The sequence below is a fragment of the Vitis vinifera genome, chromosome 15 (assembly GCF_030704535.1).
Source record: "Vitis vinifera cultivar Pinot Noir 40024 chromosome 15, ASM3070453v1".
Lineage (NCBI taxonomy): Eukaryota > Viridiplantae > Streptophyta > Magnoliopsida > Vitales > Vitaceae > Vitis > Vitis vinifera.
In genome coordinates this window covers 9,398,863-9,470,951 of record NC_081819.1, presented here as the reverse complement: position 1 = coordinate 9,470,951, position 72,089 = coordinate 9,398,863, and the positions used below count along the sequence as shown (strand labels likewise).

At 37.3% G+C, this 72,089-nt stretch overlaps 1 long non-coding RNA gene and 1 pseudogene across 1 annotated transcript; one reads left to right on the top strand and one right to left on the bottom strand.

The window, feature by feature from the left end:
• Positions 1 to 43,958: 43,958 nt before the first annotated feature.
• LOC100257290 (auxilin-related protein 2-like) lies at positions 43,959 to 56,484 on the bottom strand (annotated as a pseudogene).
• Positions 56,485 to 65,158: 8,674 nt separating this feature from the next.
• Positions 65,159 to 70,369, top strand: LOC109124059 (uncharacterized). The gene is made up of 5 exons (XR_002031951.2): positions 65,159 to 65,234; positions 65,322 to 65,380; positions 66,051 to 66,161; positions 67,370 to 67,427; positions 69,934 to 70,369. It is a non-coding gene; the product is annotated as an uncharacterized LOC109124059 (long non-coding RNA).
• The last annotated feature ends 1,720 nt before the right edge of the window (positions 70,370 to 72,089 follow it).

The window sequence follows — 72,089 nt, the reverse complement described above, 5'->3', positions numbered from 1 at the left end:
AATAAAAGCACCATGATATCTCTTGGGATTGAGACAGTGTGTCCCCTTGGGTGATCCTAAGGAGGTGTGTTCATAGAAACTATGGTCATAGTAGTTCTTTAAGTGGAACTTGACATAGGCTCTTTGAGAGCTAAAATATGTCAATTGAACACACAATAGGAGGATTTGTAACTCCAGGATGGTAGAGATAGTTTTGACAGGTTGATGGTTTTGACCCTATTAGACTATGGATACCAGTTCATGGGGAGACTAAACACAATGGATAGCAGGTCATGGACCTGAGTACTTAGTGTCTCATTGTTATTTACATAGGATACTTGAGTTCAAATAATTCTCTGTAGTGGGATGTTGAATCAACTTTAGAATTGGATTATGAGAGAGCCAGTATTCCTATAGGTCTCAGTGGTCCCCGCTCTAAGATCATATACCTTGTTGGCATGGGTTATGAGGGTCGGATTGGCTCTAGGTTCACTTTTGTGCATAAGGGCACTTTGGTAATTATAGAAGGTTACACAGGGTTAAGTTAACAAGGTCTCTAGATTGGGCTAATTGATTAATTAGTAGGCCATGTTGGGTTAATTAATCAATTAGGACCCATTTTGAGCTAGATTAAGAGACCCAAGGTATTAGTGGGCTCAAGTCATTTAAGCTCAATAGGAAACCCTATAAATATCCCCTTAAGGGATTAGGGTTCTCATAGTTTTTTCTAGAGAGTTGTCTTCCATCTCTAGAGAGAGAGAGAGAGAAAGAAAGAGTCATAGCCTCCACCTTCTCTTCCACCTGATTGCATTCCCAATTGGTGTATCAGCTGATTCATGTCCTCTGAATGGTCCCTAACAATGGTGCCATTTGATTCGTGTCTAGCTGGTGTTCCTTGATTGCGGTCCTCAGAAGGGAGTAATCAACAAAATTTATAACCTATTACACCATGTACTAGGATAGCCTCAGCTAGCATAGGATAGTGGCTCTAGGATCGTTCATTGGGATGGGTTTTCACTTCACAATTGATATTAATTCAAAGCTAAATTGGTGTCTTTTCATTTCAAGGTTAGCTCTAAAAGAAAACATAAAGATGTTTGAGTGAAAAAAGTTTGGTTTTAAACTAACAAATAATAAAATAACTAAAATTACTTACAAAGAAAAGTGTTTCTTGGAGTTTCAGATCACTAGGCTCAGGTTCCTAATACAAAAAAAGAGTTCTGGTCACTTGTTTCTTTTCCTCGCATTGGGGATTTAACATATAGTTATTTCCCGAACCGGTGTGGTACAGATGCTTCCCCTTAATGGGTTCAAACACTAAATTCCTGTCACTTAATCATCTTGCAATGACTCATACCTCTCACCTAGCATTTGCCATTCAAGGCGATCCTTAATCCTGGATTACCCGTCAAAAGCTCGTAAGAGATAACTAATGGATGTTTCCTTGGAGTCCAAAAGCTTACCAAGTGTTGGCTATTCTAGAAAATCCTACCTTTAAACCATCTTCCAAAGGCTCGCAAGAGATAAACTAGTGTATCTAAATGGACAGAGACCACTTGCCTTACCAAGTGTTGGCCCAGGTGATTTCAAGGTGTTTTAAGTTAACTAAAAAGATAAAAACCATTAACGGGTCACACTTTCTCTTCCTTAAACGCTAAAACAACAAAACTTCCAATTTTTGCATGCGAAAACTTACTTGGCTTTCTTCACTCCAAGAGACAAAGAGCCTAGCCACTCATCCTCTGAGGAAACATCCTTAGAGTTTGTTTGGCTAGAAATAAGAATAACGAGAAAACAAAAATATGAAGGAAAAGCAGAGCAAGTGCTCTGTAAAATATATTTCTTACTATGATCCTCCTCTCGTTGGATTACATATATTACAAGATGGATTTCTTTACATTGGTTCAAAGATATATATAGAGAAGATATTTTCTAAGAAATATCCCAATAATATCTTTGACTGATTGTAGACCCTCAATTTTGTCCTTTTAGCACATGTCTTTAAATTCACTTCCAATGCTCCACGGTAGTTCCTTGGTGGCCCATTACTACTCGTACGACTTACCCATTTCTGAGTCACATCGGAGACTTTGGTTAAGGGATTATCCGCCCCTTTATTGTGATCCTCGATAGTCTTGATTTAGACTAGGCTTCACTTAGGCACCCTTGACCCATTTAGGCACCCTAAGCCTATTTAGATACACTTGGCCCATTTAGACACCTTAGGTCCATTTAGGCACCCTTGTCCCAACCTTAGGCTCATTTAGGTTCACCTAAGCCCTTTTAGACGCACTTGGCCCATTAAGACATTTTTAGCTTGACTTGTATGACTTGCATGGTTACATGGCTTTTGGGCTCGGCTTTTGTTTATTAGCTTATTTTTATTTTTATTTATTTTTTTTTATTTTTTTTTAGTTTTATTTTTATGATTATCATTCACCTTTTATTGGTTATCTTCCTCTTTATATTATCTTCCTTAACTTATTTATTTATTTATTATTTATTTTCTTTACAGTTTCCTAATTTATTTACTTACTTATCTATTCATTCAATTATTTAACTTCAAAAATTCCACGTTTTTGCAAGGAAACTTACTATTGGAGTTTAAGGAAGGTGGGACTCTCCTTGGAAGGTTTTGGAGAGGAATTTGAAATTGGGAAGATTGCTTTTGAATTGGAAGATTTAAAAAAGGATAAGGAGAAAAGAAGAGAGAAAATAGGGGATTTTCCTTTCGGGATTTTTTAGGATTTGGGAGGTGATATATATATGTGAGAGAGGATACAAGGAAAGGGGGGATCGTCTGGAGGAAAAGACAGAAGAGCAGAAGAGGGGCGATTGCAAGCGAGATTCTTCCAGGTATGTTCCTAGTTATTCTCGGAATTCTTACCCATGTTCAATCCTCCATTATTCTCTGATCATTTTGGAATATTCAATCTTTGCTGATTGGTGTGGACGCTAAGGGCCACAACTGGTTCTATTGAGAATGGTTGGTTGTTTGTTTATTTTCTCAGATTTCTCATTTTTTTGGACTTTCGTTCTTTTCAATATCATTGATTTCACATGAGAATAATTTGCATTTGGGTATGTTTTTGAGTCTGATGATAGAAATCCTACCTTGTTCGTGATAAAAATCTCATTTTGAATCACTCCCCTATTCTAAGCTAATTGATTGAAATGTGAAATTGTGGCTCCTATTGGTTATTTTCTACTTCTTTTTGTATGTCTCTTTTGTTGTTTTCTTCTATTTTGGCCTGCACCTTAACAAGCTCCATTCCCAGTCCTTAAGATTCGTTCTCTGTTCTGGAATTAAAAATTGAAAATCGTGGAAAGAAAAGACACCTTTTTTCTGCATTAGAATGATGTATTAAGAGTTCTCATAGAGGATGTGCCAGAATTTGAAAGCAATCCGGGTCGTTCACCTTCAGTAACAGTTCTAATTAGTTCTACAGAGGGATGCATGAATCTGAAAGCGAGGAAAACATTGACAGCGTTGATTCAAAAATTTTGAGGACTAGGGAAAGAGAAGGGTTCTAAGGACAAGGTTGTGAAACGTGAAGTATGTGCAGTGGTCACAAAGGGAACACCAACTGAAGGTGAGATGCTATCAGCCAATCCTGTTGTTTCTTATCTTATGGCAGTAACTGAAAGCTGTTAGTTTGAAGAACGCAGTTTTGGTGTTTGTGTAGTTGATGTTGCTACACGCAGGATTATTCTTGGACAGTTTAGGGATGATTCAGAGTGCAGCACCCTGTGTTGTCTATTATATGAGCTAAGGCCTGTAGAGATTATAAAACTAGCTAACCTTCTCAGTCCTGAAACTGAGAGAGCATTGATGAGACATACAAGAAGCCCTTTAGTAAATGAACTGGTTCCAATCTCAGAATTATGGGACTCTAAGAAAACTGTTTCTGAAATCAGGAGTGTCTACAGATGTTTCAATGATCTATCAGTTTCTGGATCTTTAAATGAAGCAAATTTGAGTGTTAAGGATTCTTCTATTGAGGAAGATCCCTTGGGCCTACCTGACATTTTGTCCAAGTTGGTGAATGCAGGCGAGAGTGGCAGCCTTGCACTTTCAGCCCTTGGGGGTACTCTTTTCTATCTAAAGCAGGCTTTTATGGATGAAACATTGCTTAGATTTGCTAAGTTTGAGTTATTTCCGTACTCTGGTGTTAGTGATATCTTTCATAAGCCATACATGGTTCTTAATGCTGCTGCCCTGGAGAACCTTGAGATTTTTTAGAACAGTAGAAAAGGAGACTCATCAGGGACTCTCTATGCACAACTAAATCACTGTGTGACTGCATTTGGTAAGAGGTTGCTGAAGATCTGGCTGCTGCTGAAACAACAAGCGCAGATTCACATGCTGCGGCAACAGTAGCTGCATTGAATTTACAGGCAGGGAGGTTACCTGGAAGGTATGGATTCATCGATGAAAGAACAAGGCAAACAATTCCTGAGGCAGCTCCTGATGGTTCAGTTGTCCTGGGAACTCCTATAGCTCCTCCTGTAAATGGTGATATGTATACTGATAATAGCACTGAAAATGCAATGCTCCAGGGATCCCGGAGACTAAGTAAAGGTGTTGAGTACTTGGTTGAGGCTTCAGCAGCCGAAGCTGAGGCTATAAAAGCCACATTAGCTGTTGCAAAAGGTCGGCAAGTCAATGGAGAAGTTGAACTACTAGACCAGGACACACTTAATCTTAATGGCCCACCCTTCAATACACATGAGGTTCAAACTGATACAACAGATAAATCAGTCTCTGTACGGAATATTTCTAATGATTCCCTTGTAGTCTCTGATGGGAAAATGACAACCGATGAAAACTTCGAACTGGTTAAGAACCTTCAGTTTGGATCGACTTCTTTCCAGAACTTATTGACAAGCAGCTCAAATTTGGCATCCATATCTTCGAAGTTGAGCAATACTTCTCAAAGAAATCATTTTCCAGTAATGGCATATTTTAATTCGGAGTTCGGCTTGAAGAATTTCCGTATCCCTGATTATATTCTTATTCCAGAATCAAAGGTCAGGTTATTTCTTATGTACTCAAGTGTCTGATTACTACCCAAAAAGTGCTATTTTACACCTTTAAGTCATTATGTTTTAAGCACTTTTGTGTAGTAATTCTTCATCTTTATTCCAATTGGCATGTTAAGGACCTATCAATGACTCCTAATCATATTTGTGGCTAGTTTTAGTGTTTTTGACATCTTTTTAGATCATTAAGACAAGCCATCCAAAGGAGAAAAGCAAAGAAAACCAAAGAGAAGCAAAGAGAAGCAAGGAGGAAAACAGAGGACAGCAGCTGCAGTCTTCTTTGGCACTTTTGGAGCACTTTCCGAAGTCCATTTTTTACATTCTATATACCATTTCAAATCTCAGGAAGTCAAGAATCCAACGCTTTAAACCGTGTATGATTTGGAGCTAAAACGAGGAAGATATGGCCTTCGGAAGACAACTGCTCCAGGTGTGCGAATGGTGTGTGAATGGTGTGCGAAATTCGCACACCCCCTTAGCTGTGCGAATGGTGTGCGAATGGTGTGCGAAACTCCCACACCCCCCTCAGGTGTGCGAAAATTCGCACACCCCATACGTGGTGCGAATTTTCCTCTGTTTTTGCCGACTCCACTTTAGATATTTTCTTTTGTATTTTTTGATGTAATTTCCTTTCTTCTCCTTGTAACAAGCCAATCACAAGCTTTGCTTTTGTAAAAACTATATAAGGGGTGGAAATCACCTCTTGGAGGTATCACACGTGTTATGTTTTACACTTAGAAAAATATACAGAGCTCTCTCGTTTTCCCTTTTCTCTTTACTATTTTCTTTTTCTTGGAAGCCAAACAACCTCTGAGGATGTTTTCTCAGAGGATGAGAGGCTAAACTTTTGGTTTCTTGGAGTGATGGAAGCTAGGTGAAAAGTCCAGATGCAAAGTGGAAAACGCTCGTGCCTTAAATACAGGTAGTTGAAGTTCATAAATGGCTTTTAAATCCAAAGTTTTGCTTTAAATCCCTTAGAATCACTTTGAATGGCCAATACATGGTAAGCTTCAGGTCTCTGTGGATGCTTATTGCTAGATCCATATCAGTCCATTAGTTATCATGTACGAGCCATTGGAAAGTGGTTCAAGGTGAAGACCCATAGTGTCTAAAGCCATTAATGGACCTTGACTACCATTTCTATTGATTTTTATGGATTACATCTTCATTGTTAAACCTATACCGGTTCGGGAAATAACTATAGGTTAAATCCCCAATGCGAGGAGAAAAATCCGGAATTTTCCACTTTGCATTCTAAACTTGATCCTAGCAATCCTGAGCTCCAGGAGACTTTCTTTCTTCCATTTTTAATTAGTTTATGTTAATTTAGTTTCAAACACTTTCAAAACAAATTTTATTTTCTTTTAAACGCTAAGTTTTTGATAAAGGAAATCATTAAATTCAATTCCTAATCATGAGTATATCATTGGTAGAATGAAAACCCATCCTAGAGTTCGACCCTAGAGCCACTATACTATAGTAGCTTTGCTACACTAGTATGAGGTCATAGGTTTTATAAATGTTTTTGATTAAATGACCCGACTGGATTTACATCCACGAATCAAAATGGCGCCGCTGCCATGGATGGTGCCACGATACAGTGATACAACCTTTTAGAGGCTACTTGTGATTTTCATCACAAGTTTGGTGAATTCCTTTTTCACTAACTTTATTTATTTATTTATTTTTTGTTATTGTAGAATTTCTTTTGTTTTCTTTCTAACTTTAACTTTCTTCTAGTTTTCTTTTGTTTTTGTTGTCTTTGTTTTGTTTTCAGGCAAGTAGTGATTTGTGCATGCCCTATTGGATTCGGGACCAAGAGGGAAGATTAGTAAGGATTGGGAATCCTCAAGACACAGAGTTGGATATCTGTGTAAACATCATGGACCCTCCACAAGAGGATCAGAATTCTCAACAAGGTCAAGGGGGTAATCCAAATGCATATCTATCCATGAGGGATAGAATGCACCCACCAAGGATGAATGCACCCTCATGCATCATACCTCCTCTTGAGCAGCTGATTATAAGGCCCCATATTGTGCCCCTTCTACCAAATTTCCATGGAATGGAGAGTGAGAATCCATATGCCCACATCAAGGAGTTTGAGGAGGTGTGCAATACCTTTAGAGAGGGAGGAGCTTCAATAGACTTGATGAGACTCAAGCTATTCCCTTTCACTTTGAAGGACAAGGCAAAAATATGGCTTAATTCTTTAAGGCCAAGGAGCATAAGGAATTGGGTTGATCTTCAGGCTGAGTTTTTGAAGAAATTTTTCCCCACCCATAGGACCAATGGGTTGAAGAGACAAATCTCAAACTTTTCTGCAAAAGAAAATGAGAAGTTCCATGAATGTTGGGAAAGGTATATGGAGGCCATCAATGCTTGTCCTCATCATGGATTTGATACATGGCTCTTGGTGAGCTATTTCTATGATGGGATGTCTTCCTCCATGAAGCAAATTCTTGAAACCATGTGTGGGGGAGATTTTATGAGTAAGAATCCGGAAGAAGCCATGGATTTTTTAAGTTATGTATCTGAGGTAACAAGAGGATGGGATGAGCCCAACTCAAAGGAATTGGGAAGGATGAAAGCTCCTGTAAATCCAAAGGGTGGAATGTACATGTTAAGTGAAGACATGGACATGAAAGCTAAGGTGGCAACAATAGCAAGGAGGTTGGAAGAACTTGAGTTGAAAAAGATGCATGAAGTCCAAGCCATTTCCGAGACTCAAGCCCATGCCATGCCATGCACCATTTGCCAATCATGTGATCATGTGGTAGATGAGTGGCCAACCATGCCAGCTGTGAGGGAGATGTTAGGTGATCAAGCCAATGTTGTGAGGCAATTTAGGCCTAACAACAATGCACCTTATGGAAACACCTATAATTCAAGCTGGAGAAACCATCCAAATTTTTCTTGGAAACCAAGACCACCTCCATACCAACCGCAAGCCCAAACTCAAGCACCTCAACAAACCTCTTCAGTGGAGCAAGCCATTGCGAACCTAAGTAAAGTCATGAATGACTTTGTGGGTGAACAAAGGCAATCAACTCCCAATTGCACCAAAAGATTGAGAATGTTGAGAGTTCTCTAAATAAGAGAATGGATGGGATGCAAAATGATCTATATCAGAAGATAGATAATATTCAATACTCCATCTCTAGGCTTACCAACCTCAACACAGTGAATGAGAAAGGAAAGTTCCCCTCTTAACCAAGCCAAAATCCTAAGGGTGTTCATGAAGTTGAAACCCAAGAGGGGGATTCTTCAAAGTTGAGGGAGGTCAAAGCTGTGATCACCTTGAGGAGTGGAAAGGAGGTTGATCAACCCTTGCCTAAGGTGAGGCAAGATGAAGAACTCTTGTCAAAGAAAACCTTGGTTAAAGAGAGCAATAACCAAGAAGAGGAGAGTGGGAAGAAAGGTGCATCCAAATCAAGCATTGAAGAAGAGCCGAGGATAGTGATTAAAGAAGATATGATGAAGAAACATATGCCTCCCCCTTTTCCTCAAGCTTTACATGGAAAGAAGGAAATCAAGAATTCATCAGAAATTCTTGAAGTCTTGAGACAAGTGAAGGTGAATATACCCTTACTTGATATGATCAAGCAAGTCCCCACATATGCAAAGTTTCTAAAGGACTTGTGCACGGTTAAGAGAGGACTACATGTGACAAAGAATGCATTCCTCACTGAGCAAGTAAGTGCTATCATTCAGAGTAAGCCTCCAGTTAAGTATAAAGATCCGGGTTGCCCCACCATTGCAGTCAACATTGGAGGGACACTTGTGGAGAAAGCTTTACTAGACTTGGGGGCAAGTGTGAATTTGTTCCCATACTCTGTGTACAAGCAACTGGGACTTGGAGGATTGAAGCCCACAACCATTACTCTCTCCTTAGCTGATAGGTCTGTCAAAATCCCAAGGGGGGTGATAGAGGATGTTCTAGTTCAAGTGGACAAATTCTACTATCCCGTGGATTTTGTTGTGCTTCATACTGATCCCACTGTTAAGGAAGCCAATTACGTGCCAATCATCCTTGGGAGACCTTTCCTGGCTACCTCCAATGCCATCATCAATTGTAGAAATGGGGTGATGCAACTCACATTTGGAAACATGACCTTGGAATTAAATATATTCCATCTTTGCAAGAGGCATCTTCACCCAGATGAGGATGAAGGATTGGATGAGGTGTGCCTGATCAATACCTTGGTTGAAGAGCATTGTGACAAGAGCTTAGAAGAGAGCTTGAACGAAAGCCTTGAAGTGTTTGAAGAAGGGTTACCTGAACCCTCTGATGTGCTAGCTATCATGTCTCCTTGGAGGAGACGGGAAGAGATCTTACCACTGTTCAATAAGGAGGACTCACAAGGAGCAGCTATGGAGGACCCTCCAAAGCTTGTTTTGAAGCCACTTCCTGTTAATTTGAAGTATGCATACTTGGAGGAAGATGAGAAATGCCCAGTGGTGGTCTCTTCAAATCTCACAAGTGATCAAGAGGATAGTCTTTTGGGAGTCCTCATAAAATGCAAGAAAGCTATTGGATGGCAAATTTCTGATCTGAAAGGGATTAGTCCTTTGGTGTGCACCCACCATATCTACATGGAGGAAGATGCAAAACCAGTGAGGCAGCCCCAGAGGAGGTTGAATCCTCACATGCAAGAGGTGGTGAGGGGTGAAGTTCTGAAGCTACTACAAGCAAGGATCATATATCCCATTTCAAATAGCTTGTGGGTGAGCCCCACCCAAGTAGTTCCAAAGAAATCTGGAATCACTGTGATCCAGAATGAGAAAGGGGAGGAAGTCTCTACACGTCCTACCTCAGGATGGAGGGTGTGTATAGACTACAGGAGGTTGAATTCAGTGACTAGGAAGGACCATTTCCCATTGCCTTTCATGGACCAAGTCCTTGAGAGAGTCTCAGGACATCCTTTCTACTGTTTTCTAGATGGTTACTCGGGGTACTTCCAAATAGAGATTGATTTGGAAGATCAAGAAAAAACAACCTTCACATGCCCCTTTGGTACTTTTGCGTATAGGAGAATGCCCTTTGGTTTATGTAATGCTCCTGCAACTTTCTAAAGATGTATGCTAAGCATCTTCAGTGATATGGTGGAACGCATCATGGAAGTCTTCATGGATGACATCACTGTATATGGAAGTTCTTTTGAGGAGTGTTTATTGCACTTAGAAGCTGTTCTCCACAGATGTATTGAGAAAGACCTAGTGCTAAATTGGGAGAAGTGCCATTTTATGGTACAACAAGGCATTGTCTTAGGACATGTAATCTCCAAAAATGGCATTGAGGTAGACAAGGCAAAGGTGGAGCTAATTGTTAAGTTGCCACCTCCCACAAATGTTAAAGGAATTAGACAATTCCTACGACATGCCGGGTTCTATAGGAGGTTCATTAAGGATTTCTCAAAAATCTCAAAGCCTCTTTGTGAACTCTTGGTAAAGGATGCCAAGTTTGTGTGGGATGAGAAGTGTCAGAAGAGTTTCGAGGAATTGAAGCAATTCCTCACAACTGCACCAATAGTGAGAGCCCCAAATTGGAAATTACCTTTTGAGGTAATGTGTGATGCAAGTGATCTTGCTATGGGGGCTGTTTTGGGGCAAAGAGAGGATGGAAAGCCTTATGTGATTTATTACGCGAGCAAAACTTTGAACGAGGCTCAAAGGAACTACACAACTACTGAGAAGGAGTTGTTGGCAGTAGTTTTTGCCTTGGATAAGTTTCGTGCCTATTTAGTAGGGTCCTCTATAGTGGTGTTCACTGACCATTCCGCTTTGAAGTACTTGCTAACCAAGCAAGATGCCAAGGGAAGATTGATAAGATGGATCCTTTTGCTCCAAGAATTCAATCTCCAAATCCGGGATAAAAAGGGAGTAGAAAATGTGGTAGCTGACCATTTGTCAAGACTTGTGATAGCACATGACTCACATGGTCTGCCTATCAATGATGACTTCCCTGAGGAGTCTCTCATGTCAATAGATGTAGCTCCTTGGTATTCTCACATTGCAAATTACTTGGTTACTGGGGAAGTTCCAAGCGAGTGGAGTGCCCAAGACAAGAGGCATTTCTTTGCTAAGATCCATGCCTATTATTGGGAGGAGCCTTTTCTCTTCAAATATTGTGCGGATCAAATCATAAGGAAATGTGTTCCTGAACAAGAGCAATCAGGAATTCTTTCCCATTGCCATGACAGTGCATGTGGAGGTCATTTTGCCTCCCAGAAAATAGCTATGAAAGTGATCCAATCAGGGTTTTGGTGGCCCTCTCTTTTCAAGGATGCCCACTCTATGTGCAAGGGATGTGATCGGTGTCAAAGGCTTGGTAAGCTTAAACGCCGAAATATGATGCCCTTGAACCCCATTTTGATAGTGGATGTCTTTGATGTTTGGGGGATAGACTTCATGGGACCATTTCCAATGTCATTTGGACATTCCTACATTTTGGTGGGAGTGGATTATGTCTCTAAGTGGGTTGAAGCAATCCCATGTAGGAGCAATGATCATAGGGTGGTTCTTAAATTCCTCAAGGATAACATCTTTGCAAGATTTGGAGTGCCTAAGGCCATTATAAGTGATGGAGGAACCCACTTTTGCAATAAACCTTTTGAGACTCTTCTAGCCAAATATGGGGTTAAGCACAAGGTAGCTACACCTTATCACCCTCAAACAAGTGGCCAAGTTGAGTTAGCCAACCGGGAGATCAAGAATATATTAATGAAGGTGGTGAATGTGAATAGGAAGGATTGGTCTATTAAGCTCCTAGATTCCTTATGGGCGTATAGGACCGCTTACAAGACCATTCTTGGAATGTCTCCTTATCGCCTTGTTTATGGCAAAGCGTGCCATCTTCCAGTGGAGATTGAATACAAAGCATGGTGGGCAATCAAAAAACTCAACATGGATTTGACAAGAGCCAGGTTGAAAAGATGTTTGGATTTGAATGAATTGGAGGAAATGAGGAATGATGCTTACCTCAATTCAAAAATTGCAAAGGAGAGGTTGAAGAAATGGCATGATCAATTGGTAAATCAGAAGAATTTTGCCAAGGGGCAAAGAGTCTTGCTTTATGACTCTAAGCTTCATCTTTTTCCGGGAAAATTGAAATCAAGATGGACGGGTCCTTTCATAATTCATGAAGTGCAACCAAATGGAGTAGTGGAACTACTCAACTTCAATAGCACTCGAACTTTCAAAGTTAATGGGCATCGTCTCAAGCCCTATATCGAATCTTTTTCCCGAGACAAGGAGGAATTCATCCTCCTTGATCCACCTCCAACATGAAAACACTTGGTTCATGGTTGAACTTAGTCTCTCCAAAGACTAAAAAGTTCATCCTCTTTTTGTTCTCTTTTAAGTTGATTTTAGTTTAATCTAATGTTTTCTTGTGTTTATGCATGTTTTGATTTCTATTTTTGACTTTAATTTCATTCTAATGTGGTTTGATTTCTATTTTTTGTGTTAACATGTAGGTAGGAAGGCTTGAAGAATGAAGTCTTGGTGAAAACAAGGGAAAACAGGGGAGAAAAGACAAGACTCAGTAAAATTCGCACACCCCCTTGTGGTGTGCGAAAATTTCGCACACCACTTACCCTGTGCGAATTTGCTTTTGCACCACTTTTCAAAAATTGCATGCTCTCGGTCCCTTGTGCGAATTTCACAGGAATGCGAACCTTGTGCGAACCCTGTGCGAATTCGTTTTTTGCGCCAATTTTCAAAACCATGCTCTCTGTCTTGGAGAATCACAGGTATGCGAAAATTTCGCACACCATTTTCCCCTGTGCGAAATTCATTTTTCTCTTTAAAAGCTATGTTCTCCACTTCAAAGTCTTAGCTTCTTCTTCAATTCTCTCAAAACCTCTCTTCCGATCACCCATTTCCATCCACAAAGCCCCTCTTCTTCATCATTCCTCATCATCAACACCACCATGGCAGCCCATCTCCATAGCTCCATTCCATAGCCGCGCATTCACTATTCACTACTTCCCATTTTCAGCAATTTCACCTCCTTCCACCATCAAAATCCTTTCAAATCTTCACCCAACCCTCTAAATCCATCCACAATCCAATCCCAACCTTGTCCTTACCAAACCAAAGCCTAAACCATAAGCATTCAAGCCATGGTTTCTTCATAAGAAACCCATTGCCGCCAGCCATGGGAGCTCCCAATCTTCAATTTTCCTCTTGAAAAGCTCCAATTTCCAAGCCTATTCACCATGACAAATCTTTTTCATACCTAAGCCAGTTTTTCCCACCCTCAAAGGCCACAAATTTTCACCATCTCAAACAAACCACAATTCTTCAAACGCGTGGGTGAATAGTACCCTGTGCGAAAATTTCGCACACCCCCCCTCCCCTGTGTGAAAATTTCAGCTTTTCCATCCCTACCTTCCCTAATCCCAAACCTCTGAGCCTCATTTCATCGCTTCATCATGCCTAAGACCCGAGGAGGATCTACCACAGCTCCCCAGAGCAGTCAGAGAGCCGCCCCTGTGCGGGCCCCACTAGATGCACCCTCACATTTACCTGATTCTGCCCCTCAGAGCAGATACCATACGAGGAGAGCATCTGCCACGTCTGTGGCCCCTCCACAAATTCCACCTCGGATTCCTCCTACAAAGAAAGCCAAGACTTCAGAGCCAGGAGAGTTCTCCAAAGCACCTCGGGATTCACAGTCTCAGCCTTCTTTCGCCAGGCACCCTAGACCCAGCTTGCCCATTGAGGGCAACTCCGATTGCCGATCGAGAGACTTTCATGTCGAGACATATTTCGATCACTCTCTTATGCGACAGCAGCCTGAGTTGTGGGATTCATACCGCCTACTTGAGAGGTACCATCTTATACCCTTTATGACTCTGCCCCAGTTCTTTTATCCTCGAGTAGCTTTAGACTTTTACCAGTCTATGACTATTCGTGGCGTCCCGGTACCAGCCTCGATCTTTTTTACCATTGATGGACGCCAGGGTATTTTGGGGGCTAGACAGATTACCGATGCCTTCCATATCCCTTTTGCACCAGCAAATCCCACTACATTTAGACGCTGGGCCCCACTTTCTGAGTGGGACATGGTTCGTATCCTATCTCGAGGGACATCTTCCCAGAGGACCATTTTGAGGAGAGAGCTTCCCCCAGAGATGCTCCTAGTTGATGTGGTGCTTCGCGCCAATCTTTTTCCTCTTCAGCATAAAGTACAGAGACGAGGGGCCATTATGGAGGCATTATTCCGTATCTCTGAGGGCTACTATTTTGGCCCCCATCATTTGATTATGGCCGCTCTCCTCCATTTTGAGGAGAAGGTGCATACGCGGCGTCTTGCGAGGGCAGACTCCATGCCTTTACTTTTCCCTCGGCTGCTATGCCATGTTTTGGCGCATATGGGTTTTCCTGCAGACCCTCGTTCAGAGCCCCGCCGCCATTGTCGAGAGAGCTTCTCTCTTGACCAATGGACTCAGATATGGCTCCATCGCCAGTCCCCAGAACTTCCCGAGCCAAGGGAAGTCCCTCCTGCTCCGTCCACTTCAAACCCTCCACAGCCAGTACCGGAGGCAGCATCATCTGATGCCCCACCTATTGTTCCTCCTACATCAGAGCCGCCCATTACTATCCCTGGTCCAGAGTATCGTGCCTTGCTCGCTTCCTTCTAGACTTTGACCACTACTCAGATGGCCATTATGGAGCGGATGGACCACTTCCAGCTTCAGCAGGACCAGCAGACTCTCATTCTCCGTGAGATTCAGCACCACCTCGGTCTTTCACCACCAGCTCCACCTGTAGCGGTTCCTTCCACAGTTGCAGCGGAGGACCCCTCCTATCCACCAGAGAAGCCTACTACTTGATCATACGATCACTCCTCTTCCTTTTTTGTATCTATATGCTACGTTTTTGGATGTCTTATATATTTTGGACCACTTTTATACTGGGATTGGATGTATTTCATGTTTATCTTGTATATTGTACTCTCTCAATTTATATAGACATCTTCTTTTTTGTGTATTTTAGATATTCCATTTTATTTCCTCTATTCATTAGTCTTATGATTTTTCTTTTCTTATGCAACATGTGGTTTCTCCTGTTCATTCAGACTCCCTTACTATCAGGAGGTATCACTTCCTCCCTTTTATTATCTCTTGCTTTTGGAACATTGGGGACAATGTTCATCCTAGTTGGGGGGAGAGTTGAGGAAGTAATTTGTTGAATTTTTGGTTAAGTTATTTTGCTAACAAATTTTTTTTTTGCAAACTCTCTTTGTTTTCTCAAAGATAAATTCTTAAAAGTAAATGGGAGAAATTAAATTCTTATCTTATTGCCATAGTCTCAGAGTTTGTATTATGCTTATTAAAGTTGATAAATTGTTGAAGATCCTTTTGATTTCAATCTTAAGTCTTCCACTCTAATCTTTTCACACACTGAACACATTAGATTCCAGTTATAAGATGGAAAACTTTCTCACCCCCCTAAACTTAGGAAATTTTCGACTTGGTGCCATTGACTTCATTCTATTAGTGTTGGGACACCTTATAAAAGGCCAATGTGTCTTATGAATAATTTTTGCTTCACTTGCTTTGAAACCCGAGCAAGGTCCGAGGGATATATGGTGAAAATCTTTAAAGCCTGGTGCCCTAAGCCTTTATTGGTTGGGAGTCACCGACCTCACTGCTCGTTACATGGGTGGATGGGTGGAGTACCTAAAAAAAAAAAAAATTAAAAAAGGTGCATTCTTAGCCTTTTATATATGAGTTAGTGTTGCTAAAGTTAGAGAAAAACCTTAGTTGGGGGGGAGAATATAGTTTGACATACTATAACTGGAAACTAAGCACCTTAACACTTAGATTTTTGTGGAAGATTAAGAATTGATCCGTTGGGAGTGGAAATTATTTTGATACTCAAATTTGCATAATGCCCGCTCTTTGTAAGTTGTGATAGGTAAGTTATTTGATAACTCTTGTTGATGATTGAGTTTTATATCCTTGACTTGCCATGTGAGAGTTTGATCCAATCATGCCACTTGATTATTTTTTGGAGTGATCAGCATGATTTTGTAAATTATTTTATTATCTATTTTTCTTTCTTTTTCTCTCCTTCATTGCTCAGGGACTAGCAATGTGTCAGTTGGGGGGAGTGATTACTACCCAAAAAGTGCTATTTTACACCTTTAAGTCATTATGTTTTAAGCACTTTTGTGTAGTAATTCTTCATCTTTATTCCAATTGGCATGTTAAGGACCTAGAAATGACTCCTAATCATATTTGTGGCTAGTTTTAGTGTTTTTGACATCTTTTTAGATCATTAAGACAAGCCATCCAAAGGAGAAAAGCAAAGAAAACCAAAGAGAAGCAAAGAGAAGCAAGGAGGAAAACAGAGGACAGCAGCTGCAGTCTTCTTTGGCACTTTTGGAGCACTTCCCGAAGTCCATTTTTTACATTCTATATACCATTTCAAATCTCAGGAAGTCAAGAATCCAACGCTTCAAACCGTGTACGGTTTGGAGCTGAAACGAGGAAGATATGGCCTTCGGAAGACAACTGCTCCAGGTGTGCGAATGGTGTGCGAAATTCGCACACCCCCTTAGCTGTGCGAATGGTGTGCGAATGGTGTGCGAAACTCGCACACCCCATGCGTGGTGCGAATTTTCCTCTGTTTTTGCCGACTCCACTTTAGATATTTTCTTTTGTATTTTTTGATGTAATTTCCTTTCTTCTCCTTGTAACAAGCCAATCATAAGCTTTGCTTTTGTAAAAACTATATAAGGGGTGGAAATCACCTCTTGGAGGTATCACGCGTGTTATGTTTTACACTTAGAAAAATATACAGAGCTCTCTCATTTTCCCTTTTCTCTTTACTATTTTCTTTTTCTTGGAAGCCAAACAACCTCTGAGGATGTTTTCTCAGAGGATGAGAGGCTAAACTTTTGGTTTCTTGGAGTGATGGAAGCTAGGTGAAAAGTCCAGATGCAAGGTGGAAAACGCTCGTGCCTTAAATACAGGTAGTTGAAGTTCATAAATGGCTTTTAAATCCAAAGTTTTGCTTTAAATCCCTTAGAATCACTTTGAATGGCCAATACATGGTAAGCTTCAGGTCTCTGTGGATGCTTATTGCTAGATCCATATCAGTCCATTAGTTATCATGTATGAGCCATTGGAAAGTGGTTCAAGGTGAAGACCCATAGTGTCTAAAGCCATTAATGGACCTTGACTACCATTTCTATTGATTTTTATGGATTAAATCTTCATTGTTAAACCTATACCGGTTCGGGAAATAACTATAGGTTAAATCCCCAATGCGAGGAGAAAAATTCGGAATTTTCCACTTTGCATTCTAAACTTGATCCTAGCAATCCTGAGCTCCGGGAGACTTTCTTTCTTCCATTTTTAATTAGTTTATGTTAATTTAGTTTCAAACACTTTCAAAACAAATTTTATTTTCTTTTAAACGCTAAGTTTTTGATAAAGGAAATCATTAAATTCAATTCCTAATCATGAGTATATCACTGGTAGAATGAAAACCCATCCCAGAGTTCGACCCTAGAGCCACTATACTATAGTAGCTTTGCTACACTAGTATGAGGTCATAGGTTTTATAAATGTTTTTGATTAAATGACCCGACTGGATTTACATCCGCGAATCAGTGTCCAGTGATAGTGTTCATCAACTCCAAAAGCAGAGGATCCAACAAGCAAGGGCAATACATAGCGATTCAGATGTGTATTTCCTAGATGATCCCTTTGGTGTAGTAGATGCACATTCTGCTGCATTCCTTCTCTATGAATGCGTCATGGCTGCCATTGCTCATAAAATCGTCATTCTAGTGACTCATCAAGTGGAGTCTCCCTCTGAAGTCGATAAAATTCTGGTTGTAGAAGCTGGATAGATAACTCAATCAGGAAGTTATGAGAAGCTCAACATCCGGAACAACATTTGAACAGCTTGTAAATGCATATAAGAGTGCAGTAACAGTACTGGAATTTCCAAATGATGTACAAGTAGAACCTCAAAAATTGGATCAGAATCTGCTAGAGAAGTCTCATAGATCTCTCTCCACTAGAGAAAACAGCGAAGGGTAGATTTCTATGAAGGGACTGCTTGGGGTTCAGCTCGCCGAAGAAAAAGAAACAAAGATTGGTGATGTTGGGTAGAAGCCACAATATTGAATCATTATTGCACCGGGAATAGAATCTTATTGCTGATATATTTTCAATTTTAACTGTTACAACAGCATTTGAAGCTATTATATCTTGTGTTCTTAAGTTTATTGAGAACCTGTTGAACATTGATAATGAATTGGATGACGAAGACATCACTATAAAAAAGGTTATTGGTCTCTTTTGTTGAACTCTTTGTCCAAATTCCTAAACTTGAAGTGAAGAGTGACCATGAAGCGCCTGAAATAATGGTAACATTCATAGCTGATGGTTGTTGGACTGAAGCATGCATTTAGCGCGTGATTAATAAATTCCTTTTGAAGCATATGGCAGATGCAATGGGCAAGGAAAATTTTGTTCGAAAAGAATGGGTCGATTTACTAAGAGAAATGGTGCTGAAGCTTCCAGAGCATTTCATCAAGACCCAACAGCCAGTTATGCCACAACCTCGTCTGAGATAGCCATCTGGGTTTAATGATATTCAGTCGGTACAACAGCACATCATGTTCAAGCAGCTGTAAGAACTTCAGAGGCAGCAGCAACTTCAGCAGCTGGGTGATACCAAGCAAAACTCTATAGTGAAGTGAAGGCATTAGAAGTTGAAATAGATGTTGTGGCATATACTATTTAACAGGCAAGGAATACCGAAAGAAATGAAAATCATGTCTCGGATGGTAACGATAACAGGGCACAAGAAGATGCAGAGGATGATTAACTTGTTATTTAGACTTCTCTCAATAATTTAACCCTTTAGCATGCCCTAGCTGCTGATCGTCTAAGAAGCCTCAAGAAAACGAAAGCTTAACTTGAAATAGAGCTTTCAAATTTGCAAAAGGAGAAGCCTTCCAAGATTGTTGAGCATGACAAGGTGATACCAAATTTAGTCGAGGAGGCAGGACCTAAGAAAATGTTAAATGAAATTCTGAAATCGGGGAAGGAGTTAAGGAAAGGAAAGAAAAAAATTTCATTTGATGATGATGTTGATTTTGATGCAGTCCTGTCCATCTTCCAGCATAGACATAACTCAGAATGTTTCTGCAGGTGCTTTAATCTTAGAATTTGAGGAGGCAGATCATGATGAAGGATACAAGTGACAATTTAGTGACCTCCAGTAAATGAAGAAGTAAACCAAAAAGATACTTGACTTCATTAAAGAAATGCCCAAACCTGAAAGCCAACTCATGGCTAGATTTATTTTCTCTTCTTGGTACACTCTCCTTTATGTAGGTCACTTTACAAATGTTTCCTACCTTCATGACTTGGATGAAAATCTGGATAGTCAAATTTTCAATGGAAAATCTAAAGGAATTCAGTGGCTATTTAAGATGGCTTTTGTGGATGAATTCGGTAGAGAATTGAAAGGAATTCAAGTGGTTGCATATGTGGGTGAGATTCAATGGTGTTAACGGATACTCTTGATGGCTGAAATTTAAAGGAAATGGTAACATGAGTCAGAATGGGAAGCAGGTCAGCCAGATTGCTTCATTGCAGTAGTTCATCCCACATGATTTTGATGCTGATGATCATGGTATTTCTGGTTTTACTGTTTCTGCTGCACATAGGATTGGGACTTTATAAATTCGGATTTCAAAATACAGAAACCTATCTTCACAACTTTTAGAGCAGCTGCCCACAAGATGAGAATGGCTCGAAGATATTGTTGTGCTTCTAGTGACATCATTCAAGGATCCAATATGAGACTCAATTGGAGATGAACTTTGGCCATTGGCTTGATTGGGATGACATCTTGACAGCAACCTGAGTACCATCTTCCAAGCAGCCACCATATACTGTTCTAAATCCTCCTTTACCAGGTCCACAAGATAGTGACCACACTCGAGAAGACTAGAACTGATGGAGATTTACCTTCCTTACTGTCAGATGTCACTGCTCTCCAGGAGTCTCTTACTGCTGCTGGTGGGAAGTTCATCTTTGTGCAAAGGCTTCGTGACTTTGTTTCTGTTACAGGTGACGTTTTGCAGCATAAAGCTTTTCCTTTTATTGAGGGAGTTGAAGAGCAAATGCAGAAGTTTCATGACGAGCGTACATCAGCTGTCTTAGAAAGGAGAGCTGCTAATAATGATGAGATGATGGAAACACCAGCATCCATTGACGAGGCAATGTTGGTTTTCACTAAAAGTGGTTCTAAAAAGGTAATGGTTGTTGTTGCTGTTCTTCTAAGAGAACTGAACTGAGTAGCATACCAGCATGTTGTTACGGCCCATGAGCATCAGAAGAACACGAATTCTTATCATCTACTCATCGAGCAATCTCTACGCTCTTTACAGGGCTGTTGGTTGATACAAATCTGGGAACATCACCTCTTAACACTCATAGACCAATATGGGACAAAGAAAGAAAACACAAGAAGGAAGAAGGAGAAAATCCAAAGAGAATAACACTTGTGATTTGCAAAGGTCTTCTCACGAATCTATTCCAGCAATGCAGTCTCAAGTGCACCTCCAAACCTCACTCACATAGTGGCCACCTTGCCACGCATCATACTCCTCCTAATGCTTCTTCCTTTTTTTTTTTTTTGTGATCTTACACATCTTAAATATGAATTTCAAAACCGTTTTCCTTACAAAATAACTCTAGTTTTCTTTAAAATTCCTTAAGAGTTTCTAGGCATAAAATTTAGATTTTTTTTAATAAACTCTTTGCCGCCATTTCTCTCCCGGCATGCCTTCTCATCGTTTTCAACTAATTTTAACAGCTTTTCTCGTTTTTTTTTACAAGCATGAACAAACTTCATGATTCCAAATAATGGATTTCGTAGAATAAATTCATGCAAAATTAATTAGGGCATTGGAGGGGGGCCCGACATTCATGATATTCTTTTCGATAGTGTCTGTCTGATAATTGATTGATTGTGCTTCCTTTTTGTGTTATATATGAGATTATTTTGAATTAGTTATTGAGCTAACTTTGTTTCCCATAGAGGAGTATTAACTCGCTAATCAGGTACGCTCTTCCCACCCTACAACTCTAAAATTCTATGAATGTGTACGTTATCATGAGCCATGACTATGTTTGATGCCATAATTGATTGCCTTGATGTTTGTTTGATCATCTTTGATAAAATACATATTATGTGTCATATTTTCAAGCTAACCTCTCATGTTTTATGATAGCGCTTGAGAAGCCGTTCATGTACGCACTTCGACTCTTTCTTATGGTTGGTTTTCTTGTTAGGCATGCAATTTTCGAAATCACCTAGCCTACTTAGGTATCCATAATTAATTGACTAATGGCCACACTTCCCTTAACTTTGTCAGTAGAGACCTTTATAGGGCTTAGAGGGGTGCTACCTCCTAGAGGTACCTTCCCAATAAGTAACCTGATCCCCGGACCTAGACTCGGATTTCTCAAAGACATGCTTTTTCCAAAACTATGGAGTCACTTTTTAGGGTTTTTCTTTCTTGTTTTATTTTTCCTTTAAAATAAAAATAAAATAGGTGGCGACTCCAACTTTTCTAAAATTAATTTTTCACAAATAAAAAAGCGAGTCTCGCCGATCAAGTGGGGGCGCACGTGAAAAATGCGGGTCCACACTGATTACAAGGAGAAAATAGAAATTTACAAAAAATATCTTGAGAAAAAAAATCTAACTTAGTCGATAGCAAATATCTGATATTGCATAGGTGGATTTCGCACATTGAATTGTCCATTTTCCAAGTTTGAACTTTGATTTTGCAATTTGAATTTGTGATTTCACAACTTGGAGGTGATTCCGCAACTTGGAGATGATTTGCAACTTCATTCGTAGCTTGGAGGTGATTTCACAACGTGGTTCGCAGCTGTGAAGATGGAGGCATGGGCTGCGAAATGGCACTCATGTGCCAAAGGTGGGTTTCACAGCTGCGAAACACCTTGCAAAATTTTGCAAGTGGATTTCATTTCGTAGCCCATTTCGCGACTGCAAAATGGGCTTTGGGCTGCGAAATTTTCGCACAACTTGATGCGGTTGTCTTCAAACAGCCATAACTTCTTCGTTTCAACTCCGATTCGTGCACCGTTTGAAGCATTGGACTCCTGCTCGAGCTTCGAAATGAGATATAGTATGCTTCAAATGGACTCCAGGAAGTACTCGAAATGTGTCCAACAGTTGTTGTCCTCTTGAATTTCTTCATGTTAGATTTCTCTCTTTTTCCTCCTTGCATTCTTGATTTGCTTTGGCAAAGAACTACGAAGCTCCAAAGCTTGAATTCTTAATGGAAATGAGCTTCCATTTGCTTTGCCATGGATTATATCAAGCTTTCCCTCATCTTAGATTGCTTTGGTGATAAAAAAGCTATAAAAAACACCAAAAATTAACATAATTTGATTAGAAATGATTGCAAGGGTCCTTAACATGCCAATTGAGTTAAAAGGTAATAACTACTACTCAAAAGTGTTTAATTACAAGCTATAAAATAGCACTTTTTGAGTAGTAATCACTCCCCTTAACCGACATATTGCTAGTCCCTTAGCAATGAAGGAGAGAAAAAGAAAAATAAACAGTAATATAATTTACAACATCATGCTGATCAAAAAACAATTTTCAAGTGGCATGATGATCTAACTCTCACATGGAACATTAAAGAAATAAAACTCAAACTTCAACAAGAGTTATCAAATATTTTGCCTAATCACAATTCATAAAGAGAAGGCATTATGCAAATTTAAGCTTTAAAAGATTTTCCACTCCCAAAGGGTCAAACCTTACTCTTCCACAAAAATCTAAGTGTTATTTATTAGCTTCCGAATATAGTATGTTGAACTAATCTCTCCCCCCAACCTAGTTCTTTTTCAAAGCTTAGCAAACTGATCAACCTTCAATAGGCTAAGAACGCACCTCTTGGGTTCACAATTTTTTTCATTGTAGGAGTACAAGGCTTAAAGGTATTCTTTTCTAAATTGTCCATGTAACGAGGGTCCATCAATGACTCCCAACCAATCAAGGTTTAGGGCATCAAGCTTTAAGGATCTTTCAACCACTAACTCCTCGGATTTTACCCCAGACTTTTGAGAATGAATTTTAATACCCAAGCACCTATAGTATGTTAAACTCCACCTATTCACCCTTGTAATGAGCATTGACTCCCAACCAATGAAGGCTTAGGGCACCAGGTTTTAAAGATTTTCACCATATACCCCTCAGACCTTGCTCGGGTTTCAAGGCAAGCAAACATTTTTCTTTCTTTCTTTTTTTCAAAGGCTCATTGGCCTTTTATAAGCTGTCCCAACACTATTAAATGAGGTCAAAGGTACCAAGTCTAAAATTTTCCTAAGTCAAAGGGAAATAGTTTTTCATCTTATAATCGGAACCTATTGTGCATAGTGTGTGAATAGCTTAAAGTGGAAGAACTAAGGTTGAATTCAATAGAAGTTTCAACAATTCATCAACTTTTGTAAGCATAATACAAACTCTAAGTCAAGTGAAAAACAAAAATTCAATTTCTCCCTTTTCATTTTGAAAATTTTTCCTTAATAACCATGGAGAGTAGAATAAAAACTTAAAAAAAATTAAATTAAATTAAGCAAAAAGCAACTAAATTACCAAAATAACTTAGCATTAATAACAAAACTTCCTTCCTCAACTCTCTCCCCCCAACCAAGCTGAACATTGTCCTCAATGTGACAAAAGCGATTGAAAAACAGGGAGGAAATGGTACCTCTTGAGTGACATGGAGTATGAGTCATATAGGAGAAACCACATGTTTCAAAAAAAAACAAAAGAGTTAGTGAGTAGAGGAAATAAAAAAATGCCAAGTTTAAACAAAAATGATGTCTATATATGATGTATCATCAGTAATACATCCAATCCCATAATATAAAACATCAAAACATGGAATTATCTAGACTAATATAATATGTAAATACAAAAAAATAAAAAATAAAGAGATGATCAAGTAATGGTAGGGTCCTGTGGAGCTGATGCATCTGTGGTGGCCTCTTGAGTGGGTTGGATCAAGACTTTGACTTCTGTTATGGTAGTCTCCTTATATGGCATAGTCTCCTCAGTTGGAGCTATGGGCTCTGATGGTTTAAGGAGGTAAAAAATGGAGTGAGAGGCTTCGTGTGTGTGATCTCAGTGAGAGGGCTTTCTTCTTTAGATGCATGGTTGCGGGGCTCTATTGGCATTTTCGCAACTTCCCTTGGCTTTGCTGGGTGTTTTCGCAAGCCCCCCTCCATTTCATAAGTCAATTTCGAAGCCTGGAGGTGATTTTGTAGCCATTTCAAAGCTTAGACGCCATTTCGCAACAAAAGGGTGATTTCGCAGCCAATGGAGGATTTCACAGGGGGTAGCTATAGGGCTGCGAAATCATTTCGCAACCAAAGGGGAATTTCGCAGCTAAGAGGCATTTTCGTAGCCAATGGAAAAAAAATGGAAACATTTTCGCAACCCATTTCGCAGCTACGAAATGAGGGTGGAGGGCTGCGAAATGGCACTAGTGTGCTAAGGGGTGGTTTCGCAGCTACGAAACCACCTGCAAAATGGGGGTGTGGCTGCGAAAATGTGATTTTTCAAGCATTGGGGATTTCGCAGAGCATTTCGCAGCTACGAAAATTTTTGCAGAAGGGGTGCATGGGGCTACGAAATCATTTCGCAGCCAAGGGGCAATTTCGCAGCGGGCTTCTTGGGGCTGCGAAATTATTTCGCAGCCAAGGGCCATTTTCGCAGGGGCCTATTTTGGGCTGTGAAATTTCACAGGCCTCTGGAATTCCTTGCTTTTGAGCTTCTTTTGGCTCCTTAAGACCTTCCTTCACTTCTTTTGCAATTCCTCCTGATTTTGATCATCCAAAAACCTATGTTAAATCAAAACAAAGTAAATTTAAAGCATTAAAATTAAAACAAGTAATAAAATAAAACAAAAAGATATGGACTAGCTAGTATTTAAAAAGACTAAGTCCATAAAAAAATTTGACCCTGATTCAGCTTGCCCGGATCCCATATGAAGTTTGCATCTCTCACTTGCGACTTGCTCTGTATGATTTTGCCATAGAAAGCTTGGAGGAAAGGTGGAGGCATGTGTTTCTTCATCATTTCTTCCTTGATGACTATCCTCTGTGGTTCTTCATCTACATTATAATCATAGTCATCTCTCTCTATGCTTTTCCCCTTTGATTTCCTCTCTCTTTTCTTTCTCTGCTTCACTCTCTACCTTATGCTCTAGCTTGGATGTGGGCAGATCAACCTCTTTACCACTCCTCAAAGTGATAACCGTTTTAACTTCCTTCACCATTGAAGATTCTCCCTTTTGAGCCTCCACTTCATGGATACCCTTGGAATTTTGATAAGGTTGAGAAGGAAAGTTTCCTTTTTCTTGCATTGTGTTGAGGTTGGCAAACCTTGAGATTGAATATTGGAGATTATCTATCTTCTGAGATAGATCATTTTGCACTCCATCCATCTTTTTGTTCAATGAACTCTGTACACTGTCAATTCTTTGACTGAGCTTAGCATTGATGGATTTCTGAGCTCCAACAAAGTCTCCCATGACCTTGCTAAGATTCACCATAGCTTGTTCAAGGTTCAAGGCTTGCGGAAATGCTTGAACATGTTGCTTATACTGAGGTGGATGTGGTTTCCAAGAGAAATTTGGATGGTTCCTCCAATTGGAATTGTAGGTGTTGCAATCACCAAACATTTCTCTCACCGCTGGAATGGTAGGACACTCATCCACCAAGTGCTCATAAGATAGACAAATGGCACAAGGCATAGCTTGCAATGGTGTCTGAGAGATGGCTTGCACTTCTTGCATCTTCTTCATTTCTAGCTCTTCCAATCTCCTTGCCATAGCTGCAATCTTTGCCTTCATGTCTATGCCGTCATTCAAAATATACATCTCACCCTTAGCATTAGGTTGAGACTTCATTCTTCCCATATCTCTAGCATTTGGTTCATCCCATCCTCTTGAAACTTCAGCCACATAAATCATGAAGTTCATGGCTATCTCTGCTATCTCATATTCAATATGGCGTGCACAACTAGCAATTTGTGAATTAAAAACAAAGAAAACAAAAGAAAATTAAAAGAAAAAAAATTCTAAAGAAAAAAGAAAATTATTAAGGTTAACTAAAAACTAAATAAAAAATATACTAACATATGAACAAATAAAAAAAGTTAGTAAAAGGAAAAGAAAAGTCACCAAACTTGTGATGAAGATCACAAGTACTCTGGAAAGGTGATATCACTGTAAAGTGGCACCATCCCCGGCAACGACGCCATTTGATTGCGTTCCCAATTGGTGTATCAGCTGATTCATGTCCTCTGAATGGTCCCTAACAATGGTGCCATTTGATTCGTGTCTAGCTAGTGTTCCTTGATTACGGTCCTCAGAAGGGAGTAATCAACAAAATTTATAACCTATTACACCATGTACTAGGATAGCCTCAACTAGCATAGCATAGTGGCTCTAGGATCGTTCACTGGGATGGGTTTTCACTTCACAATTGATATTAATTCAAAGCTGAATTAGTGCTTTTTCATTTCAAGGTTAGCTCTAAAAGAAAACATAAAGATGTTTGAGTGAAAAAGGTTTGGTTTTAAACTAACCAATAATAAAATAACTGAAATTACTTACAAAGAAAAGTGTTTCTTGGAGTTTCAGATCACTGGGCTCAGGTTCCTAATACAAAAAGAGAGTTTCGGTCACTTGTTTCTTTTCCTTGCATTGGGGATTTAACATATAGTTATTTCCCGAACCGGTGTGGTACAAATGCTTCCCCTTAATGGGTTCAAACACTAAATCCCTGTCACTTAATCATCTTGCAATGGCTCATACCTCTCACCTAGCATTTGCCATTCAAGGTGATCCTTAACCCCGGATTACCCGTCAAAAGCTCGTAAGAGATAACTAATGGATGTCTCCTTGGAGTCCAAAAGCTTACCAAGTGTTGGCTATTCTAGAAAATCCTACCTTTAAACCACCTCCCAAAGGCTCGCAAGAGATAAACTAGTGTATCTCAATGGACAGAGACCACTTGCCTTACCAAGTGTTGGCCCAGGTGATTTCAAGGCGTTTTAAGTTAACTAAAAAGATAAAAACCATTAACGGGTCACACTTTCTCTTCCTTAAATGCTGAAACAATTCCAATTTTTGCATGTGAAAACTTACCCGGCTTTCTTCACTCCAAGAGACAAAGAGCCTAGCCACTCATCCTCTGAGGAAACATCCTTAGAGTTTGTTTGGCTAGAAATAAGAATAACGAGAAAACAAAAATATGAAGAAAAAGCAGAGCAAGTGCTCTGTAAAATATATTTCTTACTATGATCCTCCTCTCATCGGATTACATATATTACAAGATGGATTTCTTTACATTGGTTCAAAGATCTATATAGAGAAGATATTTTCTAAGAAATATCCCAATAATATCTTTGACTGATTACAAGGAGAAAATAGAAATTTACAAAAAATATCTTGAGAAAAAAAATCTAACTTAGTCGGTAGCAAATATCTGATATTGCATAGGTGGATTTCGCATGTTGAATTGTCCATTTTTCAAGTTTGAACTTTGATTTTGCAAGTTGAATTTGTGATTTCACAACTTGGAGGTGATTTCGCAACGTGGTTCGCAGCTGCGAAGATGGAGGCATGGACTGCGAAATGGCACTCATGTGCCAAAGGTGGGTTTCGCAGCTGCGAAATTTCCCAAGTGGATTTCATTTCGCAGCCCATTTCGCGGCTGCGAAATGGGCTTTGGGCTGCGAAATTTTCACACAACTTGATGTGGTTGTCTTCAAACAGCCATAACTGCTTTGTTTCAACTCCGATTCATGTACCGTTTGAAGCGTTAGACTCCTGACTTCTTGAGCTTCGAAACACATATAGTATACATCAAATGGACTCCAGTAAGTACTCAAAATGTGTCCAATAGTTGCTGTCCTCTTGAATTTCTTCATGTTAGATTTCTCTTTTTTTCCTCCTTGCATTCTTGATTTGATTTGGCAAAGAACTACGAAGCTCCAAAGCTTGAATTCTTCATGTAAATGAGCTTCCATTTGCTTTGCCATGGATTATATCAAGCTCTCCCTCATCTTAGATTGCTTTGGTGATAAAAAAGCTATCAAAAACACCAAAACTTAACATAATTTGATTAGAAATGATTGCAAGGGTCCTTAACATGCCAATTGAGTTAAAAGGTAATAACTACTACTCAAAAGTGTTTAAAAGAGTTAATTACAAGCTATAAAATAGCACTTTTTGAGTAGTAATCACCATCCCCACTAGAAGTGTGTCAAGATCAAGGTTCAAGTCATCGGGCGGAAGAATTCAGGTTTACGAGAATTCTATGATTTTGTTCTTCATTTAGATATAGTATTAATTGAATAGAAGCTGATTTTGGTAGAGTTTGTTATTTTCTTTGAACAAACCTATCATAAAGTAAGAGAAGCATATCAAAAATGACATGAGACGGATCAAAAGACTAAGTCTCTCATACTTGGGTCTTTAGATAATGTGTTGCAAAAGCAACACAAGTCTATTGCCATAGTCTATGATATTCTCTTTAAAGTTGCAAGGGTTATTTGGTGATAAGGGCAAGTCAACTGACAAGTTGCCCTTAAGACTATTATGAACACCAGGATTCAAGTTATCTTAGAGATCTTACTAGATTCCTTTGGGATGGGTAAGAAGATTCTTAAAGAGTAAAAGGGTGTACATATGGAAGTCAAGGTTCTTTAGGCTTTTATAACAACAAGAAGAAGAAGAACACCAAATAAGGAAAGTTCAAGAAAAGGAATGAGAGAACAAACTCATGGTCAATGATTCCTTTGTGACCTTTTAGGACACTTAAAAAAGGAATGCTTGGAGTGCCTAAGGATAGGCAAGTACACATCATGTTCTTGTTGTTGAATACATAGTGGTGGATAGATTCCAAGCTCATCATTTGTAGTTATTTACATGGATTTCAATAAGTGAGAAGGTCACATGATGGGATTGTACTTACCTTAGCTTCAGTTGCAAGATTAGTTGTGCAAGTTAGTGGGAGGTATTACCCTTTTTTATGGGAGACTCTATTATCACTTTGACAAGTAATGAGAATAGTCAGATCTCACTAAAAGAAATAACTTAACACTAATCAAACATTTGACTTTTAATGTCTAGGTCATATTAATCTAAATAGGATCCAAAGACTAATTAAGTTTGGACCTTCTTAATCTAAAAGATCTTTTAGTCTATGAATCCTATATAGATGGTAAAATGACCAAGAGACCCCTTTATTTTTAAAGGACTTGGAACCAAGGAATGTTTGGAGTTAGTGCATACTCATGTATATGAACCTTTTTGTGTTTATATATGGAAAGTATGGGTATTTGATCATTTTATTGATAAATACTCTAGTTTTGGATATGTGGATAAGAAATCTAATGCCTTGGATAAACTCATCAAATTTTAGGCAAAAGTGGATAACCTATTGGGTAAACATATCAAGGCACTTCGATTAGATTGAGGTGGTTAGTCTAATAGGTTTGATTCTTTCTAAATGGAGCATGAGGTCATATCCTAATTGTGTACACCAAGGACTCCATTGCAAAATGAAGTAATGGAAAGAAGATATTGAACTTTGATAAACAAAGTGAGATCGGTGATTGGTTTCTCATTACTTCCCATATTCTTTGGGGATATATCTTAAAGACTGTGTAATACCTTTTCTTTTTCAAAAGAGGTGTATCAGTTATCCAAGAGGATTTTAGGATTATTACTTTATAGTTAGGATTACCAAAAGGTGTTGCTTTCTACAAATACTAGATTTTTTTATGTAGACCATATGATATGTAATAAGGTAAACAATGATATAGATTGGAGAATACTAGAAGATAGTTCCACTATACATAAGATACTATGGATCCAGTACCAACCATTCCCATTTCTAGTACACTAATGGCTCGTCGTAGTGGGAGGGTTGTTAAACAACTAGACCAATTCATGTATTTAGGAGAGTCTTTCAAGGCCATTTTAAAGGAACATGAGATCGATCCCACAGATTATGATGAAGTAATGAGAGATATGGATGCACATTTTGTGAAAAATGCTATGAAGTAGAGTTAGAATCTATGCATTCTAACCAAGTTTGGGATCTTGTAGAAGCACTTGAAGGGATAAAACCCATAGAGTGAAAGTGGGTTTACAAGAGGAACAAGGGAGTATATGAAAAGGTTCAGACTTTTAAGGCTAGGCTTGTAGTGAAGGGTTATAGTTAGAAACCTAGTTTCTACTATGATGAGACCTTCTCATCAGTAGCCATGCTTAAGTCCATCAAAATACTCCTATCCATTACAACACATCTTAACTACGAGATATAGCAAATGGATGTCAAGGCTGCATTCTTAAGTGACAATCTTGATGAGAGCATCTATATGATGTAACTAGACGGTTTTGTAGCAAAGGATCAAGAGCAAATGGTATGCAAGTTGCATAAATCCATTTATTGATTAAAGCAAACATCCCGCTCATGGAATAAATATTTCGATCAAGCAGTAAAGACCTTTGACTTTGATCAAAACGAGGATGAACCTTGTGTGTACAAGAAGTAGCAGAGAAGCATGGTGATCTTTATGATCTTGTATGTTGATGACATTTTACTCATTGGTAATGATGTAGGGTTATCGTCATCAATCAAGATTTGGTTGTCTACTAAGTTCCAGATGAAAGATTTGGGAGAAGTGCAGTATATTATTGGAATTAAGGTCTTTAGGGACCACAAGAATAGGAAACTAGCGTTATCTTAAGCTACCTACATAGATAAGCTTTTGGTGAAGTATGTGATGCAAGATTCCAAGAAAGGTTTGTTACCTTTTAGGCATGGAATTCCTCTTTCTGAGGATTAGTGTCCTAAAACACTTAAGGAGAAAGAGTGCATGTTGTCAGTACCCTATGTCTTTGCAATGGGTATCCTTATGTATGTGATGCTATGTACTATGCCAGATATTTGCTTTACAGTGGGTATGGTGAGTAGATATCTGTCTAATCTAGGTCTGAAACACTGGATTAGTATCAAGCATATACTGAAGTATCTTAGGAGAACGAGGGATTATGTGCTTATACTCCAAAGTGTTGAGATAGTTTAGAGGGTGACATGATGGTTGACAAGATACCTTTTGTAAAGAACCTGTTGGATCCCTTCACTAAGACATTGACAGGGAGATTCTTTGTTGGTTATAGGGATAGGTTTTTATAGGTATGATGCTTTAAGGGCTAGTGGGAGAATGTCAGGATAGTGCCCTTAAAAGCATGACATGGTGTAATAAATTTGGAATTCATTATTTATTTAATGATATTCAGTTTCACTTTTGTCTATCCTTATTCCATGTATTATACTTTATGAGCATTCTTGCCCGCATCTTTTGCATTGTATGTGACTTAGGTGCATTAGGAGTTGCACTGAAGATCTAAGTCTTGGGTTCCTTGTAAATAAATTACTTGTTCACAGTCGATTCATGGGCCTAGGAAACTCATTAAAGACTGTAGTGCACCACCTCCTAATTGGAGGAATGGTTGGTCTTGGCTATTAAGATGAGTTTCCTATGGTGAGCGCACTAGTGTATATGGTTGCACATTGGATAAGACCTATGGTGAGTTCTGACTTAAGGTTATCAAGTAGTCATGACTCCACTAAGATGCTTCATTGTGTTGTCTCTCAACCTTGAGAGAATACTAAGCTTGTGCTGAAGTTAGCAGTGACTTTGACCTACGGGTGAGATCGTAAGTTGATCATATATTCTCTATGGATTGAGTCACTATTGATGGAAGTCTATAGCAATAGGTATTCTCCATAAAAGCACCATGATATCTTTTAGGATTGAGACGGTGTGTCCCCTTGGGTGATCCTAAGGAGGTGTGTTCATGGAAACTATGGCCATAGTAATTCCTTAAGTGGAACTTGACATAGTCTCTTTGAGAGCTAAGATATGTCAATTGAACACACAATACGAGGATTTGTAACTCAAGGATTGTAGAGGTAGTCTTGAAAGGCTAATAGCTTTTACCTTGTTAGATTATAGACACTAGTTCATGGGGAGACTGAACATAATAGATAGCAAGTCACGAACTCGAGCACTTGGTGCCTCATTGTTATTTACATAAGATACTAAAGTTTAGTTGATTCTCTATAGTTGGATGTTGAATCAACTTTAGAATTGGACTTTGAGGGAGCTAGTATTCTTATAGGTCTCAGTGGTCCCCGCTTTGAGCTCATATACCTTGTTGGCATGGGTTATGAGGGTTAGATTGATTCTAGGTCCACTTTTGTGCATAAGGGTGTTTTGGTAATTACGTAAGGTTGCACATGGGTAAGTAAACAAGGTCTCTAGATTGGGCTAATTGATTAATTAGTAGGCCTTGTTAGGTTAATTAATCAATTATGACCCATTTTGGGCTAGATTAAGTGACCCAAGCCCTTAGTGGGCTCAAGTCACTTAAGCCTAATAGGAAACCCTATAAATACCCCCTTAGGGGTTAGGGTTCCTAGAGTTTTTTATAGAGAGTGGTCTTCCATCTCTAGAGAGAAAGAGTGAGAGAGAGAAAGATTCATAGCCTCCATCCTCCCTTTCATCCCCACTTTCGTGTGTTAAGATCAAGGTTCGAGCCATCAAGAGAGGCTTCGTGTTTATGAGACTTCTACTATTTCGTTCTTCATCTTCACCATGTGGATTTGATTCGGGAACATTCGAATCTGAGGTATGGTTTTTGTTAGCACTTTCTAAATCCCTTTAAAGTTTAAAAATGTTATTTTTCCGCTATGCATAGGATTTAAAAAAGGCTTAGGATAATTATGCATGTTTCTAACCTGATTCGGGCTTAGGAAATGAATAGATCCGTGTTTTTCCCATCAAATTTATTAATTAGGGCCTTATATGGTTACTTAATCAATTAGCAACCTTTTTGGACCTAATTAAGGGACCGAAGCCCATGGTGGGCTTTCACTTAAGCCCATTAGGAAGCCTATAAATACCCCCTTAGGGGTTAGGCTTTCCACGATGAGACACTTGTTTTTTGAAAAAAACAAATTTTATAAATATTGGAGTCGCCACTTACTTTTATTTATTTTTTAAAAAGGAAAAAAAAAGGAAATAAAACCCTAAAAAAATGACTCTTGACTTTTGGAAAAGTTACCTACTAAAAAAACTTGAGTCTAGGTCCGATGATCGGGTTACCTACCAGAAAGCTACCCCCAAAGAGGTAGCACCCCTCTAAGCCTCAACGAGGTCTCTACTAGCTAAGTTGAGGGAAATATGGCAATTAGTCAATTGATTAAGGATACGTAGTTGGACTAAGGTGATTTCAAAACTCTAACAATACTAGCATGTCAAACAAGAATTCTAAACACACTTATAAAGAAAGGATGGTATGCATACCTAAACCGCAACATAAGCGTTATCATAAGACATCAATGGTTCATTTGGAAAATAAAACACACAACATGCATTTTACCTTAGTCTCTTAATCAAACATGGCAAGTTGAACAAACAATCAACCAAATATGTTGAACATATTGACAATCATATATGAAGTAATACATAACAATCACATAAAAAGAAATATATAATTTATGGAATTAAGATGGTAAGGTAAGAAGTGTACTTGAATAGCATAGATAACTTATAATGTGCTTCCACAAGACATGAAGGGTTAGATCAAAATTATAGTAATAAATAAAAAAATAAAAAAAATCCTAGCATGCTTGGTATCTAAAGAGCATAGCAAAAATTATCAAAGTATACAAAATCATCAATTATCACATACATCTTGTATATAATTTCTAAAAAAATTGATGGTTATGATTACAACAAGTAGCAAAAGTGGCAGCAAAGATGAGTTTTGAAAAGTTTCTTTTATGTTGGGACCCCATCAAGTCCCCAATTAATATTTACAAGTTTTACCTATGTATTCCCACTAGCTTGGGAACACAATTTCAAACCTATGTTAAGAAAAAAAAATGGTTTTTGGAAAACCAAGAAAAAGGAATGCAATTTGGATAAAATTAAGTTGCATATTTTTAAAAGAAAGTGAGATCTTTGCCCTTAAAACCTAGAGTGGATTTCTTTAAAAGATTTTTAAATGATTTGAGTTCCTTTGAAAAGTGATTTTAGGAAAGCAAAAGGAACCATGTTAATCAATAAATCCAAAACCTTGATACAAATAAAACATTTTTATTTATAACTTCAAAGAGTTTTGAGAACAAAAGAAAATCAACTTGGATCACCTTTTTGACTACCTTTCATTTGGAATCAAAGAGCCTCATTCATGATGGAAGGAAATTCATTTTTACAAAAGGAAAAAAAAAATTAATCAACCCAAAAAACACAATTAGATAATTTTAAAAGGGTCACTACTCAAACAAATATTCTATTTGAATTATTGAATCAATTTTTTTTATAAAAAAAAACAAATAAATAAGATTTGATTCAAAACAATTATTTTTTAAACTCAAACTACAAATTAAATATCATGGGATCAATCAAAATAATAATAAAAAATTCCAAAAGCAAGTAAACTAAGATAGGATCTAATCAATAAAAAAAAAAAAAAAAAAAAAAAAAAGAACTTAACATGTAAACTAAATATCATAGAACTGATTGAAATAATAACCAAAATTCCAAGTAACTAAACTAAGATAGGATCTAATAAAAAATTGATGAGCTCAACAAAGAAATAAATTTAAAGAAAAAAACATCAGCCTTTACTAGCATAAAACGAAAACAAAAGTTTTTAAAAAAATTATTAGATATCAGATTATTTTTGGGGCAACAAAATTGAGACACATAATTGCATTAACCATTGATGCTTATAAACACAATTTGAAACATAAAAATGAAATTGAACATGAATTTCAAGCTTCAAAATTGCAAACCAAAGAAACACTTATAAAATGTTAGAAAAGAATGGGAAAAAAAAATCTAAAATAGGATATTCCAATATGCTTTTTTTTTAGTTATCTTCCTTATTTTTATATAATCAAAGAGAGTAAAAAGGGAAAATAAAAAGTGAAGATGGCAGAGAATAAGATAATAGAGTAAAATTCACCAATTATCTTAATTGCAATAATTTTTACAACAATAAAACACGACACATGATTACCCCAATTTATTGAATTAATTCCTCATAGAAATGATAATTGAACCTTCAAATTCTGAAAACAAATTATCATATGCATGATCATTGCGAAATCCTAGAAAATAACAAATTAAAAATAGCAAATTCAAACTTTCAAAATAGGATATTCAAAGTTTTCACTTTAATAGTTCTTTTTTCCTATTATTTTTCTATAAGCAAATACAGAGTTGGTGGTAGTGTTGTGAGGTGCAATGGTAATTTATGTTCATAAAAGGAAATACATACCCATTAGAAATTTGATACAATTTCCACATATATCATCACATTTATGTTCATGCCTACTTGCATATAGACCAAATCCCTCTAATTTGTTCATGAAGAGAGTGAAGATTGTCACCAATGTTGCCAAATGTCAAACAACACAATTACAAAACCCTAATCAATCATAATAGATAATGCATCTATGATTCTCATTTTTGTCATAGGGGATAAGAATGGGGTGATGTGGATTGATTCAATTGAAGAAAATCCATAATAGATTTGAGAAAGAGAGAGAGAGAGGGAGAGAGGAAAAGGATCAGTCTCACTCTAACCTCACGTGCCCTAACACCACCCAAATAGGAATATAGCCAAAACCCTTGGACCTTTAACCCATTGAGTTACATAGGAGGAACCTTATCTAACCCTACATTTCACATCTGACAGTCATCAATTTTTTAAACAATTATAATTTTTTTTTAATTTTACATCCACTATTTAATTCAATACAAATAAAAGAGCAAGAAAAATAGGTTGAGCAGAAAGAGAAGAGGGAAGGATTTTGGGTGAGAGGCCTTGGAGAAGATAAAATAAGAGCGCCGGTTTTTTTTCTTTTTTCTTGGTGTCCAAACACATCTTGCAGAGGCAAAAAGTTGGAAAAACTGATTTGGGGTTGTCTTATTTTATAGGAAAAATGGGTATTTTTTTTTTCAGAAAATTTGCTTATTTTTCTACATTTTTGCTACTATGTAATGGACTCTTCTCCTTCTAGTTCTTTTTCTAATCTTTGGAGCTTCATTCACTGATTTTTGTTTGAGATTTTGCTGATAGGTCATTGTTTATTTGTTGAAATGTAGAGTAATTATAGATATTTTTGAAGGATTTTCTTTGATCTTGAGGTGATTGGAAGAACATTTTCTTGGAGTTTGTAGATTTTTTTTTACCCTTATATTTTCTATCATTTTCTCGAGAAAATCAAGATGGGTGTTGTTAATGTGGTGTCATTTTTGTTGCGGAGATATAGAAATGGATAAGGAAGGGAAGAATCAGAAAGGGTGTAGAGGTTCGAAACCAAACTTTCTGTTGAAGTGGGGGAACAGGAAGAGACTTAGATGTGTGAAAGTCAAAGATGGAAGAAACGTTGTGGATAAATCATACTGTTTAGGTAGCAAGAAAATCACTTCTCGTGTTGATCGTTGCGTTGTCACTGCCGAGAAGGAGACTCCTTCTCCACAAATCCATCGTCTGAATAGGTACTGACGACCATAGGTGGAGCATGAAGAGAAGGTGTGGTGGAGCTAATATGGGCTGTGACAAGCGGCTGCCAATGGTGGGCAATGAGAATGGTGGCAGAAGGGGTCGTTGTAGTGGGATCGTGGAAATGGTGTGCAGCCGACTATGGTTGGCACAACCGACGGTGACAATGAGGGAAGGCATGGTGAAGATGGGAAGGTGAAAGAGTGAGAGAGGAAAAAAATGGAGAGAGAGAGAGAGAGAGAGAGATAGAACGTCGATCGGTGGCGTCATCGGACTGATAACCGCGTTATTGTTGAGATGGGCGAGTGACATGGGTATGGAGAGAGAACGGGAAAGAAATAGAAAGGAGGAAAGAAGAAAAAAACAGAGAGAGAATGGAGAGTGGCGGTGGCAGAGAAGTGAGAGAGAAAAATGTGATCTCTTAGGGTTCTTTGAAATGAATGGTAGAGATGAGATTAAAAAATAAACGGTCCAAATTTCACCAACATTAATCTTATCACACCAAAATTTAAGTTCTTATTCTATCAGTTAACTTTATGAGAATCAATTTATGGAATATATTTATAACTTTTATAATGTCAATTTACCATAATTAATTTTCTTCTTTCCTAATGTCTAAATTTGTATGAGTTAACTTAAACAATAAAATTTTGAAACCTAATATTATGCTTGACAATTTATAAATCAAAATTTCAAATATCTTAATTTTCAAGCTTACACAAATTTATTAATTATTTTTAAGTCAAATACAAGTTAATTACTAATTTAAAAATAATAAAAAATAGTTTATGAAAAAAAGATTATATTAATACAAACTCAAAAAAAAAATTCATTAACATCAATGAATAAAAAAAAATAGTTTATTAGTATTGATTTTATTTATATCTAGTTATAAAAAAAACCATAATGTAGAAAATTTTATTTCACTAAAAATTAGTGAATAAAAAATGATTTATAAAAATTTATTTCATTGCTATTGATATAGACTAAAAAACAATTTAATCAATTAGATAAAAAAAAAAATGAAAACTGATATTAACATTACTTTAAAAAATTTATTAAATAAACATTGACTTCCTTAATCAAAATTGATTGTTGTCACTTCAATTTATAATACTTAGTAAGTAAATTAGATATACACATATCAAACAAATTATTATCATTATTGCTTTTATTTAAGTACCTTGACATATGAACATACTAACTATACATTGACTTATAAATTATCTGTCAAGATTCTATTATATAAGTCATGAAAGAATTCAACAAATTTTATATATGTCATTATTGGTTTAAACAAGTTTTATATGTCATAGTTCTTCATTTAAATAGGCAATATTGACACATATCACCTTAAGTCAAGATAATATATGTCAACAATGACCTTTTTTCTTGTAGTGATATTAGGTTAACAAAACTAATCAACTATTTTTATTTATTTAAAACACACAAACTAATTATGATGAATCAAAACTAAAGTTAATAAGCTTAAAAAACATGAATATAATATCACAAGTTCACTCAAACCAATAAACTCTGGAAAACATATGATCTAAAGTTGGACCAATTAAGAATTAAAGTTAACAAACTCAAGACATGGACAAAATGACACAAAATCAAATAAATTAATCAACTAAAATCCTAAAGCCAAACATAAATCAAATAGGATGAATCTAAAAACTAAAATTAACAATCTTAATGACATGAAGATAATGGCACAGAATCAAATAAACAATCAACTAAAATTCTAAGACTTATGAATCAATAGGATGAATCCAAAAACTAAGATTAAAAACACAATGATAATGACATGGAATCAAATAAATTAGTCAACTAAAATCCTAAACCGAAAATGATACTGAATTGTCATGACCGATCAGACCAGATGTCGTTTGTGATGAAAACCAGACAAAACAATAACCTGATCGATCGTACAGGGACGGTTTACGCTGAAAACAAAATTGAACTATCATGACCGATTGGACTAGGTGGGGTTTACAATGAAAACTAGACTGAACAACAAACTTGCCAATCATACAAGTGCGGTTTACGCTGAAAACAATACTGAATTGTCATGGCCAATCGAATCTGATGCGATATATGATGAAAACTGGATAGGACAATGACTTGATCAATCATATAGGTGCGGCTATGTTGAAAACTATACTGAATTGTAGGGACGTATTAGACTAGGTGCGGTTTGAGATGAAAACCAGGCAGGACAATGACTTGACCGATCGTACCGATGCGATTTACGCCGAAAACAAGACTGAATTGTTGTGATCGAAAGGATTGGATGCAGTCTATGACGAAACGAAGACAGGGCAACAACCTGAACGATCATATAGGTGTGGTCTACATCGAAAGCAAGATTGAATTGTCAGGAGCTATTGGATTGGGTATGATCTATGGCGAAAACTAGACTGGACAATGACCTGACCAGTCGTACACGTGCAACCTACGCCGAAAGTGACACTAAGCTATAGTGACCGATGGGACCAAGTGCAGTCTGTGATGAAAACAAGATAGGACAATGACTTGACTAATCATATATGTGTAATTTATTTGAAAACCTGATAGAACAATGATGTGACCAATCTTATACATGCGATCTACGCCGAAAAGGAGATCGAACTGTCATGACTGATCAGATTGAGTATAACATGTGATGAAAACCAGACAGGATAATGACCTCACTGATCATAAAGGTGCAATCTATGCCGAATACTATATTGAACTGTCGGGACCTATTAGATCGAGTGTGGTCTATATGAAAACTATACAGAATAATGATGTGACCGATCTTATAGGTGTGGTCTACGCTAGAAAGGAAACTAAACTCTCATGACCGATTGGACTGGGTGTGGTCTGTGATGAAAACCAGACAAAACAATGACCTGGCCGATCATACAAGTGCGATTTATGTTTGTGATTGGACCGAGTACATGTGCGGTCTATGATCGAACCGGGTACGGGTACAGTCTATGATCAGACTCGGATTTCTCCTTTGCCCAAGCCCGGATCAAGTTCGGAACATGCATAACTATCCTAGGCTTTTTCTAAATCCTATGCATAGTGAAAAATAACTTTTTTATATTTTAAAAGGATTCAAAAAGTGCTAACGAAAAACTAGACCTCAAATTCGGATGTTCGCGAATCAAATCCCCATGGTAGAGATGAAGAACAAAATTGTAGAAGTCTCGTAAGCCCACAATCTTCTGCCCGATGACTAACCTTGATCTTGGCACACTTCCGGTGGGGAGGAAAAGAGAGTAAAGGTTATGACTCTCCATCTCTTTGGATGGTGGAAGATAAAAGTTATGGAAACACTAACCCCTAAGGGTTATTTATAGGGTTCCTAAGTGGGCTTAAGTGACTTGAGCCCACATGGGCTTAGGTCACTTAATCTAGCCCTAAAACGAGTCCTAATTGATTAATTAACCCAACAGGGCCTACTAATTAATCAATTAACCCAATCCAACCACCTTGTTCACTTACCTTTATGCAACCTTATGTAGTTACCAAAACACTCTTATGCACAAAAGTGAACCTAGAGCCAATCCGACCCTCATAACCCATGTCAACAAGGTAAATGAGCTTAGAGTGGGGACCATTGGGACCCATAGGAATACTGGCTCCCTCAAAATCCAATTCTAAAGTTGATTCAACATCCCACTATAGAGAATCAACTGAACTCCAATATCCTATATAAATAACAACGAGACACCAAGTGCTCGAGTCCGTGACCTTCTATCCATTGTGTTCAGTCTCCCCATGAACTGGTGTCCGTAGTCTAACTAGGTGAAAGCTATTAGCCTTTTAAGACTACTTCTACCATCCTTGAGTTACAGATCCTTCTATTGTGTGTTCAATTGACATATCTTAGCTCTCAAAGAGCCTATGTCAAGTTCTACTTAAGGAACTACTATGACCATAGTTTCCATGAACACACCTCCTTAGGATCACCCAAGAGGACACACTATCTCAATCCCAAGAGATATCATGGTGTTTTTATTGAGAATACCTATTACTACCGACTTCCATCAATAGTGACCCAATCCATAGGGAATATATGATCAGGTTACAATTTCACCCATAGGTCAAAGTCACTGCTAATTTCAACACAAGCTCAATATTCTCTTAAGGTTAAGAGACAACACAATGAAGCAACTTGGTGGAGTCATGACTACTTGATAGCCTTAAGTCATAACTCACCATAGGTCTTGTCTAATGTGCAACCATACACAATAATGCACTCACCACGGGAAACTCATCTCGATAGCTAAGACCAACCATCCCTCCAATTAGGAGGTGGTGCACTACAACCTCTAATGGGTTGCCTAGACCCATGAACTAGTTGTGAACAAGTCATCTATTTGCGAGGAACCCATGACTTAGATCTTTTGTGCAACTCCTAATGCACCTAAATCAACATACAATGCAAAAGATGCTGACAAGAATGCTTATAAAGTATAATACATGGAATATGGAGAGATAAAAATGAAATTGGAACATCATAAATAAATAATGAATTCTAAATTGATTACATCATGTCATGTTTTTAAGGGCTCTATCCTAATAATAACGATCTAACTGATTGTATAGGTGTGGTTTACAATGAAAACAAAAATGAGCTATCGTGATCGATTGGACTGGATGCAGTTTGTGAGGAAAACCAAACATGATAACGACCTAACCAATCATGTAGTTGTTGTTTATGCTGAAAATGAAACTGAATTGTCTGGACCTATTGGACTGGGTGCGATCTGTAATGAAAACTAGATAGGATAGTGACCTAATCGATCTTATAGATGCAGTCTACACCAAAAACTATACTGAATTGTCGAGACAGTTCGGATTGGGTGCAGTTTATAAAAAAACCAAACAGAACCATGATGTAATTAATCTTACAATTCCGGTCTACACCGAAAAGGAAACTAAACTGTTGTAACCGATCAGACTAAGTGCGATTTGGGATGAAAACTAGATTGGATAATGACCTAACTGATCGTAACGATGTGGTCTATGCTGAATATTATACTGAACTGTAGGGACCTATTAGACGAAGTGTAGTCTATATAAAAACTAGATAGAGTAATGATATGATTGATCATATAGGTGTGGTCTACGTCGAAAAGAAAATTGAACTGTCAAGACCAATAACATCGGGTGCGGTCTTTAAGGAAAATAAGATAGGACAACTATGTGATTGATCATATAGGTGCAGTCTACGTCAGAAAGGAAATTGACATGACTTGACCGATTGGACTATGTGGGCTTGTGACGACAACTAGACTAGACAACGACCTGATCGATCATACAGGTGTGATTTGCACTGAACACAACTCTAAGTTATCGTAACCAATCAGACCAGTTGTAGTTTATTACAAAAACAAGACAGGACAATGACCTGACCGATTGTACAAGTGTGCTTTACATCGAAAACAAGACTGAACTGTTGGGATTTATAAGACCGGGTGCGGTTTGTGACGAAAACCATATAGGACAACAATTAACTAATCTTGTAGGTGGTGTTTACGCTGAAATTGAAACTGAATTGTCGTGCCGATCAGACTAGGTCATAGAAACCTAATGATAAAGGGGCAGAGCAGAATAGGTAGTTCAGTTTAAAATCGGTCGAGTGGTCTCAGTTGGAGATGGGATTGCACGTGTTTATGGATTGAACGAGATTCAAGATGGGTAAAGAAGTTGAACAAAAGAAAAATAATGAACAAGAATTTGTAGGATAGTCCTAATTAATGAGTATTATTGCATAACTCCAGTGGAATAGCACCCTTCAATGGAGAGAGCGGTATTGTTCCCAATATGATGGGGGGAATAAGAGATGAGAGGGTGAGAGAAAGATTGTTTACTAAAAATTTTTTCATATGAGAAGAATTGTGATCCCACTTGAAGTTCGTCGATTTACTCCTTAAAATCCCAAGTTCTTGAATTGAAAATAAGGAATTCCAGAGATAACAATTCTATCACTTCACCATTTTTGCAATTTCTACCTCCCTTATCGCCACCTTTATTTTTTTATTACCCACTAATGGAGCAAGTGGGATAGAATCCAAGAAAAATTTTGTTCGTGTTTTCCCTTTTTACCACATTTTTCTACATCCAACCATCATTGCCAAATCTGGAGGTAGTAAAAGAGGTGGTAAAATGATTGCATGCATAGCATTTTTTTCTTTTCTCTAAAGCCTTCTTGATGGTGATGCAATCAAATTAAGGTGCCCTTGGACAAATAAAGGGGTGGCTTGAAGTTGAGACAGTAAGGATTAGGGTTTACAGGTATATAGAATGAAGAATTGGGATGTGGATTCTCTAAAAGGTTATCAAAGAGATCGAAAAGATAAAAAAGGCACAGATTCACCGCAATAGATCAGATAGAGTTTTCTCAATTTAGAATTCATGGAATCTAACAGTCACCACAACAGTTTATGTGATCTTCCAACAAAATTTAATAAATGACTATAATATCTTTATTCTAGTAAATGTCTTGAAATGAAAAGAAATAAACCAATACAAAGTTTTACTAAAGATATTGCTTAAAGTTTAGGTTCTTAGACAGTGTTTGACAAAACTAGTTTTAGTACTGAGCATTATTACAGTTCATAACATCAATAAGTTTAAACCACTGAAAAGTAAATTTTTGTAGGCTAACAGAATGCATGCAGATCTGGACACAGTTTAATTTGATAGTTCAAAAGCACCCATGGGATGTGCCTTTGCTATTAAACAAAACAAGTCCATAGATTCCAGCAGAATTTTTCAACCAAATTCACCGAAACTGTAAATTCCAGTAATTGACATAACCTGTACTAGATGCATGTACAAAAATATCCTTATCCATATTTAATTCAAACTTTATAGACAACCAGCCATCTCACAATAGAGTTCCCATCCATTTTATACCAAATAAAAGTTGAGTTCTGCATGTTGTAGAGGCTCCGGTATATTTCTATCAGCTAGTTTTGCATATTGACTATACATATACACAAGCCTAAACAATGTCATCTGATCTAATTATACAAAACCATTGGTTAAGAAAATGAGAATCCTAAAGGTTTGATTATACAAAACCATTGGTTGAGAAAACGAGAACCCTTAAAAAAAACATCAAAAACAAAACAAAACAAAAACCAGCTAGACTTTGTTCTATAGTTGGTATCAACTCTGCCTCCTCATCAAAAGAGGTGATACAGTTTTTACCAATCCACAAAGCAGATCAAAGCTTTGGATGGAGTGTGGCTAGACCTCCAAGCAACCCCAACCGCTTCTAACATACACAAGAACACAGGAAAATAGAGATAGCAAATTGCAGGTACTTACATTTCTCTCTGCTTGTTCCCTCTAAGTTTGGAGATCCCGCTGATTTTTCTCAACCAGTGTTTTTGCCTGAACACATTCAAATTCAACAATAAAAAATTGTAGAGCCAACATCATGAAGATAAATGGCAAATAATCATACACTTGCCAAGTGCAAGCCATAAAACTTATTTATAACTATATTTCATTAAAAAGAGAAAAGATTTTTAAAAATCTTGGCATATAAAACACATACCGCACGCTCCTGAGTCCTTTGGTGACCTTCCAACCTAGCTCTCCGTCGGTCTTCACTTTCCCCTTCAACTTCTTGGAATTTTCCAGATGATGGAGCAGTTTTTGCAATAAAAAATAGTTAAGCCAATTGTAAGTCTTACAAGAGAGAGAATCACAAATGATTAAATGTTACACAAGAAAATTTCACTTTGGAAAGAAAGCTACCTCCAAAAATTGAAGAAAAATCATCAACAATATTTGTTGTTGATGATGCTTTTCTCATAGTCGATGATGCACTTGTAGATGTTCTTGCCATTTCAGGCCCACACCTATTCTGAAATTGGATACCAAACATGGGGTCCTGAAATAGACAGTCAGAAAATCAATCAGACAACATTGAGATAAGCAAAACACAAACAGCAGATCTACAATCCCAGGTTCTCACTGAAGAGTTAGCTCTAGGCCTTGGCACACTGCTTGGTCGAGAACTCATGCTAAAGAAAGACTCAAGATCATTTTCATTCTTTTGTTGGTTCACTCTAGCAGCAGCCCTTTCTCGAGCCTCTGCTACAGCCCTTTCTCTAGCCTCTGCAGCTACCCTTTCAACAGCAGCTCGTTCTGTTCTAAGCCGCACTTCAGCTTCTGCCCTTGCAACAGCAGCTCTCTAACGTGCTTTCTTCTCTCTTGCTTCAGTATTTGCCCTTTCCCTGGCCTCTGTAGCAGCCTTTTTTGCTCTTTCCTTTGCCTCTGCTGCTGCCATTTCACGAGCTTCAGCTTGCGCTCTGTGAACTGCAGCTCTTTCTGCACACTCTCATGTTTCAGCATTTACCTTCTCAACAACAGCCCTTTCAGCCTTTAAGCGAGCTTCAGCAGCCGCTTTTTCATGTGCTTCCTTAGTAGCCCTTTCCACAGCTTGTCTGGTCTTTTCCCTTTCCCTCTCAATCTCCCTTGCTCGCTCCCTCTCCTTCTCAAGTCTCCTCTGTTCTCTCTGTATCTCCTCATTTTTCCCCTCAATTTCCCTTGCTCTCTCAAGTCTCCTTTGCTCCCTCTCTTCCTCTTCTCAAGTCTCTCTGTTTTTCTCTGATTGCTCTCTCCTGAGCATCCTGCATTGCTTTCTCATCTCTATCCAACTGGCCAGCTTCTTTACTTCTAGAAGCTTTTGCACTTTCTCTCTCCCTTACTCCCTTTGCATGCCTAAACTTAGCGTCAGCTCTATCCATGGCCTCCTTCATAGCAGCAGCAGATGCAGCAGCAATCGAGTTTGTCTCAAATTCATCACCATAAAGACCCTCTGCATGGCCATCAACATTATTCTGAGTCCTACCCATGGCAAAATCTTCAAGTTCATCGATTTGAGACACAGTCGAGCTCTTCATTGTTCCACAGGTCAACTTAGGACTTTGAGAATACTGAGAAGAATTAGCAAAGGAAGAAAACTCATTAACCTTCTTTCTTGCATTATTGGAACCAAAAGAACCTGTTTCTGCCCTTGAAACTTGAGTTGGTCTTGGAGGAGGGGGTCTTGAAGGTGGTCGAGCACTGGTGGGTTGTGTAAAGAGAGGAATATCTGATACAGTGAGCCACACATCATCAGATGAAGACAAATTCTCTTCAGATCTAGGAGACATCTCTCCCTGGGAATTTGTTTCATTAGGACTAGCATTTACATGTGAAGGTGGAGAAGGCGTCTGACTGAAAGATTTATGAGAATCTGTGGAAACTGTAGGAATGTCAAACAAGGTTTGATGAGATTCCCAATAATTTTCAGTAGGCATCTTCTTTTGAGAGTGGCTATCCTGACCCTCAACCGAGGATTTTTCAATTGGTTCCTTAGTAGCAAAAGTTTAGTCTCACTTGTTGGTTCTGTGCTCCAAGGACTCCTATTCTTTCCCCTCTTATTCATCTCATATGGAAATGCAGATTTTCCAAGGCCCTCCAAGGGGATCTAAATCATTAAATGCTCCCCCAACAACAGCAGATGAACCATCAACTCTGGTGCTTCCAGAATTACTGAGATTACTAATTTCCTCTAATGGATCAGTAAACAGCATCAAGGATGAAACAACAGGGGTTGAAGTTGATTCTAAAACTACAAACAGATCTTCAATCACATTGGAGGTTGTTTCAGTGGCATTAACAGTTGATTTTGGTGCCCAATTGACATCCGTTGTTGGCCTATGCAAAGAGTAACATTGTGGTAAAATGCCAATCCACTGAAATTTATCACAGGTGAGATTATTTATTTTAACTGAGCATGGAAAGAATATATGCAATTCATTGACAAATAGGGGAAAAAAAAAGCACTACATAACAATAATACTGCATTCATCCATGTAAAATAAATCAGCATCATGGTATTTGGGGTGCACATAGGGTTATCAATGAGATAGAAAACCATTAGCATTACTTTGATTCAAAACAAAAAACAACAAAAAAAAAAAAAAAAAAACACAAACCAGAAAAATATAAACATCAAAAACCCACAAAAAAAGGCCATGCCTCTCAAGATTCATGAATACTGTCCCTTTTTCCTGGTTTCCTATTCTTTTGCAATTTTCCTGTCTTCCCTTCATATAAAGTGACCAGAAGTCCATATAATCAAAAGATATTCAAAGAACTCATAGTTAGGGAAAAGCAAATGACTTGTGCTAAAGGATGCATGGAAGCTTACAAAGGAAAAACACCAAAAACACTAGTTATGAGGGAAATAGTGATGAAGAAAGAAGAAACAAAAACAGGACTTCTCATTCATCTCACATGAAATGTGTACAAGTCTTTCTTAAGTCATATCACTTTATCCATTCCAACTCAACTTGCATGTTTCCTTGGCATTTTGTTTAGTCATCTTCTGTTAGTTCAGGTTTTTTTTAAACCAAAAGTAAACATTTTTATTATTATAAAATAAGCGAGTATACAGAAGGATGGGAAATCCTTCTCTCATACAACAATCCACTAATATCTGATTAAAAGCAAGAATTATTGTGTACCCAAGAAAGTAAAGGTAATTGTACAACTGAAGTGCTTATAATTACAAAACTTAACACTTAAGGGGTATAAAACAAACCCTAGCCACAACCAAGATGTTTTCTTTAAAGGCCCAATGATTTAGATTTTTCTAATGCCACCCTTCTAGCTTTGCTATCTTCTAAGGAAAGAAACCATTCCCTCCCCTTTTCATCCCAATAATTGGTCTGATCCAACACCTAAGCCTTGTGGGCCACTACATTTTCGAATACTCCCTTATTCCAAGCTATAAAGTCCTCCTTTAACACTATCAACTCTAAACCTAAAACGAAGCTACGAGGATCCAGTAAACCGATACCCTTCCCACCAACCCTTCACCATATCTTTGAATTCCTCCACCTTAAGCCACATGAATCTAAAAGAGGCCCATTCTCACCCCCATCTCTCTAGCAAGATAAGGGAGTGATCAAACACTAGCTACAGCCAAGGAGTTGCAATGTATTTGAGAATTGATATTCCCAATCACTTGTGATTAGGAAACAACCAATTCTAGACAGCAATTTCCAATTCAGTCCTCCACATCATATGAAAAAGCTCCTTGTCAAGGGGAGATCAACCAAGGATAATTCCTCTATAACTTAGGAGAAACATTTCATGGTCTAGGAGATTCTGACACAATTCTTTCTCTCTTCTAGGATTTTGACCACATTGAAATTCCCTCAATACACTAAGGATCTTCCCATAACCCCTTCATGGAGCCCAACTCCTCCTAAAATTTTTTGAGTTCTATCCCAATCCTACAACCATAAATTCCGAAAAACCAAGTGAACTTTTCCTCATAACATTTGAACTAAAAAAAGATTGAATAAGAACTATCTCCATCTCAAGTAGCTCCAACACTCTATCCTAAAAGGCCACCACCCTCCAGCTACTCCCATTGCCTTTAGGGCACCCACACTCCAAGAACCTACCCACCCCTATGCTTCTAACCAAGGCCATCAACATAGCTTCCACCTTTGTCTCTTGTAGGCACACCAAATCAACATTTTGAGGATGAAACAAAGATTTACTAACCTTCCTCTTCTCCTCCTTCTTAACCACTCTAGCATTCCAATACAAGATCCTTAACTTCATTGAGAAACTATAAATAAATCATAATCCATCTTGTTTTCCTTGAGCTTCCTCATTGAAGACTCATATCACAGAGCATTCCAATTTTCTCGACACGCTTTCTCTGACACAAAGCTCATATTATGTTTATATCTCCATCAAGAACTAGAATCATCAACAAATAGTTCAAGATAAATACTTCTATGAAATATTGAAATGTACGTAACAAAAATAAAAAGAACCATTGCTAAGGACGGCATGATGGTTGGAGATACCTTCCTAAAAAATGAAAATCATCATGGAGGTAATCTTTCAATTGAATAGAAAGAAGGCATTGAGGGTAGATGGCATTCATCATGACTTTCTATCAAAGATTGTTAGGAGAACATCTAAAAGAAGATATACTAAGAGTCTCTTAAGAGTTCCGAGTTCCATTCGTAGAAGTTCCTAATTCAAGCTTTAACTTTCTTTTCATAGCAATTGTTCAGATTAACAAAAGAATATATGGAGTTAAGGGCTTTAGAACCATTAGCCTAAACACAAAATATACAAGATCATCACCCTACAGGTTTGGCTCCAAAAGCAAAGAGTTGGGATGGAGATGTGGGAGGTTCTGGGTTCTAGTCTTGGTAGGGAGAAAAAAGAAAAGAAAAAACTCAAGATGGATGCAAGAGTAGTTCATACTTCATATGCATTCTCAACTTGATATAATCCATAAAATAATTGCTCCAACTTATGGCCCCTTTGTGAAGTGTGTTTCACATATAGAGTTATAGCCTAATAAAATTCTTAATCAAAATTCCAATCCAAGGAGTGAGGAGCAATCATAAAGGTTGGTTTTAAGAAAGCCTATGATCATGTTGATTAAGATTTTATGACCCACAAATTAACTAGGCAAGCTTCGTTTTTATATGGCAAACTATTAAGTGGATGCTTGTCCATGGAGAGCTTTGCTACTATAACCAATTAGAGGATGAAGGGGTGAATGAACGCCTCCATGATCAATGAGAAGATATTTAGTTTGGAGATCAAACTTCATTCCCTTACTCCACCATCTTTTAAGGTAGGGAAAATTCAACATTTTGCTCTTTTTCCCAACAATTCATAGTTGTTGAATTTTGACTTTATCAAATATCTAGATGATATGAGAAATGAAGGATTTCCCCATTCAACTTCATACAAATAGCATGCAATGCCTTCCAAAATCACTTCAAAATATAAATTACCATATATTACTAAATAAAACATCACAACCACCCAAAATTCAATGTTAATATGCTACAGCTGTCAAGATGATGGAGCACATCCACAATATGCACGAAGCAAATACAAAATATGATAAGTGGATGCAAAAAGTACCCAAATTTAGGTAAAATATGCAACTAAGAACAAATCACATGGAAAACAGTATCTATGACTTGGGAGACTACTTCCACCAAAAGATAGCAAATCATCGAATCTAGTAAATTAAACAAACCCATATAGCTAATGTGCTTCTTGTTGATGGAAAAATTTCCCTACTGCAATAGTAATCACTAGCAACGGAATCTCGATCAATGCATTATAGTGAATCCTCCTTCTTCCTGCAAAAAAGATGTCCGGATGGGTTGTCCGGACACACCTTCCGATGATTAAGTTAGTATTTTGGAAGTTGCTGGAAAATAGGGTTTTCCTCCGTGATTTTTGTCAAGGATGTTTATCCCTTAGTAGGATGTTTATCCCTTGTTGCTTATCTCTTTTTCGCTTACCTCCCTGAGAGCCTCCTTAGAGTTTATATATGAGTCAGAAAGTATGGCCTCGCTGTGCTAGTGAGTCCCATCGTCATGATTGCGGCTCATAAGGTGGCGAAGTAATCATGACGTTTCTGGTGCGAGATGGCAGCTGTCAGGAGGATATTTAGGCGGTGGATGTCGCCTCAATTTATGACTTTAAATATCGGGGATGTGTCAGGAGATCTGAGAAGACTTGGGAATGTCTTGTCGAATGTATCTTGCATTAAAGATGAGTGACAGTTCAAGAGATTTGGTCGTTAGTATTGTCAGAGTTATCTTTTTTATTATGGGCGGAAATGGATCAGGCGAATCGTGAGTGTTTGACGAGCCAAGCTGTCTGGGTAAGCGTTACCAGAGGATCCGGACATGTTTTTCCGGGGAAGTTGAATCGTCCTCCTCTCTCACCCGGCGACAGACGCCGGCTGCGAAATATCCAGAGAAGGTGGAACGTTGGCTGGACAGAATTCCGGATGTGAAATATCTGGGTGGAATGCCGGCGGAGAAGAATTCTGGATGTGAGATACCAGGGTGGAATGTCGGCGGAGAAGAATTTCGGATGTGAGATACCCGGGTGGAATGTCGGCCGGATCCGGATGTGAGATGTCTGGGTGGAATGAGTGAGAATTTCCGTCCGGGTGGAATGAGCGATGCCACGTGTCGCAAGGGGCCGTCTGCGTGTCCAAGGGAGAGGGAGCCATGCGGCAATTTTTAGGGAAGATCCCACAATGCCCCCTTTTATATCGCCTATCTGGCCTGATCAGAAAAGATGGGATAAAAATGTTACCTTTACAAAATTTCTCTTTCATATGGACAACAATGGCACGTGGCGCTTCCTCGTTGTGGGAGCTAGTGAGGCGCCCTTGGGATCTTCAGGCAATGCCCCCGTTTGTAAATAGGCCCTGATGTCAATCGCCCAGTTGAATTCCTTTGGGCTCACATTGCAAACGTGTGATTCAGTGATGGTGGGAGTGGCTTGAAAGTATACGGGTAGCATCGTTGATTCTTTCACAGGAAATGATGCGGCTATACCCGCTAAAGCGTCGGCTTGCAAATTTTCTCCCCTTGAGACTTTCTCAATGACCCACTCTCTCAGCTGGCTGAGTGACTCTTGTACTTTCAATAAGTATTTGGCTATGCGCTCGTCCTTGGCCTCGTACTCTTTTAGTATTTGCCCCACGACGAGCTGGGAGTAGCTATGGATTTTGATTTTTGAGGCGTTGAGGGTGATTGCAAGGTCCAATCCGGATAGGATGGCCTCGTATTCAGCTTCATTGTTTGAGGCGGGAAAATCTAGACGGATGGATTGCTCCAACTGTTCACCGGTTGGCGCTTTGAGGAGGAGTCCTACTCCTGATCCGGATGAGCGGGAGGCCCCATCAACATGCAGAGACCACCAATGATCCGGAGTCCATTCTTTGTCCAGCGCGTGCGCTTCAGGCAACTCTGTTATAAAATCTGCCATGACCTGTCCTTCAGGGATAGTCTGGGTTGATAATCTATCCCATATTCACTCAGCTCTATCGCCCATCGTAGCATCCTTCCCGTTATGTCTGGTTTATGCAGAACATTTCTGAGGGGTTGATTGGTGAGTACTGTTATGGGGTAAGCTTAGAAATAGGGACGCAGTTTCTGAGCGGCCGTGCGCAATGCCAAGGCAGTCTGTTCCAGAGTGGCCTCCCCAGGATTTGAGCTTGGGTGGCGACAAGGCTCTTATCCCAGGGCATTGCCCTCCTGGTACCATCTAGGCAACTAAACGTCGACCTTTTTTTTGCAACATTTGGGTGTTGCCACCATTTGTATCGGTGCCAAAGCGACCTGATTTTTGGCTGTGGTGCCAAAGCGACCCAGAGTGACGTCTTACCACCATTTGTATCGATGCCAAAGCGACCCAATTTTTGGCTGTGGTGCCAAAGCGACCCAGAGTGACGTCTTGCCACCATTTGTATCGGTGCCAAAGCGACTCAATTTTTGGCTCTGGTGCCAAAGCGACCCAGAGTGACGTCTTGCCACCATTTGTATCAGTGCCAAAGCGACTCGATTTTTAGCTTTGGTGCCAAAGCGACCTAGAGTGACATCTTGCCACCATTTGTATCGGTGCCAAAGCGACCCGATTTTTGGCTCTGGTGCCAAAGCGACCTAGAGTGACGTCTCCAGGATTCGAACTTGGGTGGCAACAAGACTCTTACCCTAAGGCGTTGCCCTCCTGGTAGCATCTGAGCGCCGGGTGCTGTAATTGCTATTGGTCAGAAGCATTTGCTTCTTTGGGGGAGTGTTCGTGATCGGAATTGGGTCCAGCCTTGCGGGCGATCTGATAACATTGCCTGGCAGTGACCTGGCTTCCGTAAAGATCAATTTGTCCATCTTGGGTGATGAAGCTAACCATTTGATGGTATGTGGACGGAATGACCTTCATACCATGCAACCACGTGCGTCCCAAAATGACATTGAAAGGGGATAAATCCTCAACCACAAAGAATAGAACATTTAGGATGACTGGCCCAGCTTGAACCGGCAGTATTACATCCCCAAGTGAGGTTGTGGAAGAACCGTTGAATCCGGACAGGGTTCTTCTGGGATTCTCCAGGCTGGAGGGTTCGAAACCCATTTGTTTTATGACCGCTACTTGCAACAGGTCCGCGGAGCTGCTTGGGTCGACCAGGATTCTTTTCACGTCGAAGTCTCCCACCCCTAATGCTAGGATGAGAGCATCTCGATGCGGCTACAGCACTCGGGCGGGATTCACAACGGGGAAGACAATGGTTCCATCTGTGGGATGGATGCTCCCATTGGATAATCCCGACCGGATGGAGCTCACGTGTTCCCGAACTGTGGCTGCTCGTAGCAGTCTCTGCCTTTTCCTTTTGGAACTGTACTCGTCATCCAAGGGTTCTCCGTATATGTAGTTGATTACTGCTTTAACAGGAGCCGTTGGGGCGCATGGGTCTCGACCATGGGAAGATCCTTCACCTTTAGGCGCTGTTCGGACGTACTGCTTTAAGTGTCCCGCCTTTAGGAGATCCTCCACCATGTAATGAAGGCTTCTACACGTTTCAGTGGTGTGCCCATGATCTTTATGGTAATCACATCTTTAGTTGTGGTTCCTTTCTGAGGGGTTCGGTCTTATTGGTTCTGGCCATTTGAAGTCGGGCAGATCGCAGATTATAGGAAGCAGTTTTTCATACGACTTGGTGAGAGGTGTCCGAATGAGTGGCGGGCGTCGCTCATCCTGCCCCCTGTTGGATGACTTAAGATGGTTGGGTGCTTTGAAGCTCCTGGTGGCTTCACTTCTTGTGGCTTGGCCAACTACCAAGACCTGCTGTGTAGCGGCCCGGACATCGTCTTCTAGCATGGAGTATTTACTCGCATGCCGGAATAAATCGTCCATGGATGTAGGAGGTTTTTTGGCGAGGAACTCGAAAAAGGGGGTCCCTAGGCATATGCTCCGTTTAAAAATTTGGAGAATTGCGTCCATGCTGTACGATTCTACTTGTAGAACAGCTTGTTTGAAACGCTTCACGAACTCTCTCAGAGTTTCATTTTCTTGCATTTTGATGTTCTACAAGGTGCTGATATTTTGCTTATGCCTAGCTGAGCATAAGTACTATCCCACGAAGACCTCGGACATATCCCGGAAATTGTCAATCGAGTTCGCGGGCAGTCGATGAAACCACGAAAGAGCCTGGCCTTGCAAGCTGGCTGGGAAAACTTGGCATAACAACATATCATTCCCTATGTCAAGGGTCATGAGCTGCCGATAATGCATTATGTGATCAAAGGGATCGCTGGATCCATCATATGTGGAGAATTTCGGGACGATGAACCCTCGTGGGGGTTCATATTTAATGATGCGAGGACTGAAAGGCGTGGAGAGCATGTCATCCAGACGCCTGCTGATAGAGCTCGGAGGAGTTGTGTGCGAGCGATCTTTACCGACCCGCACCATGAGGGGGTGGGCGGCATGTCCTTGTAAAGTAGGCGAGCTTGAAGGCTCGGAGTGTGCATCCAGTGATATGGCGGTATGAGGCCTGTTTTTATAGGGTGTTTGGGGTCCCAAACGCGCGCGCTGCGTCAGATATTTGGGGCCTTTTCTCACGTTGTCGCTTGGATGAGACTCGAGTAGAGCCTGAACTTTCGCCTCGTCGGACATGGCGAGTGTGCACTGGGGTTTCACTAGGCCATGCTTCATGCGCCCCGAGGGTTGGGCTCGCCTCTCGGGGGAGTGGAACTCCCTGGTTGTGACAGGGGTCCTGCATCCGTTGATAGTGTTGAGGTTGGGAAGAGCTTCGAATCCTCAAGATATTGTTTTCTTCCCTGAGTCTCTTTGTTTCTTGGAGCAGAATTTGCATCTGTCGTTCATTTTCTCGCTGTCGTCTTTCCATGCTGCCTCGCCATTCGAAGTAACTTTCGTCACCTCTGGCGGAGGAGCGACTCCTTGAGGGTGAAGTCATCTTTACAGTTGGAAGGTATAGGATTTACTGAGAAGAAGAAAGGTTCCCACAGACGGCGCCAATGTTGATGGAAAAATTCCCCTGCTGCAATAGTAATCACCAGCAACGGAATCTCGATCAACGCATTACAGTGAATCCTCCTTCCTCCTACAAAAAAGATGTCCGGATGGGTTGTCCGGACACACCCTCCGATGATTAAGTTAGTATTTTGGAAGTTGCTGGAAAATAGGGTTTTCCTTTGGGAGTGTTGCTCTGTGATTTTCGTCAAGGATGTTTATCCCTTAGCAGGATGTTTATCCCTTGTTGCTTATCTCTTTTTCGCTTACCTCCCTGATAGCCTCCTTAGAGTTTATATATGAGTCAGAAAGTATGGCCTCGCTATGCTAGCGGGTCCCATTGTCATGATTGCGACTCATAAGGTGGCGAAGTAATCATGACGTTTCTGGTGCGAGATGGCAGCTATCAGGAGGATATGTAGGCGGTGGATGTCGCCTCAATTTATGACTTTAAATATCGGGGATGTGTCAGGAGACCTGAGAAGACTTGGGAATGTCTTATCGAATGTATCTTGCATTAAAGATGAGTGACAGTTCAGGAGACTTGGTCGTTAGTATTGTCAGAGTTATCTTTTTTATTGTGGGCGGAAATGGATCCGGCGAATCGCGAGTGTCTGACGAGCCAAGCTGTCCGGGTAAGCGTTACCAGAGGATCCGAACATGTTTATCCGGGGAAGTTGAATCGTCCTCCTTTCTCACCCAGCGACAGGCACCGGCTGCGAAATATCTGGAGAAGGTAGAACGTCGGCCGGACAGAATTTCGAATGTGAGATATCAGGGTGGAATGCCGGCGGAGAAGAATTTTGGATGTGAGATACCCAGGTGGAATGTCGGCGGAGAAGAATTTCGGATGTGAGATACCCGGGTGGAATGTCGACCGGATGCGGATATGAGATGTCCGGGTGGAATGAGTGAGAATTTCCGTCCGGGTGGAATGAGCGATGCCACGTGTCGCAAGGGGCCGTCTGCGTGTCCAAGGGAGAGGGAGCCACGTGGCAATTTTTAGGGAGGATCTCACACTTCTGATATCAAACCAATTGAGAATTGACCCAAAACATACAAGAGCAAGCATAAATCTGATTTCAGCACAAGCAGCTTAATCGATGCAGTATCCAAATTCGGGCAAAAACCTGCAATTGAGAACCACATAGCAAACAATACCTAGTACTTGACAGACTACTCTCAAGTAATTTGCACAAATGTATGCTTCAACTATCAAACCAATTGAGCATCTACCAAACACTTGAAAAGCAAACAACGATCCAATTTCACCATTATCAGCCAAATTGATGCAAAAGTATCCATATTCGGGCCAAAAAAAATTGCAATTGAGAACAAACCCACATAGAAATCAATACCTATTACTTGGAAGACTAATCCGACCAAACCCATGAAGCAAATCATCAAATCCAGACCCAACATCCTCGACATTTTCGAATCTCTTCGGCTCCAGATCCTTCCTCCCAAAACCCCTAAGAAGATCATCATACGCATCGTTTTGCTTCTGCTTCGATCCCGAACCGTCGAAAACACATCGTAGTTCACCGAACCCGAGGTATTCAGCCCTGGCACCCCATCGAAAATATCATAATCGTAAACCGACTTATCGTAAACAGGCAACGACGTTGCTTTGGCCCTGACCCAGATGACCCACCAAAAATCGAATCGAAATTGATCGATGACGATGGCTCTCCACGACCATATGATGAAGAGGAGAAGAGCGAATCAGAGTCGTCCAGAGTGGCGTTCCAAGGCGATCTTGTGGGTCCGTAGGAACTGGGCTTAGAGGAGGACATTGGGGCCGATTTGGATTGGGATTTGTTTCCGAAATCGGGCGCTAAGAGGCCTGAGGAGTCATTCATGGTTGGTGAATTTGGGAAATTTTAGAGATGGTTGGGGGCAAAATTGGGATCCAAAAAAAAAGTGAACGGAGGTGGTTGTGGTGGCGATGGTGGCTAGGGAGGAAGGAGCATGGAGGAGGAAGAGATCTGAAAGAGTTTTTAGAGAGAGAAAGTCTTTTTTAGAGAGAGAATTGGCCAGGCGCCTAGGCTTTGTCTGTTGGTGGCCATTTGAAGGTCACTTGCTTTTTTATTATTTATTTATTTATTTTGCAAGGACCCTCTTTTTTTAAAAAAAAAAAAAAAAGTGAGATGAAATGTTGCTTTTTTTTTTTAATAAATAGCAAGAAAACATGAATAAATATTTTTAGAAATAATTCTAAAAAATAGCTTTTAAAATTAAAATATTTTTTAAAACATTTTTTAAAATTTTTATATCTAAATTTTTATTTTTAATTATTATATATATTTGTATAATTACTTTTAAAATAATTCTAAAAAATAAGTGAAAATAACTAAAAGATGTTGTCTAAAGACATTTTATTTTCTCTTCTTGATAATAAGAAAAAAAAATGATTATCCAATGTATTTTTAAATTTTCTTATTCCTAAAAAAAATTGTACTAAAATAAATGTAATAATAATTTTTATAAAATAAAAAAATAGATTTTTTTATTATATGGATATAAATGTTTTAAAAATACAAATCTACCTATTTCTTAAATTAGTATTAATTGTCTTACAATTATTAATTTTTGTAGATCAAATTGTAATTTATGCATGTATAGAAATTTAATTCACGCAAATATGTTTTGATGTTTGAAACCATATATAGATAGAGAGAACTCCACATCATATCAAAATTAAACCATATATAAAAATATTTTTGAAATATCAAATAAATTATTAAATGTTTCGATATAAATAAATAATAATTGAAAGTTTATATCTTGATTTATGATACTGTTCACAGGATGGAGGATAAATAATACTTATATGACCTGAAAATCAAATTTTTAGTTTTTATTTTTCCTTCATTCAATGTTTAGAGTTTTCAATAAAATTTGCATTTGTAAATATCATAGATTAATTGAGCATAGAGCAAAATTAACTAATTATGAAAAATCAAGTATGTAGATTTATGTGGACCTAGACATCCCCTATTGCACAAGTCTACAACATAGTACATGCATACTCCTTAGTAAACATGTCACTGACATGAAGGAATGCAGTCAACCATCACGAACAAACTTGAACAAGATCCGAGTTTTGTAAGTGTTAGAAATATGTAAAGATAATAGTCATAAATTATCCGACTTTAGATCTTGAAAAATCCTAGAAACTTGTAACTTGCATATACTTAAATAACAATTTTTGTGAAAAGTAGTGTAAGAGAAAAATAGATAAATCTCACAATAAAGAGTAAAAGTCACAATTCATATAGCAAACAATTAAATACTATCAAGAAATTCAATTTAAAAATCATCAATAAGATATCAATACAATCCTTTCACATTATCAAGAATTTCAATTAAATATCAATAACAAAAATGACAAAAACAAAGAAAGGAAGAAAGACTAATATATGTATAAAGAAGTGAAAATATAGTTTTATAGGCAAAAAAAAGGACATGGGCATTATAAGTAGTATTGAAAGCATTGCTTAAAGCGCTTAAGCTACGTTAAAGTTAGGAGGGTGTTGAATGCAACTTCAGTAGTGCTTCAAGGAATCCTTGTTGCTTCTGAGCCTAATTCACATGTTCTTTCAACATTTTGAATGCTTGAATTGTCCTTTAGATTTTTGAAATATCCTACTTAATGTAAATTCCCACAAAATTCATTTAGAACTCCTGAAAAATAAAATTTTGGACATGAAAGACATATTCACATGCAAATAGCTTTAAGTGTGTTGTCGACACTCAAAAATGATTAATCATAAGTAATTAAAGTAAAACTAAGAGTTTCAATTCATATCATGCAAATTATTCACAAAAATAATCTAGAGAATAAAATTAATGGCAAATTAGAATATAAAACTTTTCAAAACTTAATAAGATATAAAAACAATAATATCAACTAAAAGTGATTGATATCAAGGCAATCAACTATCTAATCATAATGACCTAATTTACACAATCAATTTGTTCATTAAAACATGTCAAATTTTGAATTAATCTTACCTTCGTTCAATTTGAACATAAATTTTCAGATTTTTTTTAAAACTACAAGACGTTGATCTTTAAAGTATAACTTTAATTACTCTATTTGATTCATATAATTTTGAAAATATTAAACTTTTGTTTTGACAACAATTTATTTTAAAGTGGAGGCTAGATGCCACAAATACAAAAAGTTACCTTTCATATATTTGCTAGTCTTTGCATTAGGAGATTTTTCTAATTTTTCCAAATTTTCAAGCAATGACTTTCACTCTTAATTTAAAGGTATATAATATTGACTTGACCAATGTAGCTTTTTCACTTGAAAATTTCAATTTGTAAACTATATTAAACAAAATAGGTATGATGTTCATGAATTCCTCGAATCTAAAACTTCAAATAAATTTCCAAATTTAGATTTCCTTTTAATTAGAAACCAAAAGTCGTATAGATTAGTTGTATCAAATTCTCTATTTACCTTGTTTTCAAATCTAAAAGGAAATTAAAGAGTTTTTAAGGATAATAGATAGAAGAAGAAACATTCCAATGAATACAAAAATTTTGCAATGATTCAAATCATTTATGAAAACCATAATAATTCAAGTATGTAACAAGCATAAATCAAACCATAAATAAGGAGTTGGCTATAGGATTGTAATTCACTCTCTCTTCCTAAATCAATGATCTTAAACCAAACATATAATACTACCCTAAGGAATAACCAAGAACACTCCCTTGAAATTCAAGACCTATACTTAATGAAGATAACTAGTATATTAATAATGAAATCATACAGAAAAAATAAAAGTAGCAAAACCCAAAGGACTAAAATCAATGTAATACTAAAAAAATGACGAAACACTAAGATAAGATCTTATGTTATGGGAAAAAAATGTGCTTTGAATAACACAAGGTTCCTTAAAATTTCCCAGGAAATGAAATCCTAATAGAAACTAAAGGAATGAAATTAGTGTTAGGATAACACTTAGATTATAGGTGCATGCAAAGTTTGTCCCAAGGATTTCTAGATCTAAGAAACGGAAGCAAATAGAACAATAAAAACTTAAGATCTAGAGTTAAAATGCTATACTTATAATATGGATGTTTTCAAATTAATTCTAATAGATAAAGAGGTATCGAGGATCTCAGAGATTAATAGATATTCAACCCGATAGCTCTCTTTCTTAGATCCTAGCACATAAAAAGGCAAAATCCCCTATAAAAGGGTGGAGACTGGGATTCATCTCTAGGAGATTAAGAGCCCGTTTGGTAGTGATTTTAGAAAGCGCTTCTAATATTTTTAACACTTCAAAATTTTTATTATTTTAGTGTTAGAAATGCTAGAAATGTTTTATAGAATTACTACCAAACACACTCTAATGTCAAGGATAAGAGTGTGAAACCTTAAACCCATAATAAGGTTTATATGGACTTCCTTATTTTGGGCTTATGTCACTTGATCCAACCTACTAGATCCTATGGATCCATATACATTATGTAGTGCATATTAAGTCCTTTAGAGACGATTAATCTTTATAGTTAGGAATATGATTTAGTCATTAAAAGAGTCAAAACAAGGTTTCTTCAGGAAACCTTATGTTATAATTTTTGCATTGTCACAAATACACTTTTGTATAATGATTTATTAGAATCAAACAATTTTTATATCTTTAGACACTAGACTTTAGGTTCATTTATATTCAACAAGCTCGACGTCTTTTGATGTTTAGATTTCAAGTCCACGTTACTCCTCATTTCATCAATGAGTCTTGCTTGTCTGTATTACTTCTTCCATTTTTACCATTTATTTCTATGTTAGCATTCTTGCATAATTATCCTTCGGAAACATTAATATATCATATTGACTCATATATATATATATATATATATATATATATATATATATATATATATATATAAATTAAAGAAATTTCATATCGTTATTTTTTAATTAACTTCCTCTATTTAACAGGAAGAAAATTTGTCCTATCAAAATAATAATTTGCATAACAAGTCATATTACCGTTAAGGTGTATGGATTTTTAAACAGTTACTAGGTAAAAACTTATGGTTTTATAATATATGTCTATATGACTTATAATGAGTTAATGCGTTATTATTTACCTTGGGGATCATGTTTAGCATATCAAATTCTTCTGAATATGATATATTGTAAAGTATCATTCACATAGAATTTAATACCATTAATGACATAATCTTATCTCTTTAAGGGGTTGCAATCAAGTTTACTTGATGCATATTAACATCATCTATTATATATGATGTACAATATATAAGACAAATATCTTGGAATAAGTTTACTTGAAATAAGCACACAATTAATACATATGATATATGCATGTATTAATTTTTTGTCCATACTATAAAATTGTCAGTTTTAAATTTGAATACATATGATATAGTAACAAGACAATCAAATCAAATTTGAATCATAACAAATTAAGAATTTCAATAATTCTATTCAAAAACAAAAATTTCACATGATTCCTTCATAACTTTCCATTATGAAAATATATAAAATTCATATAGTTGGAGCTTCGTATTGATAATGCGTTGTAAAATAAAATACTCAAAATAAAAAATAGAATTATAGGAAAGAAAACTAATAAATATTTTATTAGAGGTTTCCCATTGTCACAAATTTTCATATTTTACAACTATGTATATGTTTTATATAAGATTTTTTATCTTTCAAATTATAAAAATGATCATTATTTTTTTTTTAAATAACATAAATATTTAAAAGAAAACTTATATTAAAATTTTTTAAATATATAATAGTAAAAAAAAAATTTAATTGCAATTGGGAATCGAATTGCTTGAATTTGATTTGACTATTGTGGATTTGTGTGGATTAATCTTGATATGATGAGTGTTGCGATAAAGAATTGAGGGTTATGTATATTTTTTTGATAGGTAAAAAAGAAGGGGTGTTATGTATATTAATCTTGATCTGTTTTGGCTGTTGCAATTGGGATTGAATTCTTCATGTTTAACTTGATTTATCTTGATTTATGTTAGAGAATCTTGTTGTTGTGGGTGTTGTAATTGAGAATTGAATTGCTTGGATTTGATTTGTTTGCATTTTGATTTGATTATGCTACTAAATCTTTATTCTTGGAAGAATTATACTTTCATATAAGACTGTTTTTGGTTCAATTCCACGCCAATTATATGTTATAATCAGGAAAACACTTTCCCTAAGTTTGCTTTTTAAGTTTATATCAAGGAACTCTGATTTCAGGTTGTCATAACTCCAACTCTGTGAAGCTCAAGTCCTCGTATAGTCAACCTAGGTGCAGATGCATTCAGAGCAATCCATTTCAGATTACGATCACAGTGAATGTGGTAATGGATTAAATCCTCAAGGTCCATTTGAGATACCCCAGTACCACACTCTCCTCCTCTTCCACCAAACCACCTTAAAGCTTCAGAATTTCCTCCCTCAACATATTAGGCCAAACAACATGACCTAACCTCTATTGATCTTTCCTTCTTCTCTATGTATCCTTGGACTCTCTTGCTTACAACCTCAAACTATCATGTATTTCAAGTCTTTCCTCCATCAAAATGTGATTTTTTACCTCTAATGCGGCTATCTAAAATCATAATTGGTTAATAATCACTGTTTGAGTTGCATTTAGAATTTGAGAAGTTTTGTTATTGGAAATTTCTCCTTAAAAGAAGTTTCTACATTTCTAAACTTTCTATTTTCTTAAACATTTTTTTTTCTAAAGTTTCTATTTAAGTTTACTTAAAAATCTAGAAGTCTTCTTCATTAGAAACTCTTATTACAAGAAGATTTTATAAAGTTAAGTTTCAAATTTTAGACAAAAAGTTACTATTTTATTTTAATCTTATTATTTCGAGATTTATGAGTTTTAGGAAATAAATAAGATTCATAACAAGTTACTATATTGGTTAGGTTTCTTTTTTCATAATTTTATTCAAGTTTTAAGGTTTTCTAAAGTCTACTGATGAATTTTAAGTTTGTCACTGCTATTTATGTAATTCTTTATCTATCTATTTTTTTGCTTCTGTCCAAATTGCTATGCAACTGTGACTACTATGTGTGACAATGTTTAAGCAGTTGTGTTCATCCAGTGTGGACCAGTGGGAGTCATTATAAAATAAATAGCAGTTGTCATAACACTATTTGGTTATTGTTCTCTATTTCTAGTTTTTAAAAACAAAGTGAAATGGAGAACAACTTTTAGAAAACAAGTAAAAGTTGTTTTCATCAGTTTTTAAAAATAATAGAAAAACACATATACTCTATTATTTCTCTTCTACATAGAATTATTTTTCATTTTTTTTTGCAAGGCAAATTAACTCCAGATTAAACAAGATTTATTGTGTTGGATTTGTTAACAACTCAATTAATTTTTAAAAATAATTTAAAACTTAAATAATAAACTCATTAATGCCATAAATTTATTAATATAATAAAATATCTTTTTTCTTACATATATAATAAAATAGTATATTTTCTACTAAAAACATAATTTATGATTTTGTTATAATATTACTATTTATGTTTTACTAAAAACTATATATTTTCTAATTTATTTTTAATTACAAAATTATTTTCATTTTCAATAAGACTTCAATTAAATTTGATTAATTAATATTATATAAATTGAATTTAAAATATTTTTACAAAATAAAAATAAATTTAAAAAAAAATTTATCCAAACAAGTCTTTTTATTTTTTATTTTTTAAATCCTTTTATAATAATAACTTATCAAATATCCTTCATTTTATAAAACATTAAAAAACTTTTTTTGGATTCTTTAACATTAAAAAAGTTTCTTAAAAAAAACAGAAGAAATCATGATCAAACAAAAATGTTTAAAAATTAATTAAAATACTTAATTCTTGTATTAAAAATGAATACTAAAATTATTTTTATCTTATATAAATTTTTGTTTTGCTACAATAAAAAAATTGTTTCATAATTTAAAAAAAAATATTTATCTTTAACTTCTATATATAAGTGTGAATTTAATTTTTATTTTTTAATAAGACTTAACTTGAATTTAATGTCATATTATTATAAATTAATTTTATAAAATAAAAGTAATACATTGTTTTTAAAAATAATGCAAATTCTTTCATCCAAACAAACTTTTTGTTTTTTTTTGTTTTAAAATACTATTTTTTTAAAACATCTGGCAAAACACTCTAGTTTTTAAAAAATTTTGAAAACCTATTTTTTGTTCTCTATTTTAAAACAAATTTTACAAAACAATCCCTATGTTTTTGCAATTATTCTGTGCTTGGATGAGACTTGGATTGCTAGCACACATGTGCTCCGGGTGAGATGGAGACATGCATTCGGCATGACGATGAGACTTAAAAAGGATCCATTTTCTTTTGGGACATGACATCATGATGGTTTCGAGAAGAGTCTCACGTGAGGGAGCATCACCACAGGCCATGCAAGGAAGCTATTACCAGTCACCTTTTTGAACTGCCAGGCATTCGTGAGGCCGTTTTCGGGGAAGTCTCCAGAAGAGGAATCTTTCTGTTGAGGGAGCATGCACACCACACCGGGAATGGAGTAACAGCCGTAGTTCCAGAGACTTTTGAGGCTGAAAAAAGGAGACTTCATCACCCACGGAGAAACTCTTTCTAGTATTCTTGGAAAGGAGACTTCATCACCAATATAGAGAGTCTTTTTGGGCATTTTTTGGAGGAGGGTTCATCACCGACATAGGGAGTCACTTTTTGGGTGTTTTATGGAGGAGTGCAAGTTCTCATTGAAAAAGGCAAGTTCATAACTGCCGGAGTAGTTCACCACCATTGAAGCTCGCTGGTTTGTTTATAGAGAGTCATCACCGACATTAGAGTTCATTGTCATCAGAGAGAAATATTCATCACGACCATTGCAGTCCACCGTCAGTGAGAAAGGATCATCAAACACCCATTTTTGGAGCTTCAGGATCTTCATATTCGAGGATGGAATCGCCATTTTCCTTTGGATATCCCTTTTTCTGAGGGAACAAGAGATCACAGATGCATCATTATTCTTTTCTGGTTTCCGCGAACATCACAGGAGATTTTTCTACCATTTCAAATCAACGCTCACCATTCTTCACCCTCATCTTGTCTACAAGAGATCACCATTCTTGTTATCCTTTTTTTCTGCAGTCTTTTTAACTTTTCTTTTTTCCGTTTGGTTGCCGAGAAAATCCAGATTTTCCTGCCCTTCAGTTTCTAGGAAATCACAAACTTGTAAGTACATTCTCGTCTTTCAAATAGGTGTTTCCAAGATTCCTGCTCCCTTTTTTTCTTTTTCTTTTTCTTTTCCTTCTTTTGATTTTTCAGCAACCAAATAGATCATAAATGGAAACTGTTCCGCAACTAGGATCGTTCACCCAGTAGGTCATTAACGGAAACTGTTTAGTTAAGAGAAAGAATTTTTGTCACTATTTCCCCGGAACCCCAATTTCTATTTGGTTGCCTAGAAAAAACAAGGAAAGACAGAAATTGACTACCTGAACTTTGGATGTGGCTTTTGCTTTGTAGGGTATTGGATCATCAGAAGATTCTGAAAAAGAAAAAGTATAAAACCAAATGGTGGTTGTCAAGGTACATATAAACTCTTATTCTTATCTAACTCATTTTCTTTTCCTCTGTTTTGAATCGTGATCAAACTTTTCATCTCCATAAATTCAGGGAAAATTGAAAGCAACTTCAAGTCGAGTTGCAGGAGATCAAAAAAAATCTGAAGAGTGGTACATTTTACATTGTTTCTATAATGAGAAATTTTATATTCTCACATATTAATTGGATGCTCTGTTTCTGAAACATTAGGCTTAAGTTTTGACGTTTATTCTGAGAATGAGAGGGTTAACGTTGGTTCCTGTGATTCTGTTGGTACTAGTAGCACGTAAATATGGTTTGATGTTTATCATTTGGTTTTCAACAATAAATTTTTGTTGATGGCTATCTCAGAATTCAATGTTATGTTTTCAAATTTTTTAGTAGAACCATGAGAGAGACCCTAATCCCAACAAGATGTGTGATTTTACCAACTTTTGAATTAGTAATGTATAGATTTAAGATAAAACAGAGGAAATGAAAAGGAAAATGAAAATTTGAGTCTCATGTTTTATGTTTTTGTTCATTGAAAATTGGAAAAACAAAAGGAAAAAAAAAACCCACCTTACCTAACTGGTTTTGTAAAGCTCAGCTCAGTCCAGAGCCTATTTGATTGGGTTCTAAGATAGTGTAGGTGAAGAATGGAGGTTAGAATTCTTGAATCTTAGGTTTTACATTTTCTAGTACCCAAGAGAACAAAAGTCTCCCTTAGGTATCGCTATTATGACTTTTTCTTTTTTTGAAGAGAAGAGAGTATTTTTGTTAACTTATGTTCTTTTAATTGTTATCTTTTTTTATCTATAGGAGGAAATCTATGTAGTTCAACAAAGGGAATGTTCCGAGCAATTCAAGTGTGTCAAAAGTTATTTAAATTGCTTATCTTCTTCAGCATTTGTTGATTTTGGCGGTTGTTTGGTAAGGTTTGCAATATGATTCTTTTGAAGTCTTTATTCATTTTATTTTCCTTCTAATAAATTCATATAATTATAAATACATTGCCACCGTAATCTATACTATTTAAAAAGCAATGAAAAATATATTTCTTTACATTATTGAATTACTAACTGTATATCTCAAAATTTGTCCCAAGTTTATTTTTACATTAATTTTGAGTCAAATTGTATCATTAAAATTTAGATTCAATTACATTTGAATGTTTCAACCCACTTATACCTTTTTAAAATTTAATTTTTATTTATTTATTTATATTTTGTATTTTATATTTAATTTTTTAAGATATGTCTTTTCTAAATAAGGAGTCATGCAATTTTTTCTTTATTTATTTTTCCTATTAAAATAAGTGACAATTTCAATTTAAAAAGAAAAATCAATTTTTTATAAATAAAAAAACAAGTTTCACCATTCGAGTGGGATGATAGTGAAAAACACAAGGCCACACTAAGGTGGTGTTTATTTTTTTACTTAATTATAAATATAACCTTAACGTTTAATAGTGTTAAATATTAAGTTGTTTATTTTTATAGTATTTTATTTCTATTAAGTATTAAAAAGTAAAGAAAAACCTATGTTATTTTTTCCATTTAGAAAAAGCTACGTATTTTAGCTTTTTCTATTTAGTAAAAAGTTTATAATAAGTTATGAAAAAATGGAAAAACAAACAACCTAAATTCTGAAAACAAATTACTTTCAGCAAAAAGTCAAAAAAACAAACACCACCTAAGTTTGTAGCATAAACTACTACTGTTTGTTATAAGAAAGAAGGAATTGGTGTTTAGTAGGAGGAGAAACATGCATTGGAATAAGTATAAGAGGCAGAAATCTGCTAAAGGAAAAGACAACAATTACTCAATTGGAAATGGTGAAGCTTAACTAACAAAGAGTAACTGAGTAACAATTCCAAGTTGGTTTTGGTAATTCATTTATTTATCAAATCTTGAGCAAAGGTAACTTCAAGGGACATAAATTTGAGCACGCAACAGCGCAACATGGCCCCCCCCCTCCCCTTTCTTCCCACTCTCTGATATTGCTTGCACCACATTATGTGTTCAGTAAAATGCCAAAGTGGTGTTATTAGGGCAAAATATTTGCATCCTCTGTTCTCATCATTTTTAATCTTTTGCCTGCATCCATGAAGTACTGACAATTTTCTTGTTGTTTAATAGGGTAAAATGGGAACAAATATAAGTCAAGGTGTTGGTGTTTGTAATACTTCAAGGAGAGGTACTTTGCTATTTTTCAGAAATTTTATTTTCAATTTTTTTCTGATTAAATGGTGCATTATATGCTCCTTATTATAGAGAACAACGAGTGCAAAAAATTTGATCTTCGAATTGTTTTTTAAAGCCTTTAATTTTTCTGTCAGGATAAAGCTATAAGACCCACTAAAGTTGAAACCTTGCCACCAGCCCTTCAGCATTTCCTTAAACCCCTCCTCTTTCAACCACATAATTTCAAATCAAATAGGAATTGAACCTCTCCTCACTCCACCTCCATCTAACGGAATTGGAAAATGGTCATACACCGGCCTTGGGAGAGTACACTGCGTCACCCAGCTAAACAAAGTGGAGTCTCCCACCACAAATGAAAGGAATAGCACCCCGAGCCCACAACAACCTGAGCAGTGTTAGGTAAAACCCTTACCGCACGCTTCACCAAGATCTGAGCCCACTGTAGCTCAGTCAAAGAATTAGTATCTTCATCCATTGCAACAAAACCTCGACACCCATCACCGATTCTTTTAAACACCTCACGACTCCATAAGTGAAGCGGGAGCCCCACCACCCTCACCCAAGCCTCATTAGCAAAGGAGTCCTTGCAAAGACACCCCACCTATGGGTTTCATCTATCCAAAATAAGAAAATTCTCCTTAACACTTCTTTTGCCTCTAGCTAGAACTCGCTCAACGTCACTTGGCGTCTCAAATTCAAACAGAAAGAGTCCTCTGCCTAACACAACAACACTCGGATTCCCCTTTAAAAGCCAATGTTGATGCGTTCATCTCCTTATGAAATCCAACTTAGGTAATGGTGCTAAATTATTACCCCACCAGCCCACCAGACACTACTTCATTTGATCTAACCTTCTTCGCACTTCTCTTTCCCCCACCTCTAACCAAACTGAATCGCCTATTCTTCCCAATTTCGACTTTACAACATTTGCGTAGGACTTTGTCTCCACCCCCTTTTCCCTCCACAAAACCTTCGGGCCCCCTTCACCCTCAGTGAAACCTTTGGAACTCTGGTTTTCTTTAAGCCTCCTACAAGGACCACTTCAAGACCTCTCAACCTCTCGATGAAAAGATTCCAACCATTAAACAGCTCATTCCCTTCCGGAAAGATAATGCTGAATTTTTTTACTCAAGATCACGGACAGAGCAAAGAATGAACCTTCTTGCCTCATTAAAACGTCGCTCCAGCCTATACTTCCTTCCCCCCTCCTCCCAACCAAGAACCCAACTTCGGTTATCAATCTCTCTACAACAGGCTTCTACTCCTTCCAGTAGGCACCGTAAACTAACCTCCCCGAATCTAATCCATGAAGAGATACCTCTTCTCTCCCAAATACAACCTTTCAGCATGATCGTATTCAATCAAATATAAACATTTCAAACACTAATCTCATACGTGCATCCATGTGGTATTATGTTGACACTTGACACGAGTAGTTTAGTTGAAGTTAACATATCTATATATCATAGGATTTACCTATATTTCTTTTTCTTTTTTTTTCCTTTTGTTTTTTTATAATTTTTTGTTCCCATTGTCACAATCTTAATTCCTTGTTCCCTTCCTTACAACTCTATGGTTATCCTACATTAGGATAGTTGATATGATCTTATTAGGTGTGGCATTGGAAAGAGTGGAGTCTAGTGAAAGTTTGTAGAGAATGACTTGTGTTGTATTAAATAGAATTCAAGCAACCACTTTAGAGTCATTCTTGGTCCAAGTGGCTATGGATCTACTACATGCAGCTGATTCTATGCACCCTTATTGGGGGTTCTAAGGCATTGTACCCCAACCATTAGAGGGTTAAGTTAGAGGCTTTTTAATACTATCGAACTTTAGATCTTTCAGACTGGTTGGTATATTTTAACCATAATTTATTTGACACAAGGAAAAAAGTAAAGGAATCAAGCCATGACTAAGAAAAAAGAAAAGGTTATATTTGAAAGATTTATGATATCTGTTTTGAGAAAATGAATTTGGTTAATATGTTGTGAATATGATATTCGCTATTTTGATTTCTCTTTCGAACTTTCATTTGATCTTCCTTCTTGTTTTATTTTCCCTTACTAGGCTGCTATCTCATCCTATTTTCAGCCCCTGAGGTGATTATAAGGTGTGAGGTGTGAATAGGATGGAATGGAATATGAATTTGGTCTTGAATTCAACATGAGTGCAGTCGGCTTAGGATTATATCATGTTTTAGAATAGATTGAAACCTAGATGCTTGAATATGGCCTTGGTTTTGGAATGTTGACTCATCTCTTAGAGATGTAGTCTTATCCTCATTTAACTTGACAAACAACTGCATGGCTTCAAACAAACCCTACATTTGTCAAAAGCCCTCAAATCAAGCTCTAGGATAGTGTTTTAAGGAAGAAGGTCCTATCTTTAATTGGTATACCTTTCCTTCATTTCCTCTTGAGGCAAAACATTGAAACATGTTTTTTTTTTCTTGGTTGCTATAGTGCTTTAGAAATATTAACAAATTATGTGTTTTGCAGTAAATCAGCTTTCGGGAAGGGAATGTCAAATGAAGAGAAGAAAAAACTAAAACATGAATTGAAGTTCCTCAAGATGGAGGGCATATCATCTATTCATGGAATCTCTGCCACCTGACTTTGTTACAATATTGCATACAGACTAAGAAAGGAAAATGTAGTTCTTTTCTCAAATAGATGCTAACTGAAGAAATTGTTTCACCGTTTTTACCCCCTTTGTTATTCTCTTGCAGTGGGCTATTGAGGTCTTTATGTAGCAAGTCGGGTGCTCCACAACGAGTGCGGCTGCTAGTCTATGGAAAATATGCATTATGCCACTCCCCCAAACTGAATCCTAAATCTAGTAAAACTTAGTAAAACGTGCACACAACTCCAGCAAGTTGTCCAAGAAACAATTTTGTTGTTAAGCTTTTGCCAAGTAAATCTTGTTCCTACTAGATTTTCAGATTTTATGGGTATGATTATGTTCTCCAAATTTAAGACAAACTTGGATTTTCACCTTTATTGATATATTAAAAACCATTGTTAGCCCATTGAGCCTCACGTGGTATGTTATAGCCTTATTTCTTTCTTATAGCCTTGATTACCATTTCTATACCCGGTTTGGGACCCTTTGGTGTATATGCATGCTTTGCTATGAAAGTCTCATGAGCTTTAGACTTATAGGCCTATCTTCTCATTCTTGTCATCATCTCCTTATCACCCCGTTTGTTCTATTTTGCTATCATCACATTTCCATTCTCTTTCTTGCTTTTATCATTATTTGCTTCATTTTATCTCTTCTCTTCCTTGGGCTGATGATTCTTCACATCTTAGTGCAAAGAGGGCAGTCATATCACTCCATTCATCCCATCATTTGGCATTGATTCGGAGATTTTAGTTTGAGAGGCTGTCTCATGGGTTGGGGTTCATGTATTCATCAGTGATTTGAGAGAGTTTATTCATTTCTTGTATCTTTCCCATTGGAGTTTGACTTATTGATGATCAGAGCATGCGCTAAAAAAAAAAAAAACAAAAAAAAAACAAAAAAAAAAAAACAAAAAACAAAAAAAAACAAAAAAAGAAAAAAAAAGAAAAAAAAAGCGCAATGACATGTTTATGTATGGTATCTTGCTCCATTGGGCACTTATAGCACCTTTTGAGGTCTGTTTATTGAGTATATTTGTCATTGTGGGTTCTTGTGAGATTTTTATATGAGTTTTCACTCCTTAAGCCATTCTTGTCATGCATTTGGAGTCTCGAGGGTTCATGTGAGAGTTCTATGGTATCCTATGCTTCTTGGACCATGGTTGATATGTATTAGGTATGAAAGATGAGTGACCTTTTACTAGGGTCTCCGGATCATTGTCTTACCCACCATTCCATCATTGGTGATATGACTTTCCTTTATTGTACTAACATGGGTTGATCATCACTCATTCCACTTTCTCATTGTTTTCTTTTGTATCCCATTACCTCTTTCCAGATCTTCGTTCCACTTTTTATCCATTCCCTACTTATTGATACCCATTACTGATTTGATACCTTTTTCACATCATTCACATATTTCATTGATGGTTTGACTACTCATCTTTCTCTCATTTCGCCATCGACATTTCCTTTGGTTACCTTTAGGTCCATGGCTCATGAGATTTTTCTATGCATTACATCTTGTACATGAGGGTATGGGTTTGATCATTGGGTATTTGAGCCTAGTTTCCCTTCATTTCTTTCACCCTATCACCCTGGCCTACGTTACGTCCCGTGTCTTAAGACCACCCTGAGGCCGTGAGATCATACGTTATCTTTGACAGCCTCTACTTAGGTTGGTGTTTGGGATTTGGTTGATATATAGATGTTGTCATGTTTCTTCTTCTGGGAGATGCTTCTTTGATGCTTGGAAGTGATTTGGTGATGGATGTGGATGATTGCTTCATTTTATGGATGATATTTGATGCTATCCAGATTTTCATTCTACTATGCATCAATTATCTTACTGGGGCATATTCCCCTTTCATTTGGTTAAGATGAGCCCCTAGTGGAGCACTTTCTTTGAGCTTGGACATTTTCATTGATCCGAGATCCCTAGTGGAGTATGTTGAGATGGTATCAGTTTTAGTGGAGCATTGTTGAGCTTATTGACAGTTTTTATGATTCTAGGTTCCATTTGCGGAGTATTT